At 37.8% G+C, this 60,948-nt stretch overlaps 3 protein-coding genes across 6 annotated transcripts in view; 1 reads left to right on the top strand and 2 right to left on the bottom strand.

The window, feature by feature from the left end:
• Positions 1 to 10,393: 10,393 nt before the first annotated feature.
• LOC131427265 (keratin, type I cytoskeletal 9) lies at positions 10,394 to 28,012 on the bottom strand. Of its 3 annotated transcripts, none has more exons than XM_058590287.1 (6): positions 27,741 to 28,011; positions 27,217 to 27,566; positions 27,012 to 27,157; positions 17,231 to 17,845; positions 10,845 to 10,960; positions 10,394 to 10,756 (listed from the first exon to the last, which is right to left on the bottom strand). In XM_058590287.1, exons 2-6 carry the CDS (start codon positions 27,484 to 27,486, stop codon positions 10,614 to 10,616), a joined length of 1,290 nt encoding a protein of 429 aa, XP_058446270.1. In that variant the 5' UTR covers positions 27,487 to 27,566; positions 27,741 to 28,011; the 3' UTR covers positions 10,394 to 10,613. The 3 variants fall into 3 exon arrangements, 1 of the variants encoding a protein (XP_058446270.1); XR_009229250.1 differs by having other exon boundaries at positions 10,724 to 10,756; positions 10,845 to 16,225; positions 16,288 to 17,845; positions 27,741 to 28,012; XR_009229251.1 differs by having other exon boundaries at positions 10,734 to 10,756; positions 16,313 to 17,845; positions 27,741 to 28,012.
• A 13,706-nt stretch (positions 28,013 to 41,718) lies between these two features.
• On the top strand, positions 41,719 to 43,544 carry LOC131432450 (WD repeat-containing protein 5). Its single transcript, XM_058598739.1, has 5 exons — positions 41,719 to 41,851; positions 41,928 to 42,178; positions 42,245 to 42,341; positions 42,402 to 43,027; positions 43,095 to 43,544. Exons 2-5 carry the CDS (start codon positions 42,044 to 42,046, stop codon positions 43,281 to 43,283), a joined length of 1,047 nt encoding a protein of 348 aa, XP_058454722.1. The 5' UTR covers positions 41,719 to 41,851; positions 41,928 to 42,043; the 3' UTR covers positions 43,284 to 43,544.
• Positions 43,545 to 43,613: 69 nt separating this feature from the next.
• LOC131432449 (actin-histidine N-methyltransferase) overlaps positions 43,614 to 60,948 on the bottom strand; it is a 359,207-nt gene continuing 341,872 nt past the window's right edge. For both annotated transcript variants that reach the window (XM_058598737.1, XM_058598738.1), the window contains exons 3-4: positions 44,372 to 44,674; positions 43,614 to 44,305 (exon numbers count right to left, since the gene is read on the bottom strand). In XM_058598737.1, the coding sequence (XP_058454720.1) occupies positions 43,789 to 44,305; positions 44,372 to 44,674 (820 nt within the window). In that variant the 3' untranslated portion in view covers positions 43,614 to 43,788. The remainder of the gene's footprint in view (positions 44,306 to 44,371; positions 44,675 to 60,948) is intronic.

Raw genomic sequence — 60,948 nt, 5'->3', positions numbered from 1 at the left:
AACCGAAGGAAGCGGCCATAGATATTTAACAACGCCATCTGGAAGACTCATGCAATATTCAATTCGCCGACCACTGCCGATCGCCAGCTGAAAGCTGAATTTTTGAAAATCCGAGACGCCAAATTCTAATGGTACTATTCTAGTGTTAAGTTAGTCGATAATTAAGATTAGAAAATATTCTTGGCATCTTAGAGCTTAAGCAGTATGCCTAAAAATATATTATATTATTGAATAAAAAAAAAGCAGCGCCTCTACATTTATTAAAATAGACTTGTTTGGTAGAATATTGGAAAATTTTCTTATTTTTCATTATACCACACGGTATGAGTAAAATACACATTACGCATAGTAAAATAATGCCTGTCTACGAAAATTTCAGATTACTTACTTATTAGGTGAGAAATACACGGATAAAAATCTATAGGCGGAACCATGATTAAAACTCATGAAATCATGAATCATGTCTATTATGAATAATAAGTCATGATTTCATGAATAAAAATCATAGTACCGCAATAGATATTTACCCGTGTACATTTTTAACAACTTTTTACCTTTTTATTTATGACTTCTGGTCAGTCAGTAATTTATTACTTTTTTCGGTTTTTAACGATATCAAACTAACTAGAGATTATGATAGGAGAAAGAATATGAAATTATAGAGCCATAGTACTCAAGGAAGAGCAAGGATGAGAAGATAAAGTGCGGAAAAGTGAGACATGACAAGGGTCATTTAAGGGGGGCAGCCCGTTTGGCATAAGGTCATTTGGCATTATACCTTTTGGCATAACGCCGTTTGGCATAATGGTTATTTGACACAATGCCATTTGTCATAATAATGATTCGATTTGCAATATTTTAATCTAATGTAAATTTTCGTTTGTTTTTTCCATCGAGCGATGTTTTGCAAGGAAAACTCGAACGAAATATGTGAATTTTATATTGGGTCCGAATATTTCGATAAGAGAGGGGGGGGGGGGTAATTTCAGTAAATAAAAACAATTTTCATTAAGCAGCATGTTCATCTATTATGCCAAATAACTATTATACCAAACGGCGTTATGCCAAACGACTTTATGCCAAATGTGGTAGCCCCCATTTAAGTAAGCAGAAGGCTTCTCTTATCTAAACTTTTTACCTTCTACCGGAGGAATCGAACTTAGGCATCTTAGCGATACGAATCTTCCGAGTCTCTGATATGTCAGAAAGTAAAGACAAAGGTCGTTTGCCATTTACTATCCGAACCGGTGAAAAGTAAAGTTACGAGAAGTTGTCACATTCTGCCCACGACGGTTTCTCATACAATGTGTTTCATTGTATAGATATTATTCGTGAGATAAACTGTTCACCGAAGGCGGCTCTCAATTTAGTTATTGTTTCGCATGTCATATGGGATGTGGCACCGTCTTGTTGAAACCACATGTCAGACATGTCCAATTCTTCCATTTCGGGAAAAAATCGTAAATCATCACACGGTAGCGATCGCCATTCACAGACAGTAATGTTCCGTCCATCGTCGCCCTTGAAAAAGTACGGCCTGATGCTGCCACCGGTCCTTAATCCACACCAAACAGTGAGTTTTTTTCTGGGATGCATTTGTAGCTCTTGCAATGCTTCTGGCTGGTTTTCACTCCAGATGCGGCAATTTTGTTTGTTTTTTTTTTTTCATAAATACGTTTATATCTTAAGGCAGTTTACATAAGTTTTTCTTCGCCGTAGCATCACTTTTACATAATATTCTTATCCTAATTTAATTCTAACATAGTCACAACGTTTTGCATTTATTAAAACATATTCTCTTATTACTTAAATATCATCTTAGGTAACTCGTCATTAATTATGAAATCTACTTGGAAATATTATTTGAACCAAACGATTAACTTCTATAAATTATAAAATAAGCTGTTATTTTCAGACATTTTGTTAATAATTTCATAAACTGTTTCGAGTTTGTTTGTATCATTACATTATTTTTATTCTAATTTAGCTATTGGTTGAACTCATGGACGCAGCTGGGATCAGAACTAAGTCTTGAAAGGGGCCTTTATTAAATTGAAACTCCAGTTTTCTTTATGAAATGATAAATAAGTTTCATGTATGAAAGGTCACGACAAGCAAGAATGTCTCGAACTGGGATATTGGATAGTCTACCTTGGGTACGCAAAGAATTTATTAGTTGAGATCTGACATCACGATACTCCACGCATGTCCAAACGACATGATCAATATCTCGATAACCTTCGCCACAAGCACAATGATTAGTCTCGGAGAGCCCAATTCGAAGGAGATGTGCATCTAACGTGTAGTGATTGGACATGAGTCTGGACATCACACGAATGAAATCTCTACTCACATCCAGTCCCCTGAACCATGCCTTTGTCGATATTTTCGGAATAATTGAGTGCATCCACCGACCCAGATCATCTTTATCCCAAGAAGCTTGCCAGCTGGCAAGTGTTCTTTGGCGAGACGAGCTATAGAATTCGTTGAAAGCAATTGGTCTCTCATAAATTTCACCCTCAATAGCACCACGTTTGGCTAAAATATCGGCTCTTTCATTGCCAGGAATGGAGCAATGAGCCGGGACCCAGACTATAGTGATTAGATAATTATTGTTCAATATGTCGTTCAGGCACTGTTTTTTTTTGCCCAGGAAAAACGGTTCATTTTTGCCAGCAGCGTTTGAGCGAATGGCTTCAATTGCACTCAGACTATCTGTGAAGAGGAAATAATGGTTTGGAATTAATGTGACGATTACACTCAAACTATAATGAACTGCTGCTAGCTCTGCTATATAAACAGATGCAGGTTCTTGAAGCCTAAATGAGGCCGAAACATTATTGTTGAACATACCAAACCCTGTCGCTTCTTCAATTCGCGATCCGTCCGTGTAAAACATTTTCTCAGAGTCAATATGCCTGAACTTACTTGAAAATATTTTTGGGATTTCCGTCGAACGTAGATGATCCGGGATTCCACGCACTTCGCGCTGCATGGATGTATCGAAAAATAAAGTTGAGTCAGGGACATTTAGGATGCTGACACGGATAGGAATATATCTTGAAGGGTTGATTTCCTGTGACATATGGTTAAAATATACTGTCATGAATTTTGTTTGAGATCGAAGCTCGACTAGTCGTTCGAAATTATTAATTACCATGGGATTCAGCACCTCACATCTTATTAGCAGGCGTGATGAAAGCTCCCAAAATCGATCTTTTAATGGAAGAACTCCCGCCAGAACTTCAAGACTCATTGTATGTGTCGAATGCATGCACCCTAAAGCAATTCGCAAACAACGATACTGAATTCGCTCCAGTTTGATAATATGAGAGTTTGCAGCGGAACGAAAGCAAACGCATCCATATTCCATCACTGAAAGTATCGTTGTCTGATACAATTTTATTAGATCTTCCGGATGAGCACCCCACCAAGATCCGGTTATTGTTCGAAGAAAATTTACTCTTTGTTGGCATTTTGTTATCAGAAACCTAATGTGTCCTCCCCACGTGCATTTGGAATCGAACCACACCCCGAGGTATTTAAAAGTTAAAACCTGTTGGATCATTCTTCCCATCATATGGAGCTGAAGCTGCGCGGGATCATGCTTTCTTGAAAAGACGACTAACTCTGTTTTCTCCGCAGACAATTCGATACCAAGATGAACAGCCCAATCGGACAAGTTATCTAAGGTATCTTGCAATGGTTTATGCAGATCAATAGCTTTGGGTCCAGTAACTGAAACCACGCCATCATCTGCCAATTGTCTTAGTGTACATGGGGTTACTAGACAGCTGTCAATGTCATTTACGTAAAAATTATAGAGGAGCGGACTGAGGCATGAGCCTTGCGGGAGACCCATGTAACTATTTCTGAGTGTTGCCAAATCGCCATGTGAAAAATGCATGTGTTTCTCTGACAAAAGGTTGTGCAAATAATTATTTATAACCGCTGGGAGTCCATTTTGGTGAAGCTTGTCTGAAAGAACATCAATGGAAACTGAATCAAATGCTCCTTTAATGTCTAAAAATACAGATGCCATTTGTTGCTTTTGAGCGAAGGCAATTTGGATGTCAGACGAAAGTAATGCAAGGCAATCATTCGTCCCTTTATTTCTACGGAAGCCAAACTGAGTATCTGACAACAAACCGTTCGTCTCGACCCAAGTGTCGAGACGTCGTAGAATAATTTTTTCGAACAATTTTCTGATGCAGGACAACATCGCAATGGGTCTATATGAGTTGTGATTGGAAGCTGGTTTCCCCGGCTTTTGAATGGCGATAACTTTCACTTGTCTCCATTCAGGTGGAACAATATTTTGCTCAAGAAACTTGTTGAACAATTCCAACAAACGTCTTTTTGCGAGGTTGGGCAGATTCTTCACCAAGTTGAATTTAATTCTGTCCAACCCTGGAGCGTTATTGTTACAAGACAAGAGTGCTATAGAAAATTCCATCATTGAAAATGGGTTATTAATAAAACCATTATTTGGAGGAGATTCCCGTATAATGCTCTGCGTAGGAACAGAATCTGGGCAAACTTTCCTAGCAATGTCAAATATCCATCGGTTCGAGTATTCATCACTCTCATTGCCCACGTTACGATTCCTCATTCGTCTGGCCGTGTTCCAAAGAGTGCTCATTGAGGTATCTCTTGACAAACCTTCGACAAAATGTCTCCAATAGCTACATTTTTTGGCTCGAAGTATGCTCTTGTACTTGGTTTCTAAAACCATAAGTTTTTCAAAATTCTGAGGAGTTCCTCCTCCCCGTTTTAGAAACGTCTTGCAAGCATTTTGTTTTGCGAGTTTAGCCTCTGAGCACTCTTTGTCCCACCAGGGGTTGGGAGGCCTTCTGTTAGTCGTTGGCCCAGGAAAGCGTTTAGTTTGGGATTGTTCTGCTGCCTCCAGAATCGAACAAATGAGGAAGTCATATTCTTCAAGTGGAGGGAGCTCTTCCATTGAATTCAAAATACTAGAGATACTACTTTGGTATTTAATCCAGTCGATATTTTTTGTCAAATCATATGGAATACTAGCGGAAGTAGCAATGCAATTGCTACTGCTAATTGAGATGATGATTGGTAAATGATCGCTACCGTGTAAATCAGGCAGTATTTTCCAGGTGCAATCTAGTCGAATTGATGTTGAGCAAAGAGATAGATCTAATGCACTTGGGCGTGCCGGAGGTCTTGGGATCCGTGTCATGCTACCCATATTTAATACCGTCATGCTAAAATTGTCACAAATGTTTTGTATTAAAGATGATCTGCTATCATTGTAAACGGAACCCCACATAATACCGTGCGAATTTAAATCCCCCAGAATCAATCGTGGTGCAGGAAGGGCTTCAACCATTTCATTAAGCTGTTGCTGTCCAACTTGTGCTTTTGGAGGAATATAAACCGAAGCTATGCAAATATCTTTGCCTTTAATGTTTATTTGGCAAGCAACAACTTCTATACTAGAAGTTGAAGGGATGTTTAATCTATAATTGGAACAGCATTTCTTAATTCCCAAAAGCACTCCACCAAACGGAGAGTCTCTATCGAGACGTATAATGTTAAAATCATTAAAATTTAAAGCTATGTTTGAAGTAAGCCATGTTTCGCATAAAGCAAATACATCACATTTTTGACTATGCAATAATATTTTAAATGAATCAAGTTTTGGCATGATGCTTCGACAATTCCACTGCAGGACAGTGATTGTATCATTTGCGACGGGTGATAAATTATCCATCAAAAGATACAAAACCTGAGACAATTGGCCATTGAGCTGATAACTGCTTCAAAAAGGTTCTAGCTATTGGAAGGAATGCCATTATGAGGGTCTTTAAGGGTTCAGATATATTGAATGCTGAGAAAATCCATTCAACAATTTCCGAAAACTTCAGTAATCCTGTTGGTGGCTGTGAAATGGAGCCCACTGGATTATTATCTTTTTCTGTACTAGATCCTGGATTGGTTTGTGAATTTGACAAACCAGGAGGCACAGTCTTTGGTTTTGACTTTTTTTGTTTAACACGGGGATCTTTTTTTGAAGATGAAATTTTAGGTGTCTTTTTTGGTAATTTGGAGGAAGACTTCTTTCTCTTAACTGACCCTTGGGTAGTGATAAACGAATTACCTTCACTATTTTCGTCAGAGTCAGAGTCCTCTGGTTCCTCTAGATTTGAAAACCCGTTTTCGGTTTCCAAAGGGGGGACATCAATGACCGTTTTAAGCATTTCTGCATATGTGCGCTTAGACCGTGCTTTTAAAGAAAGCTTAATTTTGTCTTTGTGCACTTTAAATGCAGTGCATACTGAAATATCATCATGAGGACTATTCCCACAATAAATACATTTTTCAATTTCCTTGTTGCAATCATTATCTTTATGAGGCCCTTCACACTTAATACATTTTGGTTTATTACTACAGTAAGTAGCTGTGTGGCCAAATTTTTTGCAGTTCGTACAATTCATTACATTTGGAACAAAAAGCCGAACAGGGAGGCGAATTTTATCGACATAGACATGGGACGGCAACGCAGACCCGGCAAATGTCACTCGAAACGAGTCTGATGGGCGATAAACTTTTTTTTCCTCTTCATGAACTACTGAGTACAGTTGTTTGCACTCCAGTATTTTCACACCCTCAAGCATAGAGTTCTTGAAACGACCAACACCATGCTTGAGTAAATCATCTACCGAAAGACTCGCTTCGGTAACAACACCGTCAATTTCGACATCTTTGGAGGGTATGTAAACTTTATACTCTTTATTGAAATGTTCCGAAGAGACAATATCATTCGCGTGTTTCAAATTATTTACCACAACACGAATTTTATCGTTATTTACTTTTATGATCTCTTTGATTGAAGAGTATCGTGATGTCAAACCTTTATTAATTTGAAAAATGTTTAATGGCTTTGATATACGTCTAAAAAAGACTATCCAAGGCCCAGAAGAGCTCTCCTGATATTTTTTCGTTCGTGGGGGTATCGGATTCATGCTAGGATTTACGTCCATGGATTCATCCATTACATTAAAATTTTTAACTAAACTTTAAAATAAAATTTGAAACCAACACTACACAGTACTCAATCAAAAGGAAAAGAAAAAACTTCTACCTTGAAATTGTTGTCTATCTCCGTTGCACTGCCGTGTAGATCCTCGTTGCTCTAGATGTTCTTGTTGGATGTATCTGGACGTTGATACAATGCTGAAGCTCACTGTAGCGATAGAATATGATGTGATGCTACTGCTACCTGACATCCAGCACCACTCGAATTCCGATTTGCTTTCGTCTTCGCCAGCTGTAACCAGCGCAGGTCACCGGTGTATACCTGCGTGATGTATGGCAGTGGAAAGACCGAGTTGTCTTGTCTCCTTCTTCCTAGTGCTCCGCACCGATATGCTTCTGCACCGAAGTGCCTTCGCACCGGTGTGCCTTTGCACTCTCCTGCTTCTATGTGCCTTTGCACTCTTCCTCTTCGATGTGCCTTTGCACTCTCCTGCTCAGCACTTGTGGCTGTATATTGCGGCCTGGGTAGAGTTTGGGAAACGCCCTTTGTTGTTTCCTTCACCAGCTTGGCCCAGCACAAGGGTCTCTTATGCAGAACGACTATACGTTTTAACGGCTGCTGCCAACAGGTCTCTACCTGTAGTTCAACCGTTGTCGTAATTAACGCGTGTAAACCAACCAGCGTTATTAAACTGTACGCTTCTATACACAACCTTCTCGGCTATTACTGAATGAATTTTGTTTGTTGAAGTATCCTTCGTCGCTGAACAAAATTTTTCGTTAAAAAAGTGGATTTTGCCCCAACTTTGCCAACTTGATTAAATTATAGACCAAACGAGGATTCACGATTAGATTATAGGCCAAACTGAACAAGTGTGATAATGACAGCAAAAGACACGATTCACGCAGAGTCTGTTAAAACACAGTGTTGCAAAACGATAGTAGCATAAAAACTCACCCTTTATTAGACATTTTATTTAGATTTAAGGCCATCGTCCAGGTACCTTGCGTGCGGGTGGTTTTATTAAATTTTCGATGGAAATTTTGAAAAATTTGCCAAAACCAAAACCATACAGACTTTTGAAAAGCTTTTATCGATCTGCAGGGCAAAAATGGCTGAAAAATTAGGAGGATTTTCCGAGTCTTATCAAAAATAGCTCTGAAAAATGAGTGTTTCACAATTATCTGAAAAAATAATGCAATGATATCAATTTTTTTTTTCAAATAAACCTTATGATGGCTACGAAGATTACATTCGGACACATTTTTGGGAAACCTTTTCACGTTTTTCATAGAAAATCAACGAATTTCAAAAATTTCAAGGGGACGGGTATAGCGTGATGGGTTAGTCGATGCCTTTTACGCAGCCCACCTGGGTTCGATCCCCAACCCCGCACATAGGGTCAGAAAGCTTTTCTGGCCCGAAGAGGTGAATGACCTTAAGGTTAAAACCTCTATAATCGAAAACAAAAAAAAAATCAACGAAATCAGATATATGAAATTCGTTGATTTTCCATGAAAAGCGTAAAAAGGTTTTCCAAAAATGTGTCCGAACGTGATCCTTGTAGCCAGCATAAGGTATATTTGAAAAAAGAATTTCATACCATCGAATTATTTTTTCGAATTATTGTGAAAGATCACAAAAAAACTCATTTTTCAGAGCTATTTTTGATAAGACTCGGAAAACCCGCCGAATTTTTTTTCACTTATTTTTGCCCTGCAGATCGATAAAAGCTTTTCAAAAGTCTGTATGTTTTTGGTTTTGGAAAATTTTTCAAAATTTTCATCGAAAATTGATTAAAACTACCCGCGCGCATGGTACTTGGACGATGGCCTTAAGTTTGTAAAAATCTCACCCATCTCTAGGTAATCGATGTGAGTTAAATTTGGAGTCACTTCTTATGAAACCGGGAAACAGGAACGAAGTGAGTTTGACTGGTTCTTCGGTTTTAAGAAATTCTTCCGCTCTAGAACGTTATTCTAAACAAAGAAACATGTAGAAAAAACAACACAAGGAAACATTTTTTCTGTAAATCGCTGCCAGACGGTAGAGATTGGGAAAGTTTAAACACACTTACTGAACGTTACTAATTTTAATAGCTCAGAAACGTCAAGAAAACTGGAGATACTTCCGCATTGTCGAAAGGATTTTACCTCGTCAGGTCCAAGTGGCTTCCGGTTAATTATATAAATTAAAGCTATATTTCAGAACTACAAAAATTTAGGAGAAAACATCAACAACATTCCTAAATTATCATAAATTAAAAGCCAATAGTCTCATGGCCAAGCGCTCTACAACTACCAACCTATTGCTATGTGTCTTGTCCGATGTTCAATGGCTGGCAGATGTACGTTGTATACCCAAGATTTTCCTCGCGACATCGTGTTAACTAACTTGGTCCTACTTGGCTTTGGTTCTAATCGCCCTTATTCTGAATAACGTCGTATCGTTTTTTCGCTCGTATTCCATTCGTATTCCCAATAACGCTAGCAAAATCAAAGGTAGCTATGATTCGATCGAACCACATTCGATCGAAAAATCAATACGTCGTTATTCAGAATAAGGGCGAATATCCTACGAAAGATACCTCAGGGATCGTAGTTCAGCAATAAAAATTGATTATTCGACTCCTGAAATTGGTTGAATTATTTCAAGTTCCCCAAAGCTGTCACTTCAGGCCATTGTTATTTTTACTGTACTTAATCCACAGATAATAAACAGCATCCTTGTTTGTTAAAGTAATCAAGTACCAATTCGCAACAATGATTTCAACGAGTTTTCACATGCGTGCTTTACACAGCTTTTTTAAAAAAGTTTGTACTGATTAGGATGTTTGGTCACTGTGCTTAAACGGCATTCTCTGAAGGGTTCCCACCTGTCGTTCGCTGGTGTACGATCGTATTAAAGAAGTGCGTGGAAAGCAATGTGGTGGAAACAGGTGGGGCAAACACAACTCTTTTGTGTTAGTAAAATTACCTTTGCTTCAGCGAGCAAGTTAAACTCAAAACCACGTGCTTGCTTTTGTCATACCGTTCGGATTAGATGGCATTGAATCAAAGGATGTTTATTTTTTATGCATGTTGTCATATCGAACTATTTACAAATTTTTGGTAACCAGCGAAATCAAGCCATGTGGTCTGCACCACCTGTTTATATCCCGTTGTGTGGAAAGTGGAAACGATTTTCCCTACGTTATTGTGAATAACTTTAACATCCCCACCGCAGACTTTACTAGCTTTGTTCGTTCATGGAATGATCACAGATAATCAGATCGAACCCAGAATTGTAGAATAGGGCAAAAACATTTATATCTTCAGTCGTAAGAAAACGTTGTATTTTTTTTCATATTTTGAAAATTGCTGTATATTGTATATACATTTATTGTGGATAAATCATTAAAATTACTCTTCACGTTCAGTATCCAGTGTATGGATCAAGTTCATTTTTCTAAATTGAAAAACAAATTCTTATCATCTACAGTTAGTTTATCAGTTTACTTTAGTTGTAGGGATACATGAGTTTTGTAGCATCAATTTAAATAGATTAGACAGCAAGTTTGCTGTCTTCTAAAAATCGTCCCTGCCAGCCAGTCAGCCGGCCTCGACTTCTAAGCATTATTGTGAATCCCGTTCATGTACTCATCCATCTCCTTGTCCAGCGAAGATTTCGTGTTGGCCATATACTGATCCAGCTCTTTGTCGAGGTCTTCTCTGCTCTTGGACGGCGCCGATGATCTGCGTCCTTCGGAAGCTAAAAATCGCATGGAAAAAAGTAAAAAGAAAGCAATATACAACTGATACGATGCTTCTTCATCTCTTATAGTCGTACTACTACTGACCGTTGCGACCGTTGCGTTGTCCGCTACGCGCGCGATTCAGTGACGTGGCTCGACCACGGGAGCGCGAACGTCCGCGGTATGGTGCTCCACCCATGGCTCCGAAATATCCACCTCCTCTGCAAGTAGAAGCGAAGACGAAGGACGGCTTAGGATCGGACCCGACGGGAATAACCGTGTGTTGTTTTGTGTTATTTCGTTTGGTGGAATGAAAAAAGTTTTGCTTTTCCCACGGTTCAAGCAAAATTGAGCGGGTTGTCCTGTTGAATTAACACAACCCGAAAGGACAGGTTTTATGGAGAATTTTGGAAAGCAATTTTAATAAAATTATAACCCAACAACCGCGTGAATCGTGCGCGCTAAGCTAAGAGTCTGGTATCAAGAACCTTAGCACATGCACGAAACTTTTAGTTCTACTAATAGTAAGTAGCAGCATTTGTAGCAGCAAGAGATACCACAAGATCTGTTCACTGTCTAGAACTGCGCATAAATGCATCATCAAAATATTTGCATCAAATATTAGTACGAGACAGATGTAATTCCCGGCATTTTCAAAATTGTTTCGAACTAATTTGATTGATTTCTCAAATCTCTACCATTAACATATCTCGTCAAAAAATAAAGTGCACTTTTCACTTGTTAATGTTTCTGACAAAATGGTCATTTGACATAATGTTTATTTGACATAATAGCCATTTTCCAAAATCAATGAAACTTTTGGAAATGTAGCCCTAAAAAAAGTCCTTTCAAGCCAGTTGTCGTATGGTCGATCACCAAACTCGAAGGATTCTTAATGTTAATAAGATCGTAGCACCAACCATGCAAACGATTCTGTACACTAAGAATCGACTGCGAAGTCTGTTGAAACAAAATGATTGATTTCCACAAGAGGAATGTAATGCCAAGACCTAGTTTTCAGCACTAAAAGAGCTAGGGCGCACAACAAAAGGTCTAATCACAGATGACCGAATCACCAATTGAAGTGACGCCATAAAATTTCTCAGTCCACTCAAAGCTAAGCGTTTTCCTGGCAAATAATCTTTAAACCTAGGTCCTAGATAATGTCAGTTACATATTCGCGAAATTGAAATTCAATTCTGTGACCTAATTACTACTCAAATTTCCGCCGTTGATATTTTTAATTTTCCGAATAAAATCTGTACAGTGTCTTTAAAGTCCTGAAATTGATTTTAGAGGTGTGGAAATGTGAAACTATTTATTTTATCAAATTTAAAAATAAGTTTGCAGATAAAGAATTGAAGAAATTTAAAATCACTCGAAGTTACTCAGTCAGCCAATTGCCAATGTTTGAAAGCAATGAGAATGATCCGAAAGGTAGGGAATTGGGTGCCGTATGAATTGAAGCCAAGGGACGCCGAACGTCGTTCTTCACATGCGAACCACTGCGCTAACGGCACAGAAGAAAAGGTTTTTTTTCAAAGGAATTGTTACTGGCCCTTATTACAGTTCTCACTTCCACTTTCACATTCACTTTACTTACATGTCACTTCACTTGATTTTACCTATTACCAGTATCAGGCATAGTGAAGTGATCACTGTGGTGGAAAAACACTAAAACGACAAAGTAATTTTGCAACTAGACAACTGTCCCTCATATGTTGCACAGCCGGCAAAAACATACTTAGAACCGCTCAAATAGAAAGAAGAACTAATCATTGACTTCAAATAGATGAAAATGACGAGAAATAAAGGTCGCTCTCGGCTCCACTTGCAAATTATGAGAACGAGTTCCATGTCCAGTCAACGACATAAACGGAACAGTAGTTTCAAAATTGTGTTCTTCCTTTCATATACCGTTTCAGTCATTTTCGGTTTTCAGTGAAAATCGTATACTGGGCAGTGTCGATATTTTACCGAAGCTTCGAGAATCGATAATGACAGTAAAAAAACGAATATGAGACTGTTGGATTGTATTCCTTCATTGAGAATGCGTGACAATTTTAAGCTCTGATGGGAAGTCCTACCCCACCCATTGCTCCTTCCGATTACTATCGATGCAGCAAGGCTTGGCTTGGTTCGTGGAATCCGTCCAAATATGTCGAATTTCTTAAAATTTCTCCATGGATTGCAGATTTTATTTTTTTCAAGAATCCCATACGGAATTCCTAAATTTAATTTGGAGCCGACTTCCGGTTCCGGAGTTATAGGGTAAAATGTGCTAAATATTGTACATCGTCACAAACTGGCGAAACAAAAACCGTAAAAAATGTTGTAAACTGGACTCAAAACCGTTATTCTCAATCTTAGGGTCAAGTAAAAGGTTTTATGGTCCAAAAATTTCTGCATATTTTTGGATACAACAAAAATTCAAATCGTCGTTTAGAGTACGATGGCAGAATTGTATAAAACCTTCAAAATTTGAATAATAACTAGTTGAGTTTGTACGTCATGTTAGCTGGTGGCCGTACGAATCGACTTCGATTATGCTGGTTCTCGGGTTCCGGTGTTGGAAGTGCATAGAATAGTGAACCCACTTCGTTTTCTTAACCTACGATGACCTACGCAACCAAAGCACTATTTCATTATGTTTGTTTTAATAGTTAATGCACAAACAATCTCTTGATTGAGAAAGGCATCACTACACCACTAGGTGGATTAAAACAAGTTGTTTTTTTATGTTTAGTAAAACAATCAAACAAAAATCCTAACTAGAAAACAAGTTATTCAGAAATTAGGCGTTTGGCACCCCAAACCAGTACAACAAAAGTTAGTATAACGAAAGACGTAATCCTACGTCAAAATAACTTGTGCCACACACAATTCTGTCAATCGGCGCTACGACAAACGGGATTATACCGAATGGCGTTGTGACAAACAGTGTAGCTCTAATGACTGTAAGACGAAAAAGAGAGTTGTCTAATCAAATTGGAAAATGATTCTAATTCTCTCAAACTGTACCTTTCATCATAAACGAGTTGTTCAATGCCCCGTGCATTTATAGATGGGCCCACTTTAACCACAGATAACAGATATTCGGAAATCTCAAAACTGTTCAAATTTATTTTTGCACTCTATTGACGATAGACGTGAGTTCGGTACAGACGGTTATTGCTGACATAAAGTCATCGAACTCTGCAGAACCAGATGCCAGACCGGCGGGCTCCTCAGCTGTTCAAAAAAGTAATACTGACTCCCATTTTTAATCAGAAGTGATGATTGTGTTTCCGAAGAATTTCCCCAGGGGAATCATCTGGGGTCTCTGATTTTTTTACTGTGCTTCAATGATGTAATTTTGTCGTGAACACGACTTACTTTACTATGGGGCACCTTTTCAAAACTTTCCCTGTACAAGAATGGGCAGAGCTTTATCGCGAATATCTCTTGATGTACTTAACCCAACAACATAATTTATTCTACAGGCTATCGGAAATATGATCAGGAATTTGTGATTAAATCTCCACAGCGTGAGCAGTGGCGTTTCGTCCTTATGTGCAACTCGTGCGCTGCACAATCGGTCCAATTGAAGGAATTCACTGCATCGCTATCTGCATTCTCTTTTTAGCCAATACGCAGCGCTCTGAACTCGAGCACTTAGCCTCGATACGAAATAGGTTTAATAGAAAAAAATCCCATCAAAAAGTATATCGATATTTCATTATATTAAAAAATACAGGTGAATATCAATTCTTCAATCTTTAGTTTTCACTTACAACGAACTGTTACATCTGATATAATCAGTGCACAACCCGTAAATATTTCCACGAGACGCCACTGAGCGTGAGATAACCATAAATAACTGAAAAACAAAATTTTCAGAAGCTTTTCGAAATTATGAAGGAAATTGATCACATTTGCTTGCCTTTTTCGCACCCGGACGACAGTTTTGAGGTAGCCAGGATAATTTGATTAGCTACATTACACAATTTGGCCCATCTGAATGCCATAAATTAATTCCGAACAGCATTTTGATAGTTGCTTTCACTGAAACATTATCAAATCCGAAATGAAACAATCCACATCAAAATTCTGTATGTTGCTATTTGGAACCATAATTGTATACCCAAAGAATTATGGGAAATTTTACTTCACTATACTGTATACGGCCTATTTTTCAACCAGTTGTACACCCCGATTCTGTATTTCGTTCGAGTCAGATTGTTTCGATCGAATACGATATTTGGCATTATGTAACTCGATCGAGTTCGAGTTTTCCATACAAAAGCATCACTCGATCGAATTAGAGAATGCAAATTTTTACATTCATTCGACAAAATACGATTCGATCGAAATACAGAATAGGGATGGTAGTTTGTAGTGGAACTTTCTGTTGATTTGCTATATAAAATGCATAGAACTGACTCAGAAGTGATTCATTTCGCATTTGGTTGTCAGCCTGGAAATAGATGACGGAAGTCAGCGGTATTCATCGGAATTCAAACTCAACTCTCCATCACGAACGCCTTCATAAAAGGTTCTTTTGAATACCTAGAGTGTATAGTTCTAAATTCTAGTAGTGAAAGCTTGCACAATTCACACAATTGATCAACTAATTGATATTCGAAAGTATAAAAAGGAGTGACAGTTTTATTCGTATTCACGACATCCAGATATGTCTCTGACATTACACAGTCGTACTTTTTTTTTCTCGTCATTATTCGCAGCTTTGAAGGTGCGGAGTTCCTTAAACGGCAATTCACAATCTTTGCGGATTGATGCAAAACCAATCACCGTAGATTGCCTTGGAATAATCCTCTTCAATGGCCGACATCGTTAATCGCGTATCATCTGGGTTCGACTTCATCCTTCCACGTAATACAACACAAGCCAACTTTTTAAGTACATAGTATTTAAAATTATCATTAGGACTACAATTGGCCGTAAGAATAAAACGTAGCTAGTTTGAGTTTCGATAGTAATTGTTGGATAACATTCCTGTCAAAGAAAGAGACCAGCAGTAATGAAAGCACTACTCAAAAGCAAATTGGACTTGAACACAAATTTGACCGCTATAAATATAGTTGTCTACATTTGGACTATTGATATAATTTCGTCGAATACAAGACATTAAAATTAAAGCGAGGAGAGTCAAGGTTTTTGGTTCACGTGTTCGAAGTTCTTCGAAATTTCCAGAACAATAATGAACCTGTGTTGTTTTCACAATGAATGAATAAAATTGAAACATTGCGTACTGCTTTTGCGTTCGTGAAAAAATACTCTCAGACTAGATACTCAAATCAATCAAATTAGCTCATAACAAAAGTTCTCGCATTTAGCCGAAACGATTTGTTTTACAGAAACTGTTTGACATTAGATTCCCATCAAAACAAAACTATTGAAAATTCAATTTCGGTAAAAAAAAAGAAGCTTTCCCCCCCGTGGCCGATTCCCAAGCATCCTTCTTCGATTTTTCATTTGCTGGGTAGCTACAAAAAGAGAAATTATTACGGAGTGCACTAGCAGTCCAGTGATGATGGCAGAATGATACCAAACAAATGCTTAACGTTTTATACCAAACCAGGTGATTCGATCTCTATCTCTAGCCAGACAAGCCAGACCGTCATCGCAGGTTGAGGTTCTCTTCCTGGCAGATGGACCAGAGCCACGGTTGACGACGTTCCATGAGCTGCCTGCAGCGATTGTTGATCCACCAGATGTCGGAGCGGTAGTTGATAGAAAAAGAATTTCCTGCTCATGGTTTTCCTGTTCATGAAGAAATTGCCCGACTTCTGGTTTTGCGTCTTACCAAAGGGCTACTACTGCAACAACTACAAGAAAAGGGCTTGATCGAGCGTACTTTGTTCGGGAGAAGCACTAACAAAGTGCAGTTAATTTTGGAGGAGTACAACCGGTTTTGTGCGTGATGTGAATGTTCAGTAACCTAGGATGTTTTTAGATACAGTTTGGTCAGGAGAGCGATTTAGATCAGACGGTCAATGATAGGCTTCCAAGAGTAAGAGCGTTAAAAGTCAATTTTCACTAAGCACATCAATCCCCAACTGTTTTCACTGATGTTTCAAAAATAGTTCCACTACAGCAATCCAACAACTTTTGATCTACGAGTCCTTAGCATCCATATGGCATGCTTCATTTGGAAAATAATGTGTGTTTCGGGTTAACCAACCAGCATCTGTACTAGATGAACCTAATAATCCGAACGCTCGATCCTGCTTCTGATTGATTTCCTTTCAACACTCCTCCTTCTTTAACTCCCTCTTTCATTTTTTTTCATGTTATCCTCTAAGAATGGGATTTTATAAGAAATTAGATGTGAGTAGAAATACGCCTTTGTTTATACGCGTCACACTGCACGGCATTTTACGGAGCGTCCAACCCAAGGCTCAACAGATATTGGGATGTGTCCAACATCAATCCGTTTCCCAGGAAACTAATTGTTTTAAGTTTTCTCGTTGTAACCAACGGATCATTACCTCTGCGGGTTTCGTCCGGGTCTTCCTCCGTTCCTATCATTCTGATAAGGGGGGCCGCCTCCTCCACGGCGAAGGCCTCGTTTGCCGAACCAACCGCGACTTCCGCGGTATCCATTGATGGCCGGTCGGTTGGTACGGTTCGAGCCAAGTCGACCGTTAACGCTTCCGTAGCGTTGATTTGAACGTGAACTAGTTCGCGACATGTACCCATTTCCACGGCCCCGTCGTACCATGGAGCGTCCGCGTGGGTACCCACCACCGTAGCCGGCGCCACCGCCATCGCCACCACCACCACTGCCGCTTCCAAGCCGATTTCCGATGTTACCGTTTCCATTGAAACCATTCACACCGCCACTGCGTGATCTGTCACGATTAGCCGTGATGCGTGACCGTGAACGGGACGCATGGGGACGCGACCGTGACTGAGAATTCGAACGGTCTCGGTTTCCCCGGGATCTGGATCGTCCACCGGAAGAATTTGTACGATGCAACTGGTGGCGGGAACCGCGGGAGCGACTGCGGGGTCTTCTATGATTGTGACCAAGACGGGATGTGATGTTTTGCTGCGAGCCGGTGCGATAGAAGGCCTGACGTTCGACGTAGTCGGCGTTCATTCTGGAAAAAAGAGGAAATAATTATTTGAATGCTACTGTGAAGTAATGTTCGTTTTTATTGGGAAATTTTCTTTATTGTAAAATTTTGCAGAAAAGAGTTTAGTCATGGGAGGGACAAAAGATGTTCTGAACAGTATAGCACAGTAAAACGAATTGACAGTAACAAATCGGTGATTTCGCGATTGAGGTCAATCGTTATTGACTTTAAACGGTGTCACATTCGCCTTTCGAAACCAGAAATAGAAACTTTGCTTAAGAAGACAATGCACAGCGGTCTAAAGAAAGTTACTGAAATACAACTGAACAAAGGCAATAGTGCAATACACATTCAATTCGCAATTGAGAGCGAGGCAATCAAATTCAGAGCTGACAACAAGAACAAACACTATGTAATGTATGAAAACGTGAAGTATCACCACTTTATCGTTTATTCAGAACCTCATTAACTACAGCAGTTTTTCCGGATTTATGGAAAGCTTCGTTTATGTTTACAAGAAAGGCGACAAAAGTGATATGAACAACTACCGCGGTATCACTTCTCTTAGCGCAATTCCTAAATTGTTCGAAAAAGTAATTCTGACTCAAATTTTCAACCATTGTAAGCAGTACATTGATGATACTCAACACGGGTTTATGCCGAAGCGTTCAACAGCTACCAACCTTGTATCTTTTACATCTTACATAACAAACGCTATGTCAGGCGGGTTGCAGACGGACGTTATCTATACAGATCTCTCTTCCGCTTTCGATAAAATCAATCATAAGAGCACAATTGCAAAATTAAATCGACTCGGCTTCGGTGCAAACGTCATTCAATGGATACAATCATATCTCAGCAATCGACGTCTTACTATCGAAATTGATGATTGTGTTTCCGAAGAATTTGTCGCAACGTCTGGAATTCCACAGGGGAGTCATCTTGGCCCTTTGATTTTCTTACTGTACTTCAATGATGTAAATCTTTGTCAGGATGAACCACGAGTTTCTTTCGCTGATGACCTCAAGATCTATCATACCATTCGCAGCTCAGAAGATGCGGCATTCCTTCAACGGCAATTGGAAATCTTTGCGAATTTGTGCAAAACCAATCATATGATAGTGAATCCCGAAAAGTGCTCTATCATTACGTTCACAAAGGAAAAGTTATCGTTCAAATTCGAATATTATCTTGAAGGATTCATGATTAGTAGATCCACATGCGTCAAAGATCTTGGTGTGTTTCTCGATGAGCAGTTATCGTTCAAACAGCACATTAACTACATTGTTGCGAAAGTTTCTCGCTGTTAGGGATTCATATGTAGAATGACTAAGCTCTTCAATGATATTTATTGCCTGAAGACTCTATACTGTACACTCGTTCGTTCTACTTTAGAATATTGCTCAGTAGTCTGGAATCCTCTTTACCCACATGGAGCTCATAGAATAGAATCTATACAACGTAGATTCGTACGTTTTGTTCTTCGACGATTACCTTGGAATGATCCACATCAACTGCCGAACTATGAAAGTCGCGGATTGTTGATTGATCTTGACACACTACAAGTACGACGAGAGCTGTCGCGTGCTTTGATGATAGCTGATATTTTGAATGATAGGATTGACTGCCCCGCTTTGCTTCGTGAGGTTAATATCAATGTTCGTCCTCGTGCTCTCCGTAACAACGCCTTCCTTCGTTTTCCTCTATGTCGCACCAACTATGGAACAAACGGTGCCTTTATAGGCTTGCAAAGATCGTTCTATCGTGTATCATCTGGATTTGACTTCAACCTTCCACGCAAAACAATTCAAGCAAAATTTTTTACTTAGTATTAGAAATTATCATTAGGACTACAATGTGTCTGTTGATTTTACAATAATAAACTATAAACAAACCGGTGTTTGTGGAGGATTGTGCAATCGAAGTGCACGTGTATGATATTCCTTCATTGACTGGAGATAAAAATGGAAAAATTCTCTCCATCGAGCAGTGGAAGACATTATTACTGTTTCCTGAATAGAGTGCAAGTCTTGCGCATGCAAACCTTGTGAGGAAATATACAAAAAGTCATCTAGACCCGTGGAGTTGAACGAAAAAAAACGTGCTTAATCCACCTAGCAGCGGAATGATATCTTTTTTTATCAATCCGCATGTGTTTTTTGCGTGTGATTTCCTCGGTGTTTTTAGTTTTCATGAAATTGTTTTCACGACCCGTTTAAATGACAGTTTGAAATTTCAATCACTCATCACCTATTAATTTTGGAACAGCAAAACGAATCGAAGATGGAAATTGTATGAAACCTTAAAATTATTCCTATCAATCTAAACGTGTGACAATCGATTAAGCATTTCATGAGATGTAGAAGTGAGTTCCTCTTGAAAGTGTTTGTCATTATTTATGGTACTTCCAGGAACGGTATTCAGAGACCAGTACACTGAAGTCTTTTTTTATGCGAATTTACGTACCGCATAAAAAAAACCGCATAAAAAAAACCGCATAACTCTGAAAATTCGCATAAAAACAGTCGCATAAAAAAAACCGCATAAAAAAAGACCTCAGTGTATAACCAAAAATAGTTCGTATGTCCATGAATTAGTATGACGAATAAATTGAAATAGTTTCAAGTCCAAATTTGGTATCGTCATCTTTTATGACGGTTTGAATTTTAAAAACTCATCACCCTGTAATTTCAAAATTGGAAGTCGGCATCGGATAAAATTCACCAATTTTGTATGGGAAGTTTATTTTAATTTGAATTTCTGTTTATTAAATTCGTTTTGGCCTTTTTTCTGCTTCTCTATTCCAGATACTTTCGAGCATGGAGTTCGGAAATCGGTGTAGCCGAAGTCAGTTAAATTCGCCTAATATATTGTTAATCATTTCGTTAAATTCGAAATTTTTGAAAATCAGTGTTGCCATCTTAGAGAAATCGTAGTGCGTTCCACATAAAGTTTTTGGGTACCTTTCGAGATCGAAAATCGAATAACGGTAAAACTGAAATAAGTTTATTTGGTCATCGACTCTCAAAATCTGTGAACCCAATGAACCCAATAAATTTATTTAAATTTTTTACACTATTCACACTGTATCTCTTGAACCGAAAGTCGGATCTGATTAAAAACCAAGCAGTTTTTATAGGACCTTAAGGAGCAAGACTCTTTGCAAGCGTAGGCTCACTAATTGAGGATTGAAGTACTTTTGGGGCATCTCGATGTATAAATAGTATAGAGCCTTTTTCTAGTCATCTTGGGATTTTGGATACACGTAACCTATTTCTTCCGAGCGCACATGACCGTTTTTATTATTTTTTTGGTATACATATAATTGAAATTAAATCAATAAGGAAAATGATTAAATCGGTAGTAAAATGTGATTAGGGCATATCGCACGATAGGCCTTTGCGAATGTTACAAAATATAATGCTCATTGCTCGGCTCTACAACATTGATTAACACAATAATCGATATAATCTCGTAGATAGAAGCCCAATCTACAAAATTGTGCGCAATATGCTTGAATTTCATGTTTAAAGCTTGAGTAATGAACATTATTTTTCGTAACTTTTAAAAAGGGCATATCGCACGATATGCCCTAATCACATGTTAGTACCGAAATAAGAAACCATAATCCCTAAAATAGAAACTTGGCACTGTAAAAAACAACTACAATCTATGCCTGCAATTTCAAAGCATTTGGAATAGAGTTTTCTTCGTTTCTTCCGGAAGGGAAAGTGGAAATATCAGTTCGGCGGGAAAATTATAAACTGGATAATGGCACAGCGAACCTAACACAATATAGTCATGACCAGGGCTTCGGCCATGGGTACAACAGATTGTCGTATGAACATACGCTATTTAAATTGTAGTAATATATTTTCCCGGTTTTCCACTAAAATTGCCGACTTTTTCCCGGTCACTTAACACCCTGAAAATATTGCCAGTGTCGAAAAAGGCGACAAATTATCGATTCGTCATCGTGTGCAAGAAGTTGGACTTAGTCCATCGATTTTATGGGAAATACTATCTTTTGGTGTCATACAAAATTAAATTGATGCAATAATGAGAGCCTCACGACCATTGTAGGCGCCGCGAATTCAGTAATGGGTTGCTTTATTGGTTGAAGATCCACTTTTTTATCGCAAAATTTTCTCCACTGATGAGGCGCATTTTTGGTTGAATGGATACGTCAAAATTGCTGTATTTAAGATAATCCACACATCGATAAATGTACTGCTTGGTGCGGTCTATGGACTGGAGGAATCATCGGTCCTTATTTCTTTGAAAATGAGAAAGGACGACGCGTAACCCCGTGAATGGAAATCGATACAGAACCATGATCAATGAATTTCTGGTGCCAAATCTTCAAGATATGAATGTGGACGAAATGTAGATTCAACAGGATGGTGCCACTTGTCATACTGCGACCGAAAAAATCAACTTATCTGAAGAACATTTCAACGACAACATTTTTACTAATAATGGGTCGGTGAATTGGCCTCCGCTTTGGTGTGATTTGACACCACTCGATTATTTTTGTGGGATGCGTGAAGTTATGGATTCATAGTGTCAGTAGGATCGTAGTACTAGCAATGCAATGATTCTGTACGCTAAGTGAAGTGTTGAATGCCGAGAAACTATCTACCAAATAAAAAATGACCAATTGAAATCATAATTTGACATGTTCTATTTTATTTTAAATCAGCATGCTCTTAAAAAAACACCCTTTGATTCTAAACCCTCAGTTTTTTCAGGAATCGTCGATTAGAAGTTCAAATTGGCAATCACATTTCTGAAGTTCTTTGCATCATGCGGAATACCACAGGGAAGTCATCTCGGATCGTTAATATTTTTACTGTACTTCAATTATATCAATTCTGCTCTGAAAGATCATCACCTATCGTTTGCTGAAGATGGCAAGATCTACTTAGAAGAAACGCAACTTAGAAGAAACAGCCTTTCTCCAGCGGCAATTATTAAGCTTAGCATTTGCATGAAGAACGTAGGTTTGAGTCCTGCCAAGGAGCACGTATGATATCAAAATATCATCTTTTCGTTCGGCACGTCAGGAAAGACTTAGCACTTCGGTGCTTATTACAAGTGTGTTGCAAATAGCAATAACATTACGTCTACTTAGCGGTTCAAATTGAACTGTTTAAGTTCGCAGTAAGCAGTTCAGTTTGAACTGCTCTGCACTGACGAGTCTAAGACGAAACGTAAAGATAATCATCTTTTATGTTTTGCATTTATTTAACTTTTTCAATTTACGTTATGGTAATTTTTTTATTCCACTCAATCATTGCAACACTGAAATTAGTTTATGGCGACTTTACGTCAAACCAACAAAAATTAATTAATCGTTAAGTGAATTCTGATGGCATGCATTGTAGCTGGTGTTCTACAGTGTGGCCCTGCATATTGCTCTAGTGAATCTTAGAATTTGTGTAACTCACCTAACAAATGACCGCTGTTTGCGGCTATGCTATTAACTCTGCTCCGCATTTGCCTTCGAACATTCCTCGTTCGCACTCGTGCAGTTTTGATACATACTCGAGTATCCTTTTTGTTAGTCTGACAAAATCTCTGGAAAAACTTTACAACCGCGTAAAATATTTCGCAGACTGATGTCTGTATTTTTTCGATCGAAGATGGCGCCGAAAGAAGAGCAAGTGCGAAATGCAATTCTGTGCGGTTGCAATAAAAATCCGGATCTGTCAGTAAGAAAACTTCCTGCAAGCAATTAAAATTTTCGATACTCGTTTGACAATAGCCAAAAAGGTTAGGAGCGGAACAAAAACGGATCTTAGGAACCACCAGAAGGATGCAAAGGTTAAGCAAACATTGCAGAAAAGACCAAATCTTTCGGTACGTAGGTATGAAGTTTTTCAAGGTGAAATCCGTATCAAACCGTATTGATAAAAAAAAGTGACGGATAAAACCCGAGCTCGCAAGTTGTATCGCGATAATGGACGATGAAACTTATGTGATGGAAGAGTTTAAGTAGCTTCCCAGAAAGTGTTTTTATACTGCCATGCAACGGTGTAGGAGAGCATTTCAGGACGAAAAAAGTGGCCAAGTTTCCCAAAAAAAATTATGGTTCGATAGGCAATATGCAGCTAAAGCGTTTTCTTCATACTTTTAAGCAAAAATACGGATGAAATTATTCGTCACGATTTCGAAGGAATTCTCGAATTTTTCCTGTAGCACGGCTCATTAAGTGGCGCACACCTTCTTCGTCTATCGTTTTACCTATCTTATTCCACCAGGTCGTCATCTGATTGATGTCTTTGACAACCTTTCCCTTTGCCTTGAGTCTCCTCTTCATGATTGCCCAGTATTTCTCAATAGAACGGAACTGGGGTAGTTGGGTGGGTTAAGGTTTTTCGGAACAAACAGGACCCCATTCTCTGCATACCATTCTTGAACGACTTTACTGTAATGACAGTTAGCCAAATCTGGTCAAAACATTACGGAATGGTCGTGGGATCGAATGAACGGCAAAATTCGTTTTTGGAGACACTCTTTTTGGTATAGTTCCGATGGCATTGTCTTATTTGTAACGAAAACTTTCGTTTTTTTTTTGCCACAGCTACGAATGCCCTACCAAATCAAAAATTTTCTTGCAAATTTTTCGGCAAAAACAAATTTAAATTTGGCTGGTACATCCCCCCGAGTCGTTGTCAAGTAAAATTTTTGACCTGGGATTTGCCCGAAGTCAGACTTGACATAGGTTTCATAATCCGTCAGAAGACACCCGTCGAACTTGTTTAGCACCTGGTCATATAGTTTCCGAGCACGAATTTTGACCACACTATTCTGTTTTATGGTCCGATTTAGCTGTTTGCTATCTCGATACGACTTGATTCCTTCCCGGAGTCGAGTTCTCATCACGGTACTATGGGCAGCACCGAATTTTCTGGCCAAATCACGGTCCGACAGATTAGGATTCCTCTTAATCGTCTTCAAAATCTTACCACGCAGTTTCCGGTCGACAGTTCCACTCCGACGATTGGCTTGAGGCTTCCGAATCGTCGTCAATGTTTCCTTATATCGTTTGATAACGCGCCATACTGTATTTCTGGGCAATTTCAGCTGTTTAGCTAGCCTAGATGCAGACCACAATGGATTTTCCAAATAACTGTGCACAATTTTTTCCCTTCTTTCGACTTCCATGTTGATTGTTTACAAAGTACAGTCGATTTGCGGAATGTCAAAAATTATACGTGAAGCTGACCAAATTCCCGACACGTGGGCGCCAAGAACTTCCAAATCCGTCCACCAGAAGCGCCACAATATGAGCAAAAGTTTGTTCCAATTCTAAATGAAGCAAGCTTTATATTCGAGCAAGTCAAGCTTTATCACTACCGGAACGGTAAACAAAGAAATATAGCGTGAATAATTCCGAAAGTAGCGATTGCTGTCATTCCTACGCAGCCATAATGTTGCCTCGCTATTGTGGCCTGATTCGGCATCTTGTCACTACGTCAAAGATGTTTTGTGGTGGTATAAAGTGAATAAAGTCCATGTTGTATTGGAAAAGGCGGATCCATCCAGCTGACCAGATTTTCGATTTATCGAGTGGTATTGGACTCTCGCCAAGAGAGAAATCTCTCAATATATACAACAAGCTACAGCTATAGAAAAAGTTTGGAAATTTTGAACAAAAGCAGCTAAATCTGCACAAATCCTATCGGCTCGAGTAAAGAATTAGCCGATTTTTAAAATAATGTATATTTTGAAGTGGATCTCGTTCTCAATTAGTTTTAAGAAATGCATCTAGGATTGAACAAACAGCAAATTTGTTTTAGTCCAAATTTAATCTGTCCAGATTTTGTCTCCAACAAGCCTCAGCTAAAACATTTTCTGCAATGCTCCGTATGGCATATCTTAGAATAGATTGAGTACCGTTTTTTTACCCCGGTTGTAATTATTTGTCAATCACCGGAGTAGATAGATCCTCAATTCATCCAACTATCTTCAAGGGTTTCCGTCGGACTCTCACTGCTATATATTCCACGACAGTACGTACGCTACGTAGTTGCTCCAAATTAAATTTCGGCGTCCGTCGCGACGAGTGTTCTGTCGATAGTTTTGAACGCATACAAACCGCGACAAGGTAGTGGTCCGATTCTATGTCTGCACTGCGGTAGGTTCGGACGTTGATGATGTCAAATAAGAATCGCTCATCGATGAGAACGTGGTCGATTCGGTTTTCCGTCTATTAGTCAGGTGATCTACAGGTGGCTTTGTGGATATCTTTGCGGGGGTTGAATGTGCTTCAGACTACTATTTCTCGGGAAGCAAAGCTCACGCATCGATGATCGTTGTTTATGCCGTCAATGAAAAGTATCACATCCCGTCATTATCGAATTACTCTCTAGAGAAAATACTTGTAAATACCACCCGGGTATTGGCAATTGAGGCCACATATGTATGTTCCGTGTACTTAGCATGGAATTATGGAACACATCCGAATGAAATCTAAGAGAACGATTGCAAGTGTTCCATCCTCGATCCAATATCATGAATCCGCCAAACACCCCATATTAGCTATCGTTTGAAAAGTAATGACAGAATACGGAATTGAACTACTTTCAAAATAAACCAATCAGTTGTTGATGAAACCAATCGGGTTTGGAGAACATGTTCTCAAAAATTGGTTACACATTTTGAGTTATTGAGAATAAGTTCGAATTCCAAATCACACTTCTTAACACACACGTTAGCCGAAAAAACGAACCCTTTTGGCATTGGTTTGCATTCTAAGCTGTCGAATTATTCCAAACTCATGTTACGAAAAACCTATAAAACAAGTAGAACAACTTAGGCTGGTATCTAGCTATAAAAAAGAATCAAGCCCGAAACTAGGTCCCATATCGAGGGTAGTCAAAGCAAAATGTTTTCTCATGCAACAATTCTTCACTCAGCCCCGAAGAAAACGAAAACCTTCCCACATTACCCTACTTCAATCACCGCGACGACTGCAAATCACGCGATGCCCATCGAGTCCCAATTTATGAGTTAAATAGTTCATCAAAATGTTAACTTGTTATTACTACAAATCACCATCGCAGCGACGAAAGCACAACCGTCGTCTTCAACGAAAGTGAATGTTTCCCACTCAAACGTCGAGGGTGAAGTCGTTCTGCAAAATAAAACCCTAATGCTAACTTGCTAGTGGTGAGTTACTTACGTGGCTATATCCGAGAGGCTGTTGGAACGCTGCAGGTGCAGTGAGCCTCCCACCAATGAAAGTGTATTTCCGGCTGCACGACGCAAATTAACTCGCGTAGCGAAATTGCTGCGGTTTAAACGATTCCGACCGGAGCGAATGTTTCTCTGTTCGAAAACAAAAATTAAAATTCATACCGAAATCAACTTGAAAACATCATGCTTACATTTTTGTGACGAAACGCCGAATTCTGTCCCGTATGAAGCCGGTCCAGTTGTCGCAGTAGCTGTCGATTGGCTAGGGAGCCTTTAGTGTTGAGTGAATCCACCGAGTTGGAGCGCTTGCGGCGAAGGATTCCCGTTGACATACCGTTATTCAGTCTACCGAAGGTAGCGTAGTTTTTGTCAGCCGGCGTAACCTTAGACATAACGGTGAAGCGGTCATTCAGCGAAACACCGGTCGAACTGTTGAAGGCAATTTTGCTGCCCGTATTCATGGCGCTTCCTGTTGCTGGCTTTTGTTCAAATTCAAGCTAAAGATGATGCACTTCTTGCCCACTATCAAAGATGGCGGTGTCTGAAAAATAGAAATAACACGCAAAACTAGGTAAGCATTGCTGAACAAGCCGAGAACACCTTCGTCACCTAGCAGAACGCTGTCACTCATCGAAATCTATTCTTGGAAATGAAGTGTGCGTTCGGCATTTTGTTACTTAACAGTGAATTTGCGTTCTGAAGTTGAATTCCTTACCTTTGCAGATAACTTCGTCGCAACTTATGATACTGTATTAAAGCTAATTGAACTGAAATTTTTGCTCTTCTCGAAATGCAACACAGTGCACTTCTAAAAAATGTATAAAACTTCCTTTTGGGGAAGTTTTACACTTCCTACGCACGTTTTTTTCAGCTGCTAACCTTTCTTCAAACTGATGATGAATCTTCAGAAATAAATCCCAACACGACGAAAGAAACGTACCAAACACGTCCGCTCTTGCTGCCGTTCGGTAACTTTGTGAGAGAATGAGAATGAGATATATGTTCGCAGCCAATAGCAGAAGGACTGCGTACTGTGTGTTCTATAAGTTCTAAACGTTTACGTTTTAGTACAACGATTATGATGAAAACATATTACCATCAGGGCTGTGCAAAAAATATTTTGAGAGCTACACTGTGAAATGAAACAATTTGCGTATGACTGCACTCCATCTTACGAATTCTATTCGCTCACTGGAATATCTGACAGCTGGTTGATATTTTCCGGGAACGCAGAGCATTTGTTTAATTTTTGCTATAACTTGGTATGGTAGTTTGTTCAACAAACTCGACAGACAGAGGTCCATTGTTGAGCTTTTTCTAATGCAAGGAGTCGGAGCTTCGTTGGACTAGTTTTACAGGAGAACAGTGGAAGTTATTATTAAAATTTTCAGTAATTGCATTCAGCTTTTTAATACTGGCTTTGGATTCGGGAAGTGAGCTTTGGATTGGATTCTGGAACTGATGTCCAAGATCGGAATTTCGGGACTAAATTCAGAACTGATATCCATCCAAAATTTAGAGTTTAGTTTCAGATTACTGGTTCAGAATCAAAACCATGAATCTGGAACTGAATCCTTTTTCTGGACGCTGAAGGAACCGGTTTCTCGACTAGATTTTTGAACTGAATTTAGTTCCTTATTTTATGTTCGGAATTCTAATTAAGAATCATGATTTTTTACTTCAACTTAAGATGTATGGATATGAAATAAAAATATAAATTTTAGATTTGAATTCCGTAATTAAATGTTAGATCTGAACTAAGAACTTGTACTGTATTTTGTTTCAGAATTCAATTTCAAAATTCGGAACCTGAGGGCATATTCAGGAGTGTTCTAGTTCTAGATGCATAAATTATGTCAGTTTTAAAATTTAAATCTAGAAATTATAACAAAATAAACTGGCAGCCCCAACAGCGTTTTATCTGTGTTTCAAATATAGAAAAAAATAGAACGGCAATGTATACCAGTTTTAAATTTGACAGTAGAACTGGTCGAATAAATAAAACTAAAACGGATTGCTGGGGGTACGTTTGTTTCAGTTTCATTTACATTATAGACCACCCATATGAATCTTGCAGCTGCTGAATTTGCTCTAACTTCATGAGTTCAGTTTCATAATTCTAGAACTAAATTTATGAAATGAATTCCGAGCCTGTCCCAGATTTCAAATTTGGTTTTGAATTCAGTTCGAGTTCCTGAATCCTGGTCCAGAATTTTGACAAAAAAATACTTAACAGTTGTAAACTTCGGATAAATTCCGCAAATCGGTTCTTTTTAGAATCTTTCATTTATTATATTCGAACTATACAATGTTTTTCTCCACTTACTATGTAAATCCGCAAAAAACAACTATAGCGTTGTTTGTTGTATAGTGTTACTCCTGTTCTACTTTATTTGTATGATAGAGTATGTTTTCGTCATTAAGCCATTACAATGCCGGAACCGAAGCAGTAAAAGTTGCAAAACATACACAATCAATCAACTAATACGAACGATTATTAATATTCGGAAATGTGAAAGAAGTATGTCAGTTTAATTCGTATTCACGTTCTCCAATTATGTCTAATTTTGATTAGTCGATAATTTGCTGGTTTATCTTTAAAAATTATGTAAATTTTACCACTTTCTTTCCACTGAAAAAAATCAACATAAAAAGAGTTTCGCCCTTTTTCGATTTGTTTACTTTTATGCTTTCTTAGGCCGAAGGCAAAGTAGGCGCGAGAAGCTGTGCCAAACTGGTGACTGACATTAGCAAACCTAGGGTGGTAATGATATTAGCAGCAAATCAAAGGAGCCCTGTCAGAGTAGAAGCGCGAAATCTGCTCAGCTTTCACTCTGACAGGGTCCCTTTGATTTGCTGCTAATATCATTCCCACTCTAGGTTTGCTTAAGTCAGTCACCAGCTCGGCACAGCTTCTCGCGCCCACTGTGCTTTCGTAAGTCGTACTGATGGCGGAGGACTTCAAATTTCCACGTTTCCACGACTTCCGTAGTGGCCCGGGACCCAGCATAATGTTGTTAGAGGATCACATGATTCTTCGATTTTTTGGATAGATGGATTTTAGATACTGTTAACGGCCATTAGTGCTGGTAGAACGGAGAGTAAATCGGAAAATATCACAGTTGGGATGTCTGGATTTTTTTTTGGTAGATGGCAAGGTCGATTGCAGCTGCTTCATCTGAAAAAATGAGCAAGCCGAGAACAGACGTCGGAGACATACATCTCGGATACATGTTCGCAGCCAATAGCAGAAGGACTGCGTACTGTGTGTTCTATAAGTTCTAAACGTTTACGTTTTAGTACAACGATTATGATGAAAACATATTACCATCAGGGCTGTGCAAAAAATATTTTGAGAGCTACACTGTGAAATGAAACAATTTGCGTATGACTGCACTCCATCTTACGAATTCTATTCGCTCACTGGAATATCTGACAGCTGGTTGATATTTTCCGGGAACGCAGAGCATTTGTTTAATTTTTGCTATAACTTGGTATGGTAGTTTGTTCAACAAACTCGACAGACAGAGGTCCATTGTTGAGCTTTTTCTAATGCAAGGAGTCGGAGCTTCGTTGGACTAGTTTTACAGGAGAACAGTGGAAGTTATTATTAAAATTTTCAGTAATTGCATTCAGCTTTTTAATACTGGCTTTGGATTCGGGAAGTGAGCTTTGGATTGGATTCTGGAACTGATGTCCAAGATCGGAATTTCGGGACTAAATTCAGAACTGATATCCATCCAAAATTTAGAGTTTAGTTTCAGATTACTGGTTCAGAATCAAAACCATGAATCTGGAACTGAATCCTTTTTCTGGACGCTGAAGGAACCGGTTTCTCGACTAGATTTTTGAACTGAATTTAGTTCCTTATTTTATGTTCGGAATTCTAATTAAGAATCATGATTTTTTACTTCAACTTAAGATGTATGGATATGAAATAAAAATATAAATTTTAGATTTGAATTCCGTAATTAAATGTTAGATCTGAACTAAGAACTTGTACTGTATTTTGTTTCAGAATTCAATTTCAAAATTCGGAACCTGAGGGCATATTCAGGAGTGTTCTAGTTCTAGATGCATAAATTATGTCAGTTTTAAAATTTAAATCTAGAAATTATAACAAAATAAACTGGCAGCCCCAACAGCGTTTTATCTGTGTTTCAAATATAGAAAAAAATAGAACGGCAATGTATACCAGTTTTAAATTTGACAGTAGAACTGGTCGAATAAATAAAACTAAAACGGATTGCTGGGGGTACGTTTGTTTCAGTTTCATTTACATTATAGACCACCCATATGAATCTTGCAGCTGCTGAATTTGCTCTAACTTCATGAGTTCAGTTTCATAATTCTAGAACTAAATTTATGAAATGAATTCCGAGCCTGTCCCAGATTTCAAATTTGGTTTTGAATTCAGTTCGAGTTCCTGAATCCTGGTCCAGAATTTTGACAAAAAAATACTTAACAGTTGTAAACTTCGGATAAATTCCGCAAATCGGTTCTTTTTAGAATCTTTCATTTATTATATTCGAACTATACAATGTTTTTCTCCACTTACTATGTAAATCCGCAAAAAACAACTATAGCGTTGTTTGTTGTATAGTGTTACTCCTGTTCTACTTTATTTGTATGATAGAGTATGTTTTCGTCATTAAGCCATTACAATGCCGGAACCGAAGCAGTAAAAGTTGCAAAACATACACAATCAATCAACTAATACGAACGATTATTAATATTCGGAAATGTGAAAGAAGTATGTCAGTTTAATTCGTATTCACGTTCTCCAATTATGTCTAATTTTGATTAGTCGATAATTTGCTGGTTTATCTTTAAAAATTATGTAAATTTTACCACTTTCTTTCCACTGAAAAAAATCAACATAAAAAGAGTTTCGCCCTTTTTCGATTTGTTTACTTTTATGCTTTCTTAGGCCGAAGGCAAAGTAGGCGCGAGAAGCTGTGCCAAACTGGTGACTGACATTAGCAAACCTAGGGTGGTAATGATATTAGCAGCAAATCAAAGGAGCCCTGTCAGAGTAGAAGCGCGAAATCTGCTCAGCTTTCACTCTGACAGGGTCCCTTTGATTTGCTGCTAATATCATTCCCACTCTAGGTTTGCTTAAGTCAGTCACCAGCTCGGCACAGCTTCTCGCGCCCACTGTGCTTTCGTAAGTCGTACTGATGGCGGAGGACTTCAAATTTCCACGTTTCCACGACTTCCGTAGTGGCCCGGGACCCAGCATAATGTTGTTAGAGGATCACATGATTCTTCGATTTTTTGGATAGATGGATTTTAGATACTGTTAACGGCCATTAGTGCTGGTAGAACGGAGAGTAAATCGGAAAATATCACAGTTGGGATGTCTGGATTTTTTTTTGGTAGATGGCAAGGTCGATTGCAGCTGCTTCATCTGAAAAAATGAGCAAGCCGAGAACAGACGTCGGAGACATACATCTCGGATACATGCTTCGCCCGGCAGCAATTATTTAGACAAAAAAGATTCAGGAATTGAAGAAAGTCTCTTTTTTCCACTATCTCTGTTATGCCAAAGCAAAGCCTTGGTATTACATTCCTGTAGTGGAATTTGACTTTTTGTTTCAATAGACTTCGCAGCAGAGTTGCCATTTTAAAATCTGTTTCAATTTGAAAAATCTGTGTACCATCTATGTTGCATATTTTCGATCATAATCTGTGAAAATCTGCGAAAAAAAATTTGAAAATCGGCCATTTTTATGAAATTTTCATAAAAATCCGTAGAAATCTGTGAATTTTGATAAAATCTGTGTTCTGTGGCGAAACAGGCAAAAAAATCTGTGGTTTTACAGAAAAATCTGTGAATATGGTAACTCTGCTTCGCAGCCGATTCAGAGTGTACAGAGCCATTGCATGGCTGGTGCTACGATTCTATTGACACTACGAATCCTTCCAGGTCGGGGCTCGAACATACGACAACTGGTTTGTAAGACTAGTGCACTATGCATTCAACCGCCAATCCGGGACAATCTGCCGCAAATGTCATTAAATCATTGTGATGTAATAACTGATACTGAAGACGTATTTTAGTGTAGTTCACACCATATTATTCGCACTTTGTTAGGGGTACATGCGGAGATGCGCCTGGTTTTGTCAATAAGTAATCCGATTGTGAAGACGTTCAGCTCTCGAAACGTGCGATCTGAATTCTCCTCATATCGGAAGTTTTACATATTGTAACATTGACTGAATATTTCAATCCATTCCGAGAGGTAGGAATGAACTAAATGTGAACAAAGTATATTGCACATCATTTCGATAATATTGCTCAAAAACAATAATCTTCACAATAACATGATAAAAATTATGTCAAAAACATATAGACATTCTAAAATAAATCCTGCTCCGTAAATCATCGAGTCTATTTTTGAAACAAGTTGCAGTAGAAAACAGAAAATTCCTTTTAGGAGTTTTAGTACCGCATGGGTAGCGCTTTGTGCTAAGTACACATAACTATTTCATACTCTTACGTATCGTATTCGACTCATCAGTGCATTGGCAGTTTATGTTATGAATTTTTTTTTAACTGAAATTGAAGATTGTAAGAACTCTCAAAATGAAATCGTTATTTAATCACATTCTCTTCTTCATGAAATTTCAATACTGGAGTCCCACTGTGATTGTCATACATGTCACTCGGAACTAGAGTAATAATAAATGAAGTTAGTTTTGTCATTCAAAGTGTTTTCATCATCCGCTTTTTTTTAAAAAAAAAAACAAGAGTTCTTTTATATTTTATAGCTGTTAGAACTATCGATTGTAGAAGCAATCTGCAACAACCTTTATTAAGAGCAGCATTCATTACCTACATAGAACACTGTGAGATGAGTTTCGGGGTAACAACAATTTTAGGAAAAATTGAGAAGCTCTCGGTTCTTGAGTTGATCGGTAAAATGGGTAGTGTGCTTTGTTATGGCATAACACTTTTACTAAGCTTATCATTTACCTAAATTTTGAGGTCATCACTCGTTACCCAAAATTGTGGAGATGCAATTTAGTTGATTCTGGGTAGGTTTCGACCCAAAAAGTGACCTCCACCCGAATAAAAAATATTATAGAAAAACAATGTGTTTTATTGTTACAGAACCATTTGAAACATTACAATGACCATAGCAATTATTGTAAAAATAACAGCAGGAATATTGTTCAATATATTGTTATAAACTATTAAATCAATTGTGGAAAGACTTTTCGCAGTAGAATGTATAGGTTGTTAAGTATCGTAACAATAGAATATCTTGAATTTTTCCGTACTTGTTTTTTCGCAATACAATAAAATTCACAGTTTTCAAACAGTAGAGAATAAAAAAAATAATATAAATCCAGTTATTAGAATGTATGGTAATTGCATTGTTCAGAATTGTGAAAAGCATATTAATTTTACAATCGATTTAATGGTTGTTCCATTGTTTAACAGCTTTTATTTCAATTTTCAATTGATTATGAATCGTGATATAAAAAAAACAAGTTAAATTTTTCGACATATTATCACAGACTAACAGACATGACAGTATGAGTAAATTCTTATAAAAAATCATTTTTCGTGATGCACTAGCTCCACCTATATTGTACTGCGCGAACTATTTACTATCGGTACACTCCTTGTGTTACGAAAAAGTTTTTTTACTAGTTGGTTTCCCCTCGTTTGTCAACACCGATCAGCTGCTTGCAGGGTTGCCTGATTTTATCGAAATATTTGATAATGAATCGTCACAATAAATTATTGGATTACGTTGATAATATATTTAACTTTTTCGCGATGTTGGAAGGTAACCATTTATTTGACTCAACGTTGTTCATCTAGACTATTTTTTATTGTGTTGGTAGTTTTCACCAGAAATTAGGTGGCGGCAGACCAGAAGCAAGTAAATATTGTAACAAAACGGGTTCGATTTTGTCTTGCGTTGGAGGATGAGAAATAGGCACAATTATGTATATAGTTTTGGCAATATGTATTAAATCTGTATCCTGCATGACATTCGCATGGACGTATACAAATCAATACATTACAGGTAATTCTGTATGAATGGCAACTCTGTTGGTAAATAAAAAAATAAACACAGTCTAGATGACAGACATGATGTTTTTGATAGGGTAACGTGGCGCCATCATGACACATGTGAGTACTGTCCCAAATAAAGGAATATTCGAAATGACCGTTAAAATGATTGAAGAATCTAATTTGAGTGTCCTGTCTGTTAGTCTGTGATATTATATTCAACCAAATTCATTATCACAAAAAACGAGACACACGACAATTGACATGTGTGAAAGCGATTTTACATTAGCAAACTACTTCGTTAAATGTTCTGTTAAAGAATTCACATCACCGGTAAAATTGCGAGCTGCTGCATATTTTGCCGCTTTATTTAAATTTGCGATTTTTTCTGCGATGCCCTTATTAATACGTGTTGGATGAGCCAATGTAGATATTTGTGCAAAGTTATTAACTCCAACTCGTGAGGCGACACGCCTTCGCCTTTTCATAAAAGAAAAGTGCCATATTCTGTCCAAACACAACGTCAGTTTTGGAAGCTATATTGATTTCTTCAATTTGTTGAACAGTTATATCAATTTCAGGATCGGTTGTGAATGTCTATAAATAAATAATGTGTGAAGAAACAGGAAATAGTACACAAATTATATTTACCAATTTAGCCTGTGGGTCTGATTGAGCTTTTTTGTCGTGAATACGACTTACTTTACTATGGGGCGCCTTTTCAAAATTAGCCATATGGAAGAATGGGCAGAACTTAATCGCGAATATCTCGAGTTGTATTAATGGTAGCAACATAATTCTTTCACCATTTCATCAAAAATATGATCAGGAATTCAGGATAATATTTTGAACAGTGTGCGATAACCACAAACAACTCAAAAATTAAGTTTTCTTAAAATTTGAAAACAACGCGGAAAACTTTTTACTTTCGCTTGGGTTTTTCGCGCAAGGACGACGATTTTGAGGTAGTCAGGCACATATCTTCAACTGAATGCGTATAAAAGGGGAACCGTGGTCGAAAATCGATCATTTCTATTCGTGCGTTCGATGGAAGCAGACGTCGTGGGAGTGGAATCATCAACCAGCAGCGACAGAGAATGCACCTTCTGCGTGGTTAATGAAAACCTCAAACGCTCAGGTCGCATCTCTCATACGCTTGCTGGCCATCGAGGCGAGAGGACCAGCCAGCAGCAGCAGCGGGAGTTAAACTTTCCACCAGCAGCGAGAGAGAATGCACCTTCTGCGTGGTTAATAAAAACCTCAAACGCTCAGGTCGCATCTCTCATTCGCTTGCTGGCCATCGAGACGAGAGGACCTTAACCAGCAGCAGCAGCGAGAGTTAACCAGCAGCGACGGAGAATGCACCTTCTGCGTGGTTAATAAAAACCTCAAACGCTCAGGTCGCATCTCTTATTCGCTTGCTGGCCACCAAGGCGAGAACCAGCAGCGACTGAAACTGGATTCTGAGTCTGTTATTGGATCTAAATTTAGGTCTTGAACTCAGGGTCCAGTTCTCTATTCCAGACTTCTATTCGGTTCTTCTTAAAACCATAATAATACTCCTAAACAATTATGCGGAATTTACTTTACTGTACCTCTATACAACCCATTTTTTATTCATGGCGAAAAATCGTCTTCAAATTTCAGAGCTTAGTTCCGGAACATGAGTTTAGAATTCAGAGTCTGCGTGCTGAACTGGATTCTGGAAAATGATTGTAGTTCTAGAACTAAAATCCAATTGAGTTCTGAGTCTGTTCTATGTTCTAAATTTAATTCTTGAACTCAGTTCCAGTTATTAATTTCAGAATTCTTCAAATCGGTTCTTTTTAGAACCATAATAATACTCCCAAAGAATTAAGCGAAATTTTACTTTTCTGTACTCTATACAGTCCATTTTTAAATTAGTTGCAGTTTGTAGAACTTCCTTTTGATTTGCTATATAAAATGCATAGCACCGACTCGGAAGCCATTCATTTCGAATTTGGCTGTCGTTGTCAACGTATCGATTATTTTATTATAAAGAACTATACTGCTTATTTCATAATATTTAATTGCGTTTCAGAATGATTAATGTAACTAATCTGTAATCTAGTCTAGGCGCATCGTTTAAAATTCTAGTAATGAAAGAGGGGAAAGTTGCACAATTCAAACAATCGATGAACTACCAATTCGAATTCGGAAGCATAAATAAAGCGTGTCATATTCGTATTCACGACATCCAGTTATGTCTCTGACATTACACACCCGTACTTTTAGTTTCAGAATTAGTAAATACAACCAGATCTTTCATCTCAGCGATGTGATGTTTCTGTTTTTCATATTTTTTGTTTAGAGCTTTGAATGTTTCAATTTTTTGTTATACTTATCCAGTAAATCATAGTATTTGATGCGATATGAGTCTTCTTGTACCCTCTGACTGACAGAATCGTTGAACTTACAGGAATTTTCGTCAGATACATGGGATTTATCGATTACTTCCGCAGACTTTGAATGCGATGCGACAATGCATTGTGCATTAGATCTCACATCTTCAGCTGTTTTTTTGAGAATAATACTTGTCGGATACTGTTGATAAAGAGTCTATATCAAAATTAACTGGTAAAGGGTCGTGCTTTGAATTTTCACGTCTTTTTGATAGAGAGCATCCTTCTAAAGCATTGTTATTTACACCAGTTTTAACCGGTGTGACCAAACTCCTGAACTTTTTTGCTGAATTTGAATATCTAGTTAAACTAGATGAAAGCTGACTACTTTCGGCAAAATCATCCGAAACATCAAATTTATTCGATTCAATTGCATGCAGTTCCGCAGATGTTGTGATTGCCAATCTATTCATAACATGGCCATCGATTTCAGTGTCATCCGCAGAATTTTTATTCGCATGAGAATTATATGAATGTTTTCTGTCTTCCTTAAATGATTGACTCAAATCTCCTTTTTGGCTTAAATCTAGTGGATCAATAGAGTTCTCACTGTTAATATCTGCCAAACTTCTGGTCATAGTTACTGGCACGAAGGTAAGACCACTTGTGGAGAATAAATCTCCATTTACTTCCGGTCATTATCGTTCCAAGCTAAAATTTACATTTTGATTCGCCTTCAATCATTGGATTGGAAACAATTTATTAAAAACTTACCATTTCAGTAACGTAATTTTGATTACGGAGCTTAGCTTGTTTTCGAACGCTTTCTGGACCATCATTACATGCGCGTTGTTTTGCCTTATTATCCACGCGTCTTACTCGAACTAAAAATATATAAACTACGAACGGGTTGTTAATATAAAAAAGAATCATGGTAACCAGTTTTGCGTTTCGAAGACATATTTTAGTTTATCTCAAAAATAATCACCGGAAAATTCCACGCGTTACAACAGAAATTTTTATATTTTTTCTTCACTTCAATTTACACGATCAAATTAAAATACTTATTTATATGTAATGTCCAATAATAATTAAATTTATGATTGAATTAAAAACCGAGTGAGCGAGTGAGTAAAAGGATATGGAATTTTGCATAACTCGACTTTTGATCGCCGCCCTGTTTAATTATGGTTAAAATTAGACAGAAAACAATTTTCGATATGAAATTTTGGGAACGTAACGTAACAACAAGGCCGTGCACAACGCGATTTTACTAAATTTTGTACTCTTTCTGTTAATCGTGTAACACAGATAATCTGCTACACGCAGAGAAATTGAGCATGTTTAAAATAACAAAACAGTTAGTAGCTTTTAAAATTTGATTTATATTCATTTCAAGCTAGAATATGATTGTTACAAACCAATTTCTCCCTTCAACAAAAACAATGATCTCTGTTTGATTTGAATCAAAATTTTGGTCCAACCAAACCAAAACTATATTTGTTCTCGCTGAGTTTATTGTTGAAATAAACTAACAATTTTTTACATGTCAACCAAAGTTGAGTTAATGTTATCGGTAATGTCCTCGTTGACTCAATCCAGCTATACCTTCATATCAAGGAAAAACTTTGTTCAATTTATCTATGATATTATTTGTGTAATAATACAACTAAGTTTACTGTTTAAATGAACCGCGTTAGTTTTATATCATATAAACCAGAACATGTTTTTTCTCGCGCGTATAAACCACTGCGTTTATGTCTCCCGCGTAAGTTTGCTTCTTTCATTTCCTAGGAGGTTTCCAACAATTCAAGTGTATGTATTGATGATTAAGTATATTTTAAAAATTTGCATCATATTACATAACACATTTTCTTTTCAAAAAATATTTGATGCAGGTTCTCGTTTTGGCCGGACTGATGGAGCACCGAATCGTTTGGATGCTATAAAAATAAAAAAAAACAGACCTTTACTGCGGTATGTGAATAATTCGATCGTGTAGCAACGGAATGACGAAACGATCAAATGTCTTAAAAAAAATTCTAAATTAAAAATAATTGTTTTCTAGAAATTATTGAACCAATATATATCGAAATAAAAGTAGTATAAAATATAACCCTGTAAATTAGTTTGAAAGAAATCATTTTATTTTTAAAAAACAAACAAAAATGTAAAATTTCAACAACGAAAAGCGTTAGTTGAAATAGCTAAATTTAAGGTAATTTATTTCAACTAAAAATTTTGTGAATTCAAAGCGCAACAATTCCTAACTTTATCTAAAGTTCGTTCATTCATAACAAATTTTTCAAATTGAATTCACTGTGAAATTGTTTGTCAAGAAATTGACAGGAACGCACAAGTGAAATATTCGTTGCTTTTATCAAAATGTCGTTTGAAACAAGCTAACACACTGAGTAAAATTGATTATCATGTTTAGTAGTTTCAAGCAGCAATATTTTCTATATCAAACCAGATTTTCTTTTGTCACTATTTTAACAAAATAAATCGTTGCGTGAAACCTAAATTTGGTTATATTTAAAAAAAATTTCTCTGCGTGTACAAACAGAGATGCCAGATTTTTAGATTTTTTTTTGTTAATATGCAAATTTTTTAGTCGAGTTTTTAAACATTTTTTCGTCTGCAGACTTTTGACAGATTTTTTACACACAATCGTCAAAATTTACGGACTTTTCAAATTGCTGCGATCTTTTTTTGTAGCCCAATTTTGAGAACCATGCTAGATAAACATTTCAGACTTATTTTTGCACGCCGCCCGCAAATATTGACAAAATTTACCTGGCATCTCTGACTACAAATTGTTTTTGGCAAACGCAAAAAATCTTCGAATAAACTAAACCGAGAATATGAGAAAATCCCGAAACTCACGACTGGATACGCTATTTTGCGGCAACAAAAACTTGCCATAGGCTCGGTGATATCGAATGGTAAGAATTGTACTAATTCCTAGTGTATTATTTATAAAATATAAATTTTAGTTATCAAAACCGACACAAATTGACAAAACTATACAATCCCCTGAATCTTCGATCCCTCAGTGCACAAACGGAATCAATGCACAATATGGGTTATCGAAGATAAAAAAAATCATGATGTGTACGCGAAATCCCATTTATCTCCAATTTCAGTCGTCTCTGATCAGCAGGTACTTTTATTTTGTTTTGAAGTCATATATTTATTTGTAGTTATTGAAGTTCAAAAACTCATTTTAGGATATATCATCGTAATCTTCAGAATTATTAAGCGAAGAGTTATGCAAAGATCAAACGTCAGATGATGCCACTTATACAAACAATTATAATTCGGTTGCTTTCAGTGATGCTGAGAACAGTTTCGAGTTTGCGAAATGAATCTGGGGAAAATATTCGGAAGATGAATCTAACTGAACCTGCACCGGAATGCCCAAACCGCGAAGAAGAAGAGGTAATATTTTAACAAATATCAACCTGTATGTTTTTGATCTCTCTTCAATCACATATCAACTTAACACTTAATCATACTTAAGTGAAATTTCGATCTCGTTTCAGCATTGCTACAAAAATGATTTACTTCATCCACACGGATATTCATGGATATTTAACAGAAAGCAACCAGATACGTTACAAATATATGGATGCATATAATAGAAACCACCCAGATACAGTCAGAGCGATGGATTTGTGCATGAAACGTGGTGTTCCTGTAAATGGTGTCAAAGGAAAAACTATTGAACACAAATGTTACTGAACATGATATTCTAGAGTGAGAAATTGTTGAATGTTTTTGTTGAGGATTGTGAAATTTTATACAGAATTGATGAAATGAAGTACAATGTTCATTTACTTTTGCATATTCCGTCTTGCGTAAGAAATTTTGGTCCGCTGTGGGCATTTTCACTTTTTTGCTTCGAGGATATGAATGGAGTTTTGAAAAAATTCATTAAAGGTCCTAAACAACCCGTTATTCAAATTGCTAGACGATGTCTTCTAGCACAAAAGAGAAAGAAATATATGAAAAACAATATTTTGTACTGTTCCCGAAAAACTATATTTCTTTCTAATTGAAATACAATAAAATGTATTGAAACCAATAGAATTGACTGTTTACCAATCGTTTCTCCTGTAAAATGAATGGTTAATTTTTATACGGGCACACTATAGGGGATTCCCTTCTACCAAAATGGTTGTATTGCAACTAAACTTGTTTAACGTGTCATCAATTGAGTTTTCAAACCCTTGAACTGAACCCATGTGGTAATTTAAATGAGATGCATCATGTACAGCCCTGCTACAGATTTTGACATTTTTCTTTTGGTTGATTCGTTTTGAAAAGAACGCTATCAATTTTTTGCAGCTTGCTACATACAGCGCTTCGAAAATATCTTTGTGATTTTGTGGAATATCTCTGTAAATACGTTGACCCATCAGTGAAAAGGTGCTCAAACTTGAACAAAGTTTTTAAATTTAGTTAGACCCGGCCAATATCATCAGAAAGTTTTCTTTTTTTTCAGCTTAGCGCCCGTGAATATTCTAGCGCTCGAATAAAACCAAAGGAAGTGCAACACGGTTGCGCGGCGAAGAGTAAACAAACGCCCTCTCGTTTGGCAAAACCTGTAGAATTGCTCCGATGATGGTCCCTATAGGTGGTCCTGTTGGTCACGGTGGTCATCCGATTCACATACCGACACCGATTCAGAATGCTCCCCCACCATCACAGAGCCAACATGCTCCTTCCAGCCAAAACAGACAGTCACTGTCGGTAGTAAGTGTTGAGGTTTTTGCCTAGTATCATCATCACGTTACGAATCACTATTATGGTCTATTACAGAAACCTAACTATACCCTGAAGTTTACGTTAGCCGGACACACCAAAGCAGTTTCAGCGGTAAAGTTCAGTCCTAACGGAGAATGGTTGGCGAGCTCTTGTAAGAAAATTACCAATTTTTTTTGGTGTAATTTGTGATACTGACTTGCTCCTTTTTTAGCTGCTGACAAGCTTATAAAAATCTGGGGTGCTTACGATGGTAAATTTGAGAAAACCATTTCCGGTCACAAGTTGGGAATTAGCGACGTGGCCTGGTCCAGTGACAGCCGGCTCTTGGTGACGGCTAGTGACGACAAGACGCTGAAAATTTGGGAACTCAGTTCTGGAAAATGTTTGAAGACATTGAAGGGACACACCAACTATGTGTTCTGTTGTAACTTTAACCCGCAGAGCAATCTGATCGTTTCGGGTTCGTTCGATGAGTCTGTCCGGATTTGGGACGTCCGGACGGGGAAATGTTTGAAGACACTGCCGGCCCATTCGGATCCGGTATCGGCCGTACATTTCAATCGAGACGGATCGCTGATTGTGTCCTCCAGCTACGATGGATTGTGTCGTATTTGGGATACCGCCAGCGGACAGTGTCTGAAGACGCTCATCGACGACGACAATCCACCGGTGTCGTTTGTGAAGTTTTCTCCGAATGGAAAGTACATTTTGGCGGCAACGTTGGATAACACACTGAAGCTGTGGGACTACTCCAAGGGTAAATGTCTTAAAACCTACACCGGCCACAAGAACGAGAAATACTGCATTTTTGCCAATTTTTCCGTTACTGGAGGAAAGGTAAGTGTTGCGCTCGGATGATCTCCAGGATTGAAGTTTGACTTTTGTTTCGTTTTTCTCCCAACAGTGGATTGTTTCCGGTAGCGAAGATAACATGGTCTACATTTGGAATCTGCAGAGCAAAGAGATCGTCCAGTGTCTGCAGGGTCACACCGATACGGTTCTGTGTACGGCCTGCCATCCAACGGAGAACATCATCGCATCGGCTGCTCTCGAAAGTGACAAGACGATAAAATTGTGGAAGAGTGACACATAAAATTGGGCCCGCAGGCAGTTGGGTGACCATCGGCCATGAATCCTAGCATCCTGCTGGCGCAAAAAAAAATCTGATTCCCCCCTTTCATCTATCTACCTACTACTATTACTACTACTGCTGCTACAACTCTTAATGCGAACACAACGTAGAAGAATAAGTTTTGCACCTTTCGACTCATTCGCCAATGTCCCATCGAAGGGTGGAATGGAATGAAATGATTTGACTATATGTAAGTGAAATATACTCCATTAACTCATGTAACCAGTATTTTCTATCTTTTGGTTAAAATCGGGAGAATTACTTTTCAATCAAATGAAAAAGACTATTTTTTGTTAACGGTGAAGTATAATTCTTTGAAAACCGAATCACGCGAAAGTGTTAGTTGATAAAAGTTTTAAGAATCCCGGCACTTCGTTACTGGCCTAGCATTACGGATGAAAAGAAAAATACGAGTAGTGCGTTCGAATTGGTTGAATTTTGAATTTAAAAATGTGCGACAAGAAACTTAAGCCACCTGCTGAGCAGACTCTTTCCGCTTGCAGTATTCGATTGTTTCGGTAACGATGGATTTCTCCACCACCCGGTACTGAACTAGCATCGATCGAATATGCCCTAGCTTCGGGGCACCCTTCTGTCCTTGACTAGCCAGCAGAGCTTCATCCTGCTCCAGTGTGGTACCGCTCATACGTAGCATCATCTGCAGTCTGATTGATAGGAACTTCCATACCTTTTGTTCGAGTGCTTCGTCTTCCAGCGCTTGGCCTGGATCGAGCAGTTTTTTGGTTATTGTTTCGTCCTGACCAATCCAGTGCGTCAGTTGTTCTTTGGTCATATTGAAAACCCGTGCGAACCCCAGCAGTTCCGATGAAATGCAATTTGTGCCGCGACAAATACTGTAATCTCCTGCTGTCGACAGGTTTAACTTCTCAAGTAGCTGCTTACGTTGCTCGAACAGTTCATCTGCTGCGTTCAGGCCTAGCTGCATTGAAACGTTACTGTTTCCGTTATCGGAATAAACGAAGCTATAAAGAAAAAATAATCAAAATGTTATTAGACTGAAAGTTCTACCGACGTGAAAAACCACGTACCCGTTGTGAACGAGAAAATTCGCATTGCTTCTGTCGCCATAGTAGATGAATATCTGTTCCCCCTTCCGGAAGTCTTTCAGCGCAACACTCTCCACTCTCTCCAGCTGTTCGTTGTATCCGGTTGTAATTTCCCCATGCATATGATTGGCCATGTCCCAGAATGGTATCAACACCGGATTGGATCTGGAGCCATCTTCAGTGCTAGAACTTGCCGCATCGCCAGCCCCATTCGTTCCGGATTCGGTGCCGGCCAGGTTGACCGGTATTAAATTTTGTCGGGTCATTACCGTCGATGCGGCCCAACTGCGGAAGGAGAGCAATATAAGATACATGTTAGCAATAAATAATCAACGTAAATGGACGCATTTTATTGCATATTGTACCAGAATTATGAACGATTCAGACGATCCGTCTCCTTCCGTCACAGTCAACCTCCGTCACCGTCAGCATTAATTACATGCATTCTTATGGAGCCATTCACACGTAACGCCACCGTCACGGAACGTCTTGACGGACGGAGCATGTGAACGTTCCGGTAAAGAAAGTATTAAACTAATTTCGACGGAAGCTGACGCTCCGGTGACGGTGACGGAAGAAGGCGGACCGTCTGAATCGTACTTTAGGATACGGATGAAATTTAACGTTTTCCAAAAATATTCAACACTTTCTTCGATATTTTGTTCACCAGTAAAACAGTCGATGTTATTAAGCAAATCGAAAACGGAAGGTCGTTGTTGAAATATCGACCTGTTTTGCACGATGGATCTTTGCAAATATCATTCACAACTAGCACAAACAGATGTGGACCGAGATTACTCCCTTGGGGAACACCTGAATGTACAGTTCCGACTCGAACTGAGGCACTACGATCTGCAAGATACGAAAAAATCCAGTTTGTTATCTGATCAGGGAATCCATTTCGTCTAAATTTTTCTACAGCGAGTACATGAGGGAACACAATCCAAAGCCTTAGAAAAATCAAAATCCACCGCATCAACCTGTTGTCGTTTTTCAAGCCTGTCAATCAGAGTAGAAACGTAACTCACGCTGATCGGTTGTGAGGTTATGCTTTACTGACTGGCAGAGCTAATAAAAGTCATTTTCATTGACTCAAAATAGACGAAAATGACGAGAAATTACTGTCACTCTCAGCTTCGCTTGCAAACTATGAGAACGAAATCCATGTCCAGTCAATGACATAAGCGGAACAGTAGTTTCAAAATTGTGTTTTTTCTTTCATTTGCCCTTTCAGTCGTTTGCAGTTTTCAGTGAAAATCCCATAGCATGCAGTGTCGGTATTCAACCGAAGCTGTGAGAATCGAAAATGACAGAAAAAGGTTTCACAATAACTTTTACCTGTTGGTGATTGAATTTGTAGTAGTTTTGATTTCCAAAGAGGTTCTGGGATGTAATTACTTCGATTTGTCATATTTTAGTCATTATTTATAGCCAAGCGTCACAGATTTTCAATACATCGTTGAAAGAATCAGAATTGAAATTCTACTGATGCTCCCTGAAGACGTTGTATGTGTTTGCAATTGGTCCGAGGATCTTGCCTCATAAACGCAACGTTAGTTTGATGTCACCTTGTCATAGAGAGAAGAGTGACGTTGGCATTTATTCTCTCTCATTTTTCCAATGAGAAACAAAAAAGGCTTCGTCTCTCTTTGTTTGTTCTGTTTTCGGTCATTTACGAATGAGACAGTAAAATATTGAAAATGAGGGTGTTGGATCGGATTCTTTCATCAAGAATGCGTGACAATTTTAAGCACTGCTGACTGGTAAATAATATCCAACAGCATTCGCTCGAAAACTTTTGGCAGTTAAGGATAGAAATGCCTCAAATGTGTACACTGAAGTCTTTTTTTATGCGAATTTACGTACCGCATAAAAAACCGCATAACTCTCTCGAATGCATATTTTCGGAACGGTTTTCATGAGTAGACGCTTATATTTTTGAAACAGAAGACAAGTAAATCAGTTTCTAATTATAGATACATTTTAAGCTAAAGTTAAATTTTTCAAATTTGAAACATTAAACAATGCTCTAGTTAAAGCGAAATTCTGGATATCAAGAACTGGAGCATCTTGGAATTCAGAACCACCTAAAACCTTGTTTTCCGACATCTACCCATCAAACCTGTTCCGAAAAAACGCATATTGTAAAGGTTTTCAAGGAATATCAATAAACCGGAAGCCAAAATACTTAAACATCATTTTCCGGAGTCTAGTTTTTAAACCCGTTCCAAAAAAACTCGTATTGTACTAGTTTCTATGAAATAAAAATGAGCCGGAAATCATTGTCATTGTATGCAAAAACCTCTTTTTATGAAGTAGGTTCGTAAAAAGAGTTTACGTTTCTTGGGATTTTGTTCGTAAAAAGAATTACGTAAAAAAAGTTTTCGTAGCGGAAGGTTTGGGTGTATGGTTGTAAACCATGAATATTTTTAATTCATACGAGGGAAATCCGATCAATCAGGGAGAACAAAATTGTATCTGAGGTTTATCTAATCTATCTAAAGTCTAAACCACATAAAATGGAGGATGAAACCAGGATAAAATAAATGACAATGTTAATAATACCTAAAAAAAAGTATTGTACGTTTCGCATTCAGCTCATCAGTGCATTAGCAGATTATGTTGACTGCTAATGCCATCTCGCGGATCAACATAGTCCGTTAAGCCGACGTAAAGTCTTTGCTATTTACAACGCACTTTTTACAGCACCGAAGTGCTATGTCTGCTAATGCACTGATGAGTTGAAGGCGAAACGTAAAATAATCAAAACAGTCATGTGCACTTTAGCACAAACCGATACCGATAGTATTTCAGTTTTTGAAGCCATATAATTATAGGCGTTACGAAGCGTTACATGCGTTAGTTTTTTGTGAATCATAGGCGTTACGAAGCGTTACATGTGTTAGTTTTTATGAATTATAGACGTTAAGAAACGGTACAAGCGTTACTCATTCATAAGTTACAAGCGTTACAATGCGTTACAAGGCGTTACTTTTTAGTAAGTTTAAGACGTTACAAAGCGTTACCTTTGGTAAGTTTTTGTTAGTTAGAGGCGTTATGAAACTTGACAGTTTTTGACGTTACGAAGCGTTAGTGTTCTGTGAGTTGTAAGCGTTACGTTTTTTGTGAATTACTGGCGTTGCGAAGTGTTACATGCGTTACTTTTTTGTAAGTTTTGGATGTTACGAAGCGTTTCGTTCTTAGCATTAAATAAATTTAAAGCGTTACAAAGCATTATATGCGTTACTCTTTTGTAAGTTATAGATATTACAAATCGTTACATACGTATCTTTTTTTGTAAGTTTTAGGTGTTACAAAACGTTAAATTTGTTCCATTTTTAAAAGGTACAAGCGTTACAAGGCGTTTAGAATCAGTTATACCAGGCGTTACATCCGTTACTTTTTTGTAAGTTTTGTGTGTTTCGAAGCGTTATATGTGTTACTTTTAAGTTATAAGTGTTACAAGAGTTTTGGCATTCCAATTTTAACATATTGAAGAGTCACTTACTCGGAAAATCTCTACTGCAAATGTCAAAATTATGAAATGATAAGAAATGATCCTACAACGACATGGAATACACTGATCAAAATTAGCAAACTAGTTTGAGAAATATTATGGGGTTGTTGATTCTGTAGATAACACAGTGAGATAGAGGTTGTGAGAGTTACGTGATGGTCAAAACTCTACTGCCGATAAAGCACGCAGCGACAGGCCCTACGAAGCAAAACAGAGTCAAAACCACATAATATGGAGAATGAAACCGGGATAAAATAAATGATAATAATAATGCCCTAGTTAAGCAAGATTCTGCAAATGAGAAAGATATCCTATCTCTGGATACATACTTACTTAAGACGAACGCAAGCGCACTTCGAGCACATGTTTGGCTGAATTCAATATTATGCGCCAGAGAACAGAATGAATACCCGACAATAGACTGAAGTCACCACGAGTGTTTCGAATCGGCAAAAAAGGCGTTTCGAAAGGCGTCTCAATGACCACTACTTCCGGAACCTGAAGCCGAAACCATTGAAGCCAAAGTAAATTTGTGTAACCATCTATTAGTATGACCAAAAAATTCAGAAGATGTTTTCTCAATGATCTTACACACCAAAAAAATCTGAATAATACAGGTGACTTAATTCCTCATACGATGTAATTCATAAAGACCTAATTCGTCAAATGACGGAAAATTTCATTTGTTTTGACTTAATGTTAGGTTAGCTTGATTTTTGCTGGTTTCGACTGTAACTAGCATTATGCTAGCAGGTGCGACTGTATGAATTTAAATGCACCTTTTACCAACCAAGCAGACGTATGCTTCTGTGGCTTAATCGATTAACAGACGTACATGCGATCCAATGATTCTCGGTTCAAGTCCCGGCGGTTTCTATCAGTATTCTTTTTTTTTGTTTCAACGAATTTCATGTTATGGAGTTTTAGACAAAATATTAAATGTTCTTCCACGTGAATTTGCGTGAACTGCGACGCTCCATTTATGTGCATCTAATAAGATGTAAAATCACAAGGATTTTTTTTAAGTGTGTAGAATATATGGCATCATCACAAGCCTTGTGGATTGTTGTGCTATATAAATAAGGAGTTTATCGAAAATAGGTTATCCACATACATTTGTGTTATACGCATCTATTTGTGATGGTTTTTTATGCTCAGATCACAGAATGCTATGCGTTTGGCTGTCAGCTTTCGTTTGTTTACTTGTTTGTGCGGTTGAATTTCTGCGTTTTCAAAATGTCGCGTATTAAAAAGGAAGAGAAAATTAAGGTTCTGGGCACATGGCTAAGTGAGACGGGTCTTACTATGTGAAAATTTGCGATGCGGTTTGGAATTCATCATGCTAGTGTAAAAACCATCATTTACAAGTTTGGGGAACACTATTCTTTGGATGAGCTACCAGGAAGATGCAGAAAACCCGGTTCTTCCAACCCGAAACTGAACCAGAAAGTGGTATCTCTAATCATGAAGAACGCAAGAAGAGCGAGTGTCGGAATGATCCAGCGTATCAAGAGGCGAAATCGCTACAAGAAGCAAAAAATCTCGAAACAAAGTGTAGAACAGAATAAGCAAGCTGCAACACGGGCCCGGAAATTGTTTTCGCGTCTTTTGCAGTGTCCGGATGCACGCGTTTTGATGAACGATGAGATTTATGTAAAGGAGAACTCAAAAACGATGTGAGCGATGCGGACAGGTCGATTCAAGTGGAGAAATTCGGTCGAAAGGTACTGGTATAGCAAGCAATATGTTCCTGTGGTTTGAAGTCAACCATTTTTTACACTACCGGAACTATAAATGCAGACATCTATCGACCTGAGTGTCTCCAGAAGAGATTGCTTTCTTTATATAAGAAACATAGTACACCTCCACTGTTTTGGCTGGATTTAAATAAAATAAATTTCGTTGAGAAATATATCAATCCACTAAATTGCCCTTTTTGCTATTTTTTGAACTCCTGCCTGTTCCCAGCTGCCTTACCAGTCTTCTTACCGATTGCCCAGTAACGTTCGAAGGGTCGAAGCCCTTGTAAAAAATGTAATACAATAACCTTCTCTCGGACACAGTCACAAATTTTATTTGAATACTCCATAATGATAGTTCCAGTGGAAAAGTTTAAAGTGTGTGTTAAAAACGCCGGTAAAAAGCACACCGAGAATTAGGTACATAAGTTGTTTTCAATAACATGATTTTTTTTTATCCGAGGGCCCTTCCCGAATTTTTCAAGTGATTGCATAAACTTTCTTTATGAGAAGATAATAAGTATGCTATTATGGAACAGAATCGTTATCACGATTTTATGATAATACTAATAAGTTAATACAAATTAAATAAAAGAGAATATCAAGAATGGTAAACACTACAAATGGTTCCATCTGCTAATGACGGTCTATCTATATTAACGCTATCTCTAAACAAAAAGTAGCTGTCATTTTCAGAATCGATTTAATAATTTTCGCAACGAGCGCTTTGATTTCATATCATTTTCATACATAGAATTTTGATCTCCCGATACTGATTTACAGATTTATCTCCTGAAAATATAGATTTAAATGTAGCAACTCTGCACGCTATAGGAGATTGAACAAAGCACGCTGTGTGATAGGCGGTGGTCTTTTCTTCTTCCGTACCAGCACGTACTATTTCCTTCAACGACCCTACCTCGTGGCCGCACAGGGAGTATCAACGACTTGTATAAAGCGAGTTTCATGCGTGTCAGTATTCTCATAGCTTCTCTCTTGAAGGGCACAAAAGCCTCTTCCACAGCTTTACGATCGACACCAATAATAGGGAAGAGTGTTCGGTTACCGGTACCCTTTTATTTATATTATCTATACATAAATGGAAAGCTAAAGTCCCTAGCTAACAAACGATTAAGAAACGATTGAAAAAACTTTTTTATCAACTTAGTAAAGTGATAAATATTGGCCATTTCAAAAAAGGTGTTCGGTTACCGGCACCCCAAGAAATTTCACTAAAAATGGACAAATATGGATAAAGACTGCAGTTATTGAAAGAAAAAACCTGTTTTAATCCACCTAGTGGTGTAATGATGCCTTTCTCATATCAATCATACTATCATATATAATACTGTGGTATTCTTCAAAATAAATTTCTTCGATTCTTAAAAGAATAACCGAAATCGGTTTGTTTGACCGTCTACTGATCAAAACTATCAATTGGAAAAGATTTGAGGTCGATTTAGAAAATTTTTAAGGTTTTCTCCCATTTTCAGTGATGGTATACAATTTTTAGCACACTTTACCCTATATTTCCGGATCCGGAAGCCGGATCCGCTTGAAATTCAGGAATTACGCATGGGACCACAGGACCTTTCATTTGAACCTAAGTTTGTGAAAATTGGGACCTTTCATTTGAACCTAAGTTTGAGAAAAATTTTTTCACACATTTTATTTTCACAATTTTTTGCGCATTTTACCCCATAATTCCGGAACCGGAAGTCGGATCCAAATAATATTCAGGAATTTTGTATGGGACCACAAGACCTGAATCTGAGTTTGTGAAAATCGGTTCAGCCATCTCCGAGAAAAGTTAGTGCAAAAAAACGTTACACTCACACATACACACAGACATTTTGCGTACTCGACGAACTGAGTCGAATGGTATATGACACTCGGCCCTCCGGGCCTCGGTTCAAAAGTCGGGTTTCACAGTGATTGCATAAGCTTTCTATATGAGAAAGGCAAAACAGAATTTTTTCAGCGTTTTGGACAAAAGTCTTCATTGTCTGATGGTGACTACACCTTGGCTCTCTTGGTCGATGATTTGGATGGTTTCGCCTTTGGTGTTGATTTGGCCGGGCTTCCACGTTTTTTCCTAGCCGGAGCATCTGCTAGGTGAGCATCCGGTATTGAATCACGAAATAGCATCCGGTATTGAATCACGAAATAGATCAATTTCACCTCTCAAATATTCAATCCACTCACCTTTCCGATCGATGCTCTTCAATTTATGATACTATAAAAAAATGAGAAAAAACTTTTGTGTTGATTTTCACGCAATCAAAATTTGTTTTGAACGCAGCAAAAAGTACAAGCGTCTGTTTGCTTCGGTATTCGACACAAAAAGAGCGTGCTGCTATTACACATTTATTCGGAATGACGCCCTCTGCTTTCTGTCAAAAGTTACAGTGGGGTGCCGGCAACCGAACACCTTCCCCTATCAATGTCGTCCGTTATTTCATGACGAAACTTCATCGTCAGGCTGAGAGTTTTAAAACCTTACTCAAAGGCTGAGAACAGTACCGTAAAGTGGTAGGTTTTTTGCTATTTTCCCGTTTCAAATTAAATTTTCTTGGAAACGGTGCAGAATGTAAAAAAACCCACCTGACAATGTCTTCGAAATTTAGATGAGAATATTCTGTGGAATTTTCAGAATGATTCATTGAGTTTAGCGGTCGTGTTGTATTTTTTTCTGACTGAAGAACTGCCGAAAATGGAACGCTCGGAAATGCATACCTCTACTTGTTCATCGAATATCTTGGCTTTGAAGGCTTGTATCATAAATCTACCGTGACATAGTTTAGATAATTTAGTTTAGATGCGATTAGTACATTAGTACATAAAAACATATATGTTATCGCGATAAAAATAAAGTCTTGTATTTTTCTGTGAAACAAAGTCAGTTTCAATGCATCCGCCATTTTATTCGCTTTGGTTTCCTGATAGCATTCTGAAAAAGGAGAGAGAAATAAAATTGGCTCGACAAGGCTGCCAAACACACAGACGTTTCAAAATAATAAAATGTATGCTGGCAACCCGGTATAGTTTGCTCATATACGATAGAGTACAAGAGAAATACGATGCGCAAAGGAAATTGAGCGAGCCACGTGGTCCACGCGACCCTCTGTCCTCAGATCTTAAGGTTGCATATTAGGAATTGGAATTCCATGTCAACTTATGAAATCAACATTTTTAAACTAAATAAGTATAAATGAACAAATAATTAATAAATAAATGAATGCTCATTGAATTTCGCTTTTTATAACCCTCATCTGTTGGGATAACATCATTTCATTGTAGAAAATTCAATTGATTAGAGAGTACGACTAATAATCCAAACCAAACAGTGACTTTTTTGGGATTCATTCGTAGCTCTAGCAATGCTTCTAGCTGGTTTGGACTCCAGATGCGGCAATTTTGCTTGTTGGCGTATCCATTCAATCAGAAATGAGCTTCGTCGCTGAACACAATTTTTCGACAAAATAGTGGATCTTTCAATTTCTTAACCGAGCATGATTTGCAATTTTGATAGTCAAATTCAATAATTTGCAATATGTCAAATATGCCGATTTAAGAATACACTTTCGCTTAAGGGCTGAGGACAGTACCGTAAAGTGGTAGGTTTTTTACTATTATCCCGTTTCAAATTAAATTTTCTTTTGAACGGTGCAGAATATAGAAAAACCCACCTGACAATGTCTTCGAAATTTAGTTGAGAATATTCTGTGAAATTTTCAGAATGATTCATTGAGTTTAGCGGTCGTGTTGTATTTTTTTCTGACTGAAGAACTGCTGAAAATTGGAACGCTCGGAAATGCATACCTCTACTTGTTCATCGAATATCTCGGCTTTGAAGGCTTGTATCATGAATCTACCGTGACAAAGTCTAGATAATTTAGTTTAGATGCGATTATTACATAAAAAAAACATATATGTTATCGCGATAAAAATAAAGTCTTGTATTTTTCTGTGAAACAAAGTCAGTTTCAATGCATCTGCCATTTTTTTCGCTTTGGTTTCCTGATACCATTTTGAAAAAAGAGAGAGATATAAAATTGGCTCGACAAGGTTGCCAAACACACAGACGTTTCATTGTATATAAACACTTTTTTTTTCGCATTCAATCTTTGTGAAAGTTGAACATTTTTTCATTGTTCATTGGAATCCATGTACTGTCCAACCCATACGATAGATTAATGTGATAAAACTTCTCATCAAAATAATAAAATGTATGCTGGCAACCCGGTACAGTTTGCTCATATACGAGAGAATACAAGAGAAATACGATGAGCAAAGGAATTGAGCGAGCCAGGTGGTCGATTTAAAACTCAACACGTGACCCTCTGTTCTCAGACCTCAAGTCCTTCTTCTGAGTAAGATTTCGTATGGAAAAAATACGTCTAAAAAGGTTTATGATTCCATTTGCTGTATCCGGATTTCACTCCCTGTTCTGGAGTAACAAATCATCGTGTTATAGAAATTCATATAAATACAAGATATAAATCTTCTTTACTGGTTCACCGAATTGTTTTCGAATAGCCCCCTTCCGAGAATTCAACAATATAGTGTAGGAATATTCGATACAATGACATGTGGTAGATAAAAAACATTTATACTTGGTCAAAGCAAATACGGGCAGGAAATATCCACAATTTTTCAACGGAACGTCAACAAGCTAGTCATATCCAGAGTGCCTATAACCAGACTCCAGAATGCCGGTAGCTGTCAAATACAATGTAAAGCTACCGAAACTGTCAACATGTCGGATTTACTGTTAAGAATTATTGCCAACATTACGGATGATGTGAGATGTCGTCACTCTGGTTTGTAGGCATATCTATATAGCGAAATATATATTCAGTGACCGACTGAAAACAACCCGTCGAAAATAAAAATCTAGTTTTCCCACAGTTGAACATTCATCACGTGCCGCACGTATATGTTTTCCGTGCGAATCGTTCCCCCTTCCCCCAGCTGCGTCCACCAACCAATGCGGAAATAAGTGCGTGAATCCGTCAAAAGAATAGCAATCGGCAAAAGGGTTTCCATTCTTCGGAACGGGTGATAATGTCATAGTAGGCCTGGCCTGCCTGGAAGCTGCACACGTTTCATATAGTCCGCCGCATACGTATGGGTAAATCGTCCGTTCGTTGGTAGCCTGCAAATAACGACGCTTTTCATCATTAGTGGCGGTATTATTCACAGACATCGTTATCATCATCATAATTGAGGGGGTTTGTTTTTATTTTATTTTATTTTTTTTTCTCACTCTTAACTACGTTGCACCACTTGGTGCAGAGCCAAATCGCAACCGTGCAACTTTTTTCAAACAGAAATTGAACTATTCACTCATTGGAGCTTTTAAATTATAGGTTTTTTTTCGTAGACAATTTCCTATATAATAAGAGATGTGCTGTTTGAAAAACGGCAGTAGAATTGAGAGGCGCTGATTTGAAGTAGTTCGCCCATAGCTGCACTGCGCAATTGACCGAAACAAACGATACTATGCATAAGAGAAGCTTATCGTTTGAACAGTCCTTATAAAACCATCAATACAACGTCAAACTCATACACAGGTTTAGTAGGTTGAGGGCAGGTTTAGGAGTGTTCTCGTTCTACATGCATAATTTATGTCAGTTTTAACATTTAAATCTGGAAATCTCCGTCGCGTTCTACTCGTGTTTCAAATATAGAAAAAAAGAAGAACGGAAACGTATACCAGTTTTAAATTTGACAGTAGAACTGTTCGAATAAATAAAAGGCCGGTGGGTAGTGTCAGAGACATAACTGGATGTCGTGAATACGAAAACAACTGACATGTTCCTTAACACTTCCGAATATCAATTAGTTGATCAATTGTATGAATTATGCAAGCATTCCCCTTTTTCACATTTTTCGCAAAAACAAAGAAGGCTTCACTTGATCTCGATTACTGTGAATTTCACACAGCGAAAAGTGCACAAATCTAACCAAACTGTTCTAGATTTACACTAAACTGAGGATATTTCCCTTCGATTTGCGAACAACAAATCCTAATAGTTCTTTAGAAATTTTTTAGAGCCATTACAACGGCTGATTTTGTGTAATGCTCTCCATCGTTGTTTTTTCACCAATGCAAATGACTGGCAGCTGTGACGTAATCGCTCTTGTTGGAAGCGAAACTAGCTTTGCAAACGACACAAAATACATCTGCTCGCAGTGGCGATAGAATCCAAACTGATCCAATTTTTGTTGAGAGGTTTGTTTTTATCTGATTTCGTTTGTAGCTTTTTCACTAATGGGCGGTCCTAACGGCTATAAAAATAGCCGCATACAGAATTTTCATGTTGATTATTTCATTTCGGATTTGCATAATTTATTGAAAGAAACTATCAATATGCTGTAGGGATTCATTCCTGCCTTTCAGAAGGACCAAATTGTGGAACTCACTACGATATTAAACATTGTTCGGAAAATTTTCTCGAACGATTTGTTGTACAGCAGCAGATATTTTGCTTTCTTCCTCAGAACACGCGTTCTGATTGGCTGGTGTTGACATGGGTCAAATGAGACAGGTTTTTCAATAGTGTACTATTGAATTACTTCAATGCTTTTTATATACACGCTTAAGTTAAAAAATTTCGATTCTATTGGTAGTTAGATTATATAAATCCTTCCATAGATCACTGAGCTATGAGCTTTCAAAATACGAGAAAGGCAAACGCGCCTTATGAATTATCCTCTTTGATAATCGTTTATACCAAAAATTTTAGAAAAGTTTAATTTTGAATTATTTGAGAATATGTCTCACAACTGAATATTTTATCATAAAATTGTGATCATATTTCCGATGGCATGTAGCAAAAATTATGTTGATTCGTTAGATACAACAAGAGATATTCACGATCAAAAACTTATCACTCTCTCAGAGGGTAAATTTTGAAAAGGCACCCCATAGTAAAGTAAGTCGCATTCACGACAAAACTAGAACGGCTGACTGGGGATAAGTTTGTTTCAGTTTTATTTGTATTATAAAAAACTTCCAGATGCTGAATTTTCTCTAAGAGTGTTAGTCCGGAACATTGGTTTCTCTTCAAACATTTTTTACCAAATTGTAAACAGTTTTGGACTCAATTTCGAAGAATGCTTTCACGTCTTTTAGAAATGATGTGAGTTCCGTTTTGGAGTTATTGACCAATATTTCCAGTATTTCCGGAACTGGCAACCGGTATATCCGAAATCGATTCGTTTGTCCAGCAACTAACCTAAATCACAAACTGTAATTATTTTGAGCTAAATTTAAAATAATTTTTTTATTTTGTATCGAAGAGCGACGGTTTGAAATTTAAACACACTTCACCCTATAGTTCAGGAACCGAAAGTCGGATCTGGATAAACTTCAGGAGACCGTAATACTTTTCTGAGGAATCGAATGAACATATATGAAAATCAGCTCAGCTGTTTGTGACATCGGAGTAAGCTCCATGTGGGAATATTGGACTACTATTTCTGGTAATTCGAAAACCGGAAACTGGGGACTGGTATAATCAAAGTTGGTTTAATTGACCAGAAACTAGTAAAGACTTGGAATAGTTTTTCGCACGGTACCGAAGAATTTTACGTTATTTGCATGCATGAGACAATAACATGAGGAACGATTTCCTGATAACATTACGTGATAAATAAAAGTCGAAAGAGTTGAAACATTTGTTCAATATTTGTCACATGCTACCAATCGGCTCGTTATATCCATAATTAGTTCCAACATAGGGAATCCGAAGAAAAAAATAGGATCGGAGATTACGACATCGAATGACAAATTGTAACAATTGCAATTACTCGGAGCAATCGATCTGCGACTGAAGTAGGTCTGCCACAAAACTAGCCTCACAAACATCTCGATGGACAAATAATAAATCGAGACCAATCAGTTTGCAGCGGTCATGGTAACTCGGTAAATTTAAAAGATATCTCCATGGAAGACGTCGGAAAGCTAATCGGACAAATTTGCGTTGAATCGCTTCAATACGTTGGATATCGTTTTGGTAATATCGTGACCAGATAACCGCAGCATATTCCAGTTGAGTGAACTAAAGTGCAATACAGAGCTTACAAGCAATGTACATCAGAGATTTTTTTAGTAACGCGAATAATGAATCCTAATAGCTTAGAGGTTTAGAACATAGTAAGCTCTATGTGCTCTTTAAAATTCAAGTTGGATTCCAGGAGAACACCCAGGTCCTTAACAAACGATGCGCATTCGAGAACAGTTTGTGGAATATTATAGTCGGACTTGAATACAGACTTTTTGTTACTAAAAGAGATGACGGAGCATTTAGTAGCATTTAAAACTATTTTGAAATGTGAAATATGAAAGTCATCGGTAAACGATAATTTCATACACTTGATCGAAAAATTTAGATCGTTGAGATACAATAAAATTAATAACTGTCCAAGGTGACTTCCTTGAGGAATTCCAGAGGTCACAGCAAATGGTGAGGTTGTACAGGCTCCTATTTTCAATATCTTTCCATGACCAGTTGGATGTGATCGAAGCCAATTCAAAAATAATCCGTTTAATCCCAGTCTACTTAACTTGGAGATTGTTTGTGATGATTGATTTTGTCGAACGAAACAGCGAAATCGGTGTATATAGAATATACTTGTAGTCGTGCTTGTAAAGAACGTATGATGAAGGAAGTGTAGGTTACTAAATTCGAGGAAGTTGAAGGCTTTGGCATGGATCCATGCTGAGTCTCAGATACGTAGTCAGAGCAACTATGTGTTATAAAATCCAGAACTATAACTTCAAACAGCTTCGATACAGCGCACAAAGTATCAATTCAACGGTAGTTGGATACTATGTCCTTTTCACATAAGATTTCTTCCATATTTCAGGAAAAATTCCAGAACGCAAAGAACAATTGAAAATAGTGGATAGTGGAACCAACAAACTGTTAGAACAATTACTTATCACCACGGATGGAATCCCAGAACTTCTTCTTTTTTTTCTTGTCAGACTTCTCTTCGTAAGCCTGTCGTGCAAATTTTACTTTAAGAATGCGATTTTTATCATACTCAACATTTGTGACCATATAATGGAAGAATAGCATTTCATTTATTACGTTCTTTGCATTATTGAATGTGTTTTCACTGAGACGATATCTTCCATCAGACATCAATATCCTTGAGTGCGAAAATCTTTCGATTTCTGCATTGGAATGGAAAAACGCAATCACATACATCGAAAAGTTTTTGTAATTTCTGGTAACAGCTCTGTTGAAATAGCAATTTGTATCACTCGAGATCGAAGAGCACAAAATCAAAATTTTGTCCACTGAACATTTTCTAGAACCGCCTTCTAGTAAATTTTGGTTTTATCGAGGTGAAAATTCACCAATTCGGCCAACTCGACCAATTACTGAAACGTTAGCCCATCTTTAATTTTTTAGGGTTTCATGAAACTCACAAGCTTCAAAACTTTGCAAAGAACTTTTTTTATTCGAACAAATGATTCACAAATGTGGTATGATGTTTTTTGAAATTCGCGCGAAATCCGCGCCATAGCATCAAAATCTTAGCAGAAACCGCACTAAATCCGCGAAAATCGTGCGACCGTAACAACCCTGAAAATGGTAACACGATTTGATTTTTAGTAAAAAAATTGTAATAGAAAAATATTTATCGCTAACTGCTTACAATTCAAGAACTCACTGTATGCCATTTTCAAAATGAATTTTTCACACCGGGAATCGACGTAGATTGTTTGACGCTTGGTCGGTTCACGTAAACCTTATGTGATGATTCTATTCCATTCTGTCAGAATTCCTGCAAGAGTCTGGCAACAATGTACAACCGTTTCCGGTAGAGAATTTTGCCTATCGGTTATAAATGGTTCTGTTTCTGCCGGATTCTAACCGTTTATTAATCAGTTCTTCATGTTTAGCGCTTTCAGTTTAATTTTGTCAATGAAAAGTATGAATTAGGGGAAATAACATTACCACAGACATGACACTATGAGAATCTCGAGATAAAGATGATCTGGGTCGGTGGATACACTCAATTATTCCTAAAATATCGACAAACGCAATGTTCAGGGGACTGGCTATAAGTGGGAACTTCATTAGTGTGATGTCCAGCCTCATGTCCAATCACTACACGTTAGATGCACATCTCCTTCGAATTGGACTTTCCGAGACTAATCATGCTTGTGGCGAAGGTTATTGATCATGTCATTTGGACATGCGTGGAGTATCGTGATGTCAACTAATAAATTCCTTGTGTACTCAAGGTAGACTATCCAATGTCCCAGTTCGCGACATTCTTGCTTGTTGTGACCTTACATACATGCAACTTCTTCATCATTTCATCAAGTCCATTGGAGTTCTATTTTAAACTTTATTTTATATTAACAGTTCGGCTGAAAAGTTCGTATCGTTTAATAGAAACACACATTTTTTTTGCCAAAATTCGTTTTTATTATTCAACATAATTGCCATCAGAGGCGATACAGCGATTATAGCGATCTTCCAACTTTTCGATACCATTTTTGTAGTACGATTTGTCCTTTGCCTCAAAATAGGCCTCAGTTTCAGCGATTACCTCTTCATTGCTTCTAAATTTTTTACCAGCGAGCATTCTCTTGAGGTCTGAGAACAGGAAAAAGTCACTGGGGCCAAATCTGGAGAATACGGTGGATGAGGGAGCAATTCGAAGCCCAATTCATTCAATTTCAGCATGGTTTTTCGTTGTTGTTTTTGATCGATTGTGAGCTCACGCGGCACCCATTTTGCACAAAGCTTTCTCATATCCAAATATTCGTGAATAATATGTCCAACACGTTCCTTTGATATCTTCAGGGTGTCAGCTATCTCGATCAACTTCACTTTACGGTCATTGAAAATCATTTTGTGGATTTTTTTCACGTTTTCATCGGTAACAGCCTCTTTTGGACGTCCACTGCGTTCATTGTCTTCGGTGCTCATATGACCAGTACGAAATTTTGCAAACCACTTACGAATTGTTGCTTCGCCCGGTGCAGAGTCTAGATAACACTCATCAAGCCATTTTTTGGTAGCGGCGGCACTTTTTTTCATCTAAAAGTAGTGTTTCATCAACACACGAAATTCCTTTTTTTCCATTTTTTTCACAATAACAAAAGTAGCTTCACTCAAAATGCAATATCCCACAAACTAATAATCAGACAGCTGTCAAATTTATACACGTATCTTTTGAAGGTTGGTACTAACTGAAAATGGTGTGGGTTTAATTCTAGTGGCGCCCTCTCATAGAAACGATACGAACTTTTCAGTCGAACTGTTAGA

Source organism: Malaya genurostris, chromosome 2, assembly GCF_030247185.1.
Source record: "Malaya genurostris strain Urasoe2022 chromosome 2, Malgen_1.1, whole genome shotgun sequence".
Classification (NCBI taxonomy): Eukaryota; Metazoa; Arthropoda; class Insecta; order Diptera; family Culicidae; genus Malaya; species Malaya genurostris.
This window is presented reverse-complemented; position numbering and strand designations above follow the sequence as displayed.

Coding starts and splice junctions, on each gene's coding strand:
- LOC131432450 (XM_058598739.1), top strand. CDS start 42,044: ATGATGGTCCCTATAGGTGGTCCTGTTGGTCACGGTGGTCATCCGATT. Junction 42,179..42,244: donor ACAGACAGTCACTGTCGGTA/GTAAGTGTTGAG, acceptor GGTCTATTACAG/AAACCTAACTATACCCTGAA. Junction 42,342..42,401: donor AGAATGGTTGGCGAGCTCTT/GTAAGAAAATTA, acceptor CTCCTTTTTTAG/CTGCTGACAAGCTTATAAAA.
- LOC131427265 (XM_058590287.1), bottom strand. CDS start 27,486: ATGAATACGGGCAGCAAAATTGCCTTCAACAGTTCGACCGGTGTTTCG. Junction 27,158..27,216: donor CGGCGTTTCGTCACAAAAAT/GTAAGCATGATG, acceptor GTTTTCGAACAG/AGAAACATTCGCTCCGGTCG. Junction 10,961..17,230: donor CCCGGACGAAACCCGCAGAG/GTAATGATCCGT, acceptor TTCTACTTGCAG/AGGAGGTGGATATTTCGGAG.